Below are 71,115 nucleotides of genomic sequence, written 5' to 3'. Positions count from 1 at the left end.
GAAGATAGACTAGAAGATGGACTGAAGATAGACTAGAAGACTGGAAGATTGACTAGAAGATGGACTGGAGAGGAGACTAGAAGATTCTGACTAGGAGATATCTATTAGAAGATAGGCTGGAGGATACAAAATAGAAGATATCTACTAAAAGATAGGCTGAAAGATATCGAGTAGGATATATCTAGTAGATGATAGACTGGAAAATAGACTAGAAGATATCTTCTAGAAGATACCCTCCACCCACTTACTAAATTTTCGCTTTCTTCCACACACACACACATACGTAAAAGAAAATATTCAAACTTGCCCGATCTGTTGCTTCTTCTTGCCTTAGTCCCACACTGTGGGATAATATGTTCCCAAGTACCTTTGCTGTTTATATTCCGATCTTAATCAAATTTGCAGTGCTTAAATATGACATTGAAAAGTGTGTAAATTACCACGACGCAAGGCTTATCGTCTTTGAATTTTTGGTTATTTGAGAAGAGGTTTACAAAAAGTCAAATACTTGACGTGAATTTCATTTCATTTCATGTGTAAATAAACATTGAAAATGCGATCAGTTATTTCCTTATGTCGATTGTAACGTCAGAATATTCAGAGACGTGTGCTCGTTCAGCTTGTAAACAAAATTGTGTGCAATATATATTTTAATTGTGTTATATCTGAAACAAACGTGTACAAGAGCCAAGCTGTCGCGAATTCAAGCTTCGCTGAGTTACTTCGAAAGGAAAAGCTGCTCAAAAGTCAATAATATAAAGAGGGTCAAGCGGTTCGTTCCTGTCGAGTAAGTTGCTTTTAAAGAGCTCGTGGCAAACCTTAGAGGTACCTTGTAACTCGTAGCTTATACCCCTTACATTATACCTTCACCCTGTACCTTATCCCTTTATCTTTTAATCTCTTCCTTGTTACCTTGACCTTATTTCGTGTACCTTATATCTTGTGATTTTCACCTTACACCCTTTACCTTGTACCTTGTATTTTATACCATTTACTTTGTACCTTATACACTTTACCTTGTAGTTTATCCCTTGTACCTTGTACCTTATACATTGTACCTTATATCTTTTATTTTTCGCTTTATACCCTTTACCTTGTATCTTGTACCTTATACCATTTACTTTGTACCTTATACCCTTTACATTACTTTCTTACTTATACCTTATACATTAAACCTTGTATCTTATAGCCCTTAGCTTATACCATATACCCTTTATCTTGTACCTTATACCTCATATCATCTGCAATTAAAGCGGCAAACAATTGGCACATAATATGCGCCTAAAATTCGCAACAGGTTCAAGCACAAACTGGCATTTGTGCAAACGTTAACACGCAACGAGCGCTATTTTGCTTATAATTCTCAACTGGTTTAAGCGCACACTTAATGAGATTCTTTTCCAATTATTTGTTCTTCAAATTTGGTATGTTTTCAATGTTCCCACTTGTATGCCATTTAAGCAGCGCTGCTTTCAACAAGTTGAACACATTTCGTGCTTGTAATTCGCAACTGGTTTGGGCCTTAATTAGTGTTGGTTAACCCTGTTGTAGTTTTTTGTTCGAGTCGCAGCGAAATTTAATCAAATTGCGAGACATAGAAATCCTCAAGGGACACAAGCCACACTTGCCGGAATGGCAAAGTCTCGACCAGTCCAGACTCCAGAGTTGGGCAACGGCAAAAAAACTTCCTCTCTCTCTCGCTCTCTCGAGCGAATGCGACATTGTGTGTGGCACGCGCTGAGATCCAAAGCGACTCGTTGTGTGCGAAATGTCAGGAGCAGCTGGTCGAGATTTGTGCGGCCCGGTCTTGCCATGTCAATTTCCATAACTGAACGAAATTCAATTGAAGCTAGATGAAAAAAAAAACCAAATAATATATATATTTAATTGATAAGTTCAACAAGCTGGCAAATGACTTAATTTAATTGACATTGAATTTAATTGTGTGGCCTGCGAGAGTGTCGCGATTGCGAAAAACTATTTCAATTTGCATTCTGAGCTAAATAATTTGCCATTATTCTGTTGCAGATCGGAGCGTTCGATAGTGCGCGTTTCCATTTACCAAAGCAGTCAACCGCAACAGATTTGTCCACCAGCCGAATATACATTAACGAGTTTTTCTGATAATTTAGATAATACGTTTAGTAGCTACAATTGTAACTTAGACTATACGCAAATGGCGACGGCAACGATGCAGCCAGCCGGCGGCCTGGGACCAGCCTATGACAGACAGCAGAGGTGAGCGCCACGATGACAATTAAAACAATATCAATTTCAACCTCACTTGAATGCAACGTTTTACAGCACTGACTCCGGCTGGGATAATCCGTTTCGTCCCGGCGGCGATCTGTCCAGAGAGGCTGATGAAATTGTTAGCATGATACGTGGTAAGTCGCAGCCTGCTCTACTCTGTGTTCTCTCTCTCACTCTCTCTCTCTCTCTCTCTCTCTCTTGTTGTTTTTGAATAGGTGGCAAGCCCATCACGCCCACAGAGGATCGTACAATAGGCAATGGCAACGCACAGCATGGCGATGATAACTGTAATGGCGCAAGCACTGCAATAGGCGAGACAGTTACCAAAACAAATGTAAGCGCCACACCGCACACGGAATACCCTAACAGGCCTCAATAGTGCTTTGCTGCAGCAGCAATATAGTATAGTAAACACTCTGCGCGGCAATGTTTGAGGTCATGTGTCCGTTAGTCGAGTTTTCACCGTAGTTCGTGCTGTTCAACATGTACAACATGTTAGCAAGGGTATGAAGCTCGTTGGAATAGAAGCTAGGGCTTAAGATATCTCCGACAAATGTAAAAACTAATTTTCAAGCTGATTTCTTCTATATTCTATTTAAAACAGCTGTGCCTTGTTGATTGGGAATCATGGTTCAGTTCTTTAAGGTCAAGTTTCTTTCAAGGCACAAAGTTCATTATACAAGTACTTAAATTTTGATCGATTTTACCCATGGCAATACTATGTTATAGGCCAATTTGGTGAACCCTTGTCAAATAAAATTTCAGTCTATGCCGTGGCAGACAGTTCCGAGAGAATTCCGACTCTAATCTCTATTCAGATTCTTATCAAACCATTCTTTTATTCATATACAAAATGATATATATTCAATTTGTAAAACAAACATACAGGTCGCAGATATTGAAAGATTCTTCAAAATGATATATATCCTCATAGCATCCAGTAAAGGTCTTCCATAAGGCCATAACGAATCTCTCGGCTCTATGGTACCTTACCTTACCCAGAGTCTCATAGATGCATTGCTGTACAGTTGTGCAGTTTATTGAAATGCACTCGTCAAAGTAATTTACTCGCTGGGCTTTGATCGTCAAAGGCAAGGGCATCAAGTTACTTTTGCTAAATACATTTATTACTGCGAGTGTCTATAAAATAGTCCAAAGCTTACATGCACTCGTTGAAGCATGCTTGGTGGAAATTATTCGTTGAAGTTTACTCGTTGCAGCTCGCAGGTGTTCAAGTGCACTCGTTAAAGTCTTCTTGCTGAAAATCGCTCGCTTGAGCTACATGCTCGTTACAATTTGCAGTCGTTACAAAGCTCTTGCCGAACGAACAATCGCTGAAATTTAATCGTCCAAATACGGTCTATGAAATCTACTCGCTCAAGCAAACTCGCCACAATTTGTACTTTTTACAAAGTCATATATTCCTTACGATTCGTACTCGTTACTCGTTACTCGCCCAAATTCAGTTTATATCTACTCGTTGAACACACTGGTCACAATTTGTACTCGTTACAAAGTGAAATATTCTCTACAATAGTGCTACTCGTTACAATTAGCTTGCCAAAATGCACTCGCTGAAATGTACTCGTTAAAGTCGCTGCAAAATGTGAATTCTAATCTGGCTCTCTTTCTATTTCTCTTGCAGCTCTCGCAGAATCAAGCGACAGCACAAAATGGTACAAATTCCCACGGCAGCAAGGTGGCCAGCTCGACAGGAGCCGGAGGTGGCGGCGGTGGTGCAGCTGCGGTAACAGCAGCTGGCAAAGCGGAGAGCAATAATGGCGTCACTTCTCTGGCTCAGGTCTCAAAGCAAGTGGTGCCTGGACCAACTTCGGCTAGTCACGTGGTTATCGACGAGAAGAAGAACAAGAAAAAGGGCTGCTGTGTGGTGCAATAATCAACGAGAGCGAGAAGCAACAACAACAACAACAACAGCGAGAGAAACACACACACACCGACACACGACACCCACACACACACAAACAACTAGAGGCAAAACACAGACGAGACGGACGAAACGCCGAGCAGAAAGAGCGAGAAGCCCAGCACAATGCATGGGCGTCGTCGGGGCTAGGGTTAGCGATGGGGCGTATCATATTTAATGTTAATGTTAAATGCTAATTTTTTGAAGGGGGGAAAGCAAAACCGAAGCTGTTGATATTTAAATGCTGCTGCATTCAAACGCTTGCTTTTACAATACAAAACAAACAGCAAAAGAGAACAGAAGAAAATGCAATACAAAACGAAACACACACGAAAACAAAATGAGACGCAAGCTCTCTAAACAGAACAGAACGGAACGGAACAGAACAGAACCAAGAACAGAATATGTAAACAGTAACAGTTACAGTTACGACCAACAGCGACAGCTAACAGTGCGCGCCTAACAGCGACTGTTAACAGCTAACAGCAGCTGCTGTTGTTGAGCAAATTCGCTGTTGCTATCGCTGTCTCACTCATTAACTCAATGCAGCGCGCTATAGCTGTCGCTGTCTAACCCACGTGCAGTTGCAGCTTAACTTTAAAACTATGACATATATATATATATGTATAATGGATATGCATACGCGTATACAACATATATATGTATATATATATATTTATATATTTGTTAGTCTGGATATATATATATGTATATTTATGAAAAGCTGATGCTACAAAAATGAACAGAACAGCCGTTGTTTATTATGATGCTGTTTATATAATATATAATATATATATATATATATTTTCCTTATTTCCTTTTTTTTTTTTTTGTGTAATGTGACTCGACTTTATATACATACATACATATAATATATATATATATATTTTTTTCGTATTCGTAAAATTAGTGCAGCTTTTTAAAGGGTATTTAAAAAGTCGATAAAGAAAATGAACAGAAACAGTTTTGCCTGCATGCATAAATGAGAAAAGAACAGAAAAAAAAGAAAAGAAAAGAAAAGAAAAAAAAAACAAAATGTATTTATTTTTTATTTATATGACGATGAAAGTAATGAAATTAAACTAAATGTTAATACCTTAAACAAATTATACAACAAAACAAAACAAAACAAAAGAAAAACAAATATACAAAATACACGCATATATACACATATACACACACACATGCACGCACGCGTAAATAAAAAGCTTGCAAATTTTCAAGAGCCCAGTTGGACTCTCACGCATGAATTACGCACAGAATTCAGCATGCTTTCAACTGCTTACTTTTTTTTTTGCATGGGTTTGCCTAAAGCTTTCTTTTCTTGCATGTTTTGACATGCAAACGTAAAGCTCATGTGAAGTCTGCTGAAAATGTAAGCTACTTTTCATGTGTAGCATGAGATTTGCGTGAAAAAATAGTTAAGCTGAGAATTTAACACACGCACACACACACATGTGTGCATATATGTAAGCTTGTGTGTGTGTGAGAGCTTCGCTATGCATATATATTTTTATTTGTTCTTCGTTTACCGCAAACTGAACCCAATCGCATATGTGTGTGTGTATATCACAACCAACCACCCACCCAAACACACATACATGCACACACACACACACACACACACACACAGACAGCAGCCTAGTGATATTTGTGCGTATGTCGCGGGCTTTTAGTCCAGCTGCAGCAAATAGAAAGAGCTAAACCAAATAGTTAAAGAGAACACCGAAATGGACCGCCACACACACACACACACACACACACACACACACACACACACACACACACACACACACACACACACACACACACACACATACACACACACAGCGTAAGCATTAATGTGCTGCATTTGGTAAATGTAATAATAACATTAAACACACACACACACACACACACACACACAAGAGCGTAATAAAAATAAAATATAAATTAAAAGAAACTATATGTAATAGCGAGCCCCGAAATATGTGCTAATTCAAATTCAAATAAAATGAAAAACAACAACAACAACAACAAATCAAAAACTAATGCAAAATCAACAGCAAAAAGAGAAGAAATTAAATAAATATAAATGCAAAACATGAAATCAATATTTAATATTGTATATTTCCGATTCCAAAAGCAAACAAATGTTAAGTTATTGTATAAATCCTAAATAAAAAACAAATTGAAAAACAAATGAAAAGTAAACAACAACCAAATTAACAAAACGTTCAAAAACGAGAGCTTTCATTTTTTTCATAGCGCGCTCTTAAGCGCAAGCAGAAACACGCAAAACTTTGGCACACTTCCAGGCGCGCTTAAAAGTGTAAGCGAACGTGCTCTGAAGAGCGCACATGCAATTGCTGAGAGCGTAAGAGCTGCTCCGCATTGCGCGCGTAAGAAGCTGCACGAAGAGCCGCAGCCTGCAGGCCGCGGAAAGAAGCTTGAATGTGTAAGCGACGTGCTCTGAAGAGCGCGCATGCAATTGCTGAGAGCATAAGAGCTGCTCCGCATTGCGCGTGTAAGAAGCTGCACGAAGAGCCGCAGCCTGCGGGTCTCGGAAAGAAGCTTGAATGTGTAAGTGAACGTGCTCTTAAGAGCGCGCATGCAATTGCTGAGAGCATAAGAGCTGCTCCGCATTGCGCGCGTAAGAAGCTGCACGAAGAGCCGCAGCCTGCAGACCACGGAAAGAAGCTTGAATGTGTAAGCGACGTGCTCTGAAGAGCGCGCATGCAATTGCTGAACGTGCTCTTAAGAGCGCGCATGCAATTGCCGAGAGCATAAGAGCTCTTCCGCATTGCCAGCATAAGAAGCGGCAGCAGCTGCGACTGCGCAGTAGCCTTTCACCTTTTGCACAATCAATTCAATTAGGCTAACAAATGCACATAATTGCGGCACGCAAAACACATAAATAACATTTACTTAATTAATCTTCAGGCGTTGCGCCATTGGCAAACGCACTTAACGAAGTTTGTATGCCCTGAAAAGTTGACGAAATGTTATTCATTTTAGTTAAGCATTGATCCTTTGGCTCTGCAGCGAAGAGAGAGCGCTTGGAAGTGCTCGTCTGTTATGCTAATTAACATATGTAAAATGTTAATATGCAATTTACCAAATTTGGCGTTAACAGAACTTTTTCTCTTTTAACTTTTGAGAGCACAAAAATGTACTCTTTTTCTGGTACCCTATTTTTCAAAGGTTTTTATGTTTATGGGAAATTTCTTGTCGCATATTTTTATTTTGTTTGTGTATTACGCCAAGTAAAATGTTAAAAGTAATGAAACATCAATTAAGAAAAACACTGGAGACAAAATTCCTTTCACTTAAAGCAAGGGAAATTTGTTTAAGGGATTATATAGAAACGGGAATTATTATTAAGCACGTCTCATCCACAAGGGAAATACTCAATGTTGGGAATTGGGAAATTGTAAAAAAAATGTACCACATGCACTTCGAAAAGTATGCACACCAAGCATATGCATATCGGAAAACATGTTGCAAACTGTGGCATACCTGATGCACATGTGCATAGTACACCGCGGATACCCTGCAAAAAGAGCAGTATGCTCATTAGAACAAGCGGCCCGTTGTCGAATTCGTTTTCGTTTTCGTTATCGTCACGAGTCGTAGATGTTGGCAATTTCCTGATGCTAAAACAAAAAGAAAAAAAAATAGAATAAAATAATAAAAAGAGAAGAAAAAAAACCTCTCCGAAACACACACGACTTTCAACTATTCGAATCGAAAATTTATGGCTGACATTTTGTTTTGTGGCTGCGCTTTAATTTATGAACTTAATGCGTAAAGACATTTATAACAATTTATCTGGATTTGCGATTGCCTCTTTTTTTATTCTACTTCTTCTACTTGGGATTTTGATGTTCGATTAATTGGCAGAGCAGCTGTCAATTTTTTAATTGCTGCGCCTAAGCAGCAGCCGGAAATATCCCATTGATACGCGTTTTGGCTAGTGTGTCCATTAAAGTGCCTCATGATAGTTAACGCACACGCACACGCACACACAGACAACCATGATGTATTACTCATGAGCTGGAAGATAAAGTGTTTCCAATCGATCCAACTATGTATGTATCTATCTATCTAACTATGGATCTGGCTAGTCGAATCTGTTGCTTCTAATGGCCAAACTTGTTTTGACCATATTCCATGACATGACACAACATACAGTCGCGGCAATAAGTCGCCTGACCAAAGCGGATCTGCGAAACTATATAGAAATAAAACTCAAATAAGGCAGATGTCCAAAACAACAGGGAAATATAAGAGCTAGAGCTGAGATAAATAAATAGTTTATAATATAAGGCAACTCATGCATATATCACACACCAGAATACAGGGTATTTGCACACCTATTATGCTAATGCAGCCATTTACTTTTGTCGCGCACTGTACCACCTGCCGCACCCTAATGAACCTAATTTGTGAGCGCGATTCTTCGTGCTGCTGCAAATTATGACAGAGCGCAAGCTGCGACGCCCAAAGAAGAACAACAAAACGTCGATAATCTGGGATGCAATAAGAGAGCGAGAGCGCGAGCGAGAGCGAGAGAGTGCGAATGCAAAGAGCAAAGCGCTGTTTTTAATTGCGACACGTGTAAACACGAAAGCACAATGGCAGCAAGAGCAAAAGAACAACAACAAAACAAAAAACCCGAAAAATAACAAGCAATTGTGTGTAAGCTGCGCATGTGACACACAAACACACTCGCACACATGCATATGTAAATGAGAGCGAGAGCAGCTTTATTTATGTGTTAAGGCAAATACAAAAACAAAATAACAATTGACTGGAAGCTGCGCATGCGACGCACACGCGCACGCGGTTGAGCGCATGTCTGCCTAACTAACTGTAAGCACCAACCCAGGGGTGGGGGGGGAAGGGCTGCTGTTATTGCTGTTGTCAACGGCGCACGCGCCTGCTGCTGCTCTCAATGGCAGCGTACACTGTGTGCGCATGTGTGTGCGTACGAGCTGCTGCCCATGTGTGTATGTGTGTGTGTGCGCGCGCTTGGAGTCGCGCTGTCTGGCACTGTAAACCCCTTTGAAAGTGGAGCAAGTGTCTTTGGCGTTTTCCATTGATTGAGCCAAGTGTGATTTGTGAGCGTTTGCTTTTTACACAAGGGCGCTGCTCGCCGTTAAAAGCATAACAAACTAGCTGAAGTTGCGGCAGGCGTAAAACGTTTGCGTTGGAGTGCGAGCGAGTGCGCGTGTGCGCAGGGAATTGAGCAAAAACTGGAAGCGTGGAAAGTATGGAAAGCACCCGCAACTTAACAGCTGCACGCTTAACATAGTGCAATTATGTGTTTAACATGCGACTGTTAAGCATCTATTATGTTAATGATGGGAGCTGATTGCACGTTTGATGGAGTTTTGATTGAAAGCATTTAAACAATTTAATTTTAGCTGGCAAACAAGTTTATTGAGTAGTTAAATTAAAGTCTTAGCTGTTAATTTTTATTGCATCTTGTGACTTGTATTTTTTTTTTAAAAGGTTGAAACTCTAAGACAGCTATTTTTAGAAGCGGCTGACACACACACACACACGCACACACAAAACTTAACGAGCCGCAAAAACTTGCTTTGGTCAAAATTGTATAGAGGGCGCTTGGGAGGGGATTTACAGTGTTGCGGAAAACTGAAATAAATTTAACTAATATTTAATAAATAACTCGCCAAATGCTCGCACGGCCGAGTTGTGCCCGAATATGGCATTATTTACTATATTTCTCAACATTCTCGTTGTGAACGGACTTTGTGCAGAAACAATCGCCAAAACTTGGATTTATGATGGTTTGTCTCTTTTTAATATAATTAGTATTCAAATTATAATTAAAAATTAAAACAGCCAGAAACACACAAAAATAACGATTAGTTTTATAGCGTTTCTCTAGCCTTATTTTTTGCGTCTTTATGACACAATAGCCAAAAGTAGAGGGTATCAAAAAGCTGGTATATGTTATATATGTATATGTTATATGTTATATGTTATATGTTATATGTTATATGTTATATGTTATTTGTTATTTGTTATTTGTTATTTGTTATTTGTTATTTGTTATTTGTTATTTGTTATTTGTTATTTGTTATTTGTTATTTGTTATTTGTTATTTGTTATATGTTATATGTTATAAGTTATATGTTATATGTTATATGTTATATGTTATATGTTATATGTTATATGTTATATGTTATATGTTATATGTTATATGTTATATGTTATATGTTATATGTTATATGTTATATGTTATATGTTATATGTTATATGTTATATGTTATATGTTATATGTTATATGCTAGACATGCTAGACAAGCCTAAACAGGGTATATATGAGTCGATTTCCCTCTTGCTTATGCTTTTTCCATAGGCCATATTCATTTTAATCGTACATTAATTTGAATTGACGATCAGCTTGAAATGGGGAAGACAAATTGGTTGTTGTCAAGCTGCCGCCCTGCCACGCCCCAATTGCGACGCAGTTGAGATCATTGATGAACCGATCATTGCCGGGTAATCGGCAATAAAGATGAACTGGTTCCGCCAATAACTAAATTATGGCCAAATTCGAAAGACCGAGAGCCGCAAGAACATGCGCCTCGCAGATCCACCTACCCAAAAAGTAATAATAAAAAATAAAAAAAAATCACACACATCAAAAGATAAATACAAAATAAAATAAAAATTAAAATACTATAAACAAGCTGGCGAAAAAAAAAACAAGAAGAAGACTTTACGTTTCGGGTAAAAGCAAAACGTGTTTAGCTTTCTATTTAGCTTATGCAAATTTCGACTTTGGTTATTTATTTGTAAGCCATTATAAATATATGCAGAAAACAAAAAAGACGACAACAAAAACTAAAAACAAAAACAAAATCAAAATAAAAAAAAAATTGATGTAGAAAACACACGGCGTACATAAAAACCGCCATAAAAAGGAGCCAAAAAAAAAAAAGAAAAAAAGCAACAACAAAAAATGACAGAAATTTGAATATGCATAACCGGTCAAAGACCACTGTGGAGAACCAGAACCAGAACCAGAACCAGAATCAGAACCAATACCAACAAAACCTGATTCCAGTTCGGACTCGGATTCACGGACTCACGGATTCACGGATTCATGAATTCGAATTCGATTTCCATTTCCAATCTCGCTGTTGCCAAATTCGATAATGTGTGTGTGTGTGTGTGTGTGTGTGTGTGTGTGTGTGTGTGTGTTTTTTTCTCATTCTACTCGCCGTTCTAATTGGTGTTGTCCAGTGTATTTCCTTAAGCTCCAATTGGACTTTGGCAAATAAACTGACTGAAATATACCTACACCTGTAATATATATATAGAGAGAGAGGGAGAGAGAGAGAAGTAAATAGAGATAGAGAGTCACACAGAGCGAGAGAGAGAGAGAGAGAGAGATACACAGAGCGAGGAAAACAGAGAGACAAACTGAAGAAGAGAGAGAGAGCGAGAGAGAGATAGAATGGGAATGGCAGTGCTAAAGAGAAAGAGAGAGAAAGAGATAGCAATAGGATCGAAACAATAGTACTCAAACTTTCCTTAAATCGAGGCTAAATGCTTGATAACATTTAAATAAAAATAAAAATTAAATTCCATACAATAATAAACAATATTACAAATAATAATAATAATAATCTTAAAATTATTAATAATATTTTAATAACAACAATAATAAATTGTTGTTTTGACTATGAAAATCAGGCATAGCTCGAACATTTTCCAACTTTAGATCCTCGAAAACAAACTTAATAGTGGAGTTTGAACCGGCGACCACTCTTTAAGCTGGTTCAATAATTGCGTCAATTAGGCATATCTAATATAGAGTTCACCTCTAGCGAATGCATTGACTAAATGCGTATCTCTTTCTATAGAAGTTCTTGGGGCTCTGGGCGTGGCATATACCCCTTGAGGCTTATTGGCACGGGTATACAAATTATATGCCCAGTTAAAAATTATTTATGGCCTGAAGCCGGGCCTGACAAAAGCGAACAACAACACGAACAAGTTAGCCAGTTATCAAATTTCATCTACCTGGATCTCGCGGTCTGGAATTCTGAATAGGAAAATAAGAAACAAGTAAGAGGTTCTAGGCGGGAGCTCCCGACTAGGCGATACCCTGAACCCTCTTCTTGCAACATCAAATGCATATATTTATTCTATTTTAGAAGCTATATGTCAAGTTTGCTGACTCTAGCTCTTATTATTTAACAAAATTGCCCAAAAAACAGGATATCGATATCGATATTTTTATCGATTGCTTGGAAACGGAGCAAGTTATCGATTATCGGAAACAAACTCGATCTGCGCGGGAACTAGGAGCACCTACATCTTCAAGCCTCTAGCTCTTATAGGTTCTGAGATCCTTGCGTTCATATATACGGACAGACCGACAGACGGACAGACGGACGGACAGACAGACGGACATGGCTAGATCGACTCGGCTATTGATGCTGATCAAGAATATATATACTTTATGTGCTCGGAGATGCTTCCTTCTGCCTGTTACATACATTTGGCTTTCGCACAAATACAATATACCCTTATACCCATTTTGAATGGGTTCAGGGTATAAAAAAAAGCGACGGCACATGGCATGCAAATGACAAAAAATATCAATTATAAACACTTAAATTAATAAGCAACAAAATGCTCCAAATCTGACAGCTAAAGCCAGATCTAAGGCCGGGATCTGGCCCGGCGCTACATAGATCGAACGGGAGCCGGACTCCTAGCTGAAGTCCGAGATATTTTATGTACTTGAAACGTGTTTAGCCTTATTTATTTGGAGTTCTTGATTTTAATATTTGAATACATAAATATGAAATAAAAAATGCCATTAAATATTAATGCTATTTAATTAAACCTCGAACGGAAGTCCGGTTTTGGTAGAATCAAATGTTATCAAATGGAACAGCTAATGGGTTCGGCTAACATGTTTATGGCTAAGAGAGAAGCAACAAAAAAAATAAAGAAGTTGACTGCTTTAATTGGCTTATGCTAAACATTATATCAGAACGCATTTGATTTCGGTACCAGCAAAAAATATTGTTACCACATTTAAGCTACAGTTCTTAATACAATTTTGTAAATTTTACTTACATTGTAAGAGAGAAGCTTAGTTAAAGAAGTTAGGTCCTGCTATTCGCTCCTTTTATGTCACAAATGCTTTTAAAATAAGCTCTTGAAAAGTAAATAGATTTATGCGCTGTAATGTTTAATGTGTTTTTGAGGCTGCAGCGAGAAGCGAAGTAAGTTAATGAGTATTTATGTAAAGGAATAACAGAGATCTCCTGAATAGACAGCTATGAAACTAACTCTCTCTCTCTCTCTCTTTTTATATAACTCTCTCTCTCTCTCTCTCTCTCTCTCTCTCTCTCTCTCTCTCTCTCTCTCTCCCTCTCTATTAATCATTTGAAGAAAGAAACATGGCGTTTGGCTAGCTTCTTTCTTCTTATGATAAACAGGGCGAAAGTTAGTAGGTACATTAGAAAGGTTCGGCAAAAATATTCAGCTCTTCTTCTCCACTCTCTCTCTCCATCGCTCTCTCTCTCTCTCTCTGTTGTTCCATTTGAAGAGAGAAACATATAACTCTTGTTAAAATTATAATGAAAGAATGCCGGAAATATAAGTTTCGAGATATATTAATATATATTTGGCAAAAGTAATCATGTCTTCCTCTCACTCTCACTCTCTCTCTCTCTCTCTTTCCCTCTCTCTCTCTCACTTTCTGTCAATCTGCCTCTCTCCTCTGCGAAATGCAACCCTGCTGGCCGCGTGACATAGCAAACAGCTTTTGCTATAGCTCTTAAGAACGAGTTAATCTTTAAGTTAGCTATAATTTATGATTTCAGCTAGTTGCTAGTTAGTCATGGCTTACAAATTTAGCGCATGATTCCATGCCACAAATCATCCACGCCTTAAACTTTACAATGTTTTACATATGGCCCGTACGAGTGGACCGAGAACTTTGAAACTGAAATGGATGTTTTGTGTTTTCTTGGAAATCTTGTTTCTGTGTTTCTTCATAATTGCTAATTTATCGATCCGCGCGTTTTAATTGCCTTCTTTATTATCTATCGACAAACAATAACAAAAAACAAATACCCAAAACGAAAAAAAATGGGCAAAATAAAAAAAAAAGCAAACCACGAATTCGGCGCATTTCAAAGACGTAAGATGCGTAACAAGTCGTTGGGCAGTTGTTGTCGATGTTGTCGTCGTTTCTTTGGAAGATCTGTTAATTTGCTTAAGGAATTCGGAGGAAATGCGAAACACTTTCTTTTCGCTGTCGCACTGCGAATTAACAATGCAAATCGACTGAAAACAGAGCAATATTTGTTATGTTATCGATAATCTATCGATATTTGCATTTCTGTTGCTGCTCGAAACGCCAAACATAACTGAGACTTTTTATTTGGACTATTTTCTGGAGTCTGAATGAGTCAGTCTCTTTGAAAATCGACTTTTATTTGGTTGCGAATTTGAAGATACATAGAATCGAACTAGGGATATCTTTGGCATGCCGAAGAAAGAATAAGTTCCTGGTATAGTGAGAAAAAGTGCCTGGAAGAGTTAGAAAAAGTTCCTGGAAGGAGTAAGAAGACCCTGGAATAGTATGCAAAAGTTTATGGAACAGTAAGAAAAAGTTCTTTGAAATGAGGGAATAGTAAGTAAAAGTTTATGGAATAGTAAGAAAAAAGTTCCTGGAATAGTAAGATAAAGTTCTTGGAATTGTGGGAAAAAGTTTCTGGAATAGTAAGTAAAAGTTGCTGGAATAGTATGGAAAAGTTTCTGGAATAGTAAGATAAAGTTCTTGGAATTGTGGGAAAAAGTTGCTGGAATAGTAAGATAAAGTTCTTGGAATAGTAAGAAAAAAGTTACTGGAATAGTTAGATAAAGTTCTTGGAATTGTGGGAAAAAGTTGCTGGTTTAGTAAGAAGATAGTTCCTGGAATAGTTAGTAAAAGTTCCTGGAATAGTAAGAAAAAAGTTACTGGAATAGTTAGATAAAGTTCTTGGAATTGTGGGAAAAAGTTGCTGGAATAGTAAGATAAAGTTCTTGGAATAGTAAGAAAAAAGTTACTGGAATAGTTAGATAAAGTTCTTGGAATTGTGGGAAAAAGTTGCTGGTTTAGTAAGAAGATAGTTCCTGGAATAGTAAGTAAAAGTTTATGGAATAGTAAGAAAAAAGTTCCTGGAATAGTAAGATAAAGTTCTTGGAATTGTGGGAAAAAGTTTCTGGAATAGTAAGTAAAAGTTGCTGGAATAGTATGGAAAAGTTTCTGGAATAGTAAGATAAAGTTCTTGGAATTGTGGGAAAAAGTTGCTGGAATAGTAAGAAGATAGTTCCTGGAATAGTAAGAAGAAGTTCCTGGAATAGTAAGAAGTTCCAGTTCTGTGCCAGTTCGCAGTCTTGTTCAGTAAACCCTTTATCTACATAGGTATGAGACTTTTAAGATGAACTGTTTGCAGCAATTAGATCTTATCTTAGAGTTAATCTACGACTCTTTCGTCTGGAAAAAGAACACAAGCTAGTTCCAGATATCAGTTGGACTAAATTGCAAGGGCAAGACTCTAAATGAAGAGGCAAACAGAGGCAGCGCATATTTAGCATAAAGAATCTTAGATAATGCCAGGCTCCACTGGCTAGACCGAGACTTGAAGCTATCCGATATGACTTATTTATGTCTGCCATGGGAGAGTCCTTGGCTGGTTCCATAAATCAGATTCAATAAAGAGTCAACATCTATTTAATGAGGAGATTGTGTGTAGCTCACAGACATAAGAATGGTGGTTCGGTATGAAGCAGTTTTTATTTATATTTATTATTATTATATATTTATACGTTTTCTTTGAGTTTCCCAAAACGTGTTTCGATGCCGCGCTTTTGAGATCTGAAGAAGACATCACTCCGCAACTGTCAGTGGGGCGTGTCCAATAAATTAGTTTTGGGCATTCGTTCATGTAGTTTGGGGCGCCAAGTTGTGTTGTCTTTAAGTTGTTTTGTGTATCTTCTATAATTTAGTTTTTGTGACTGTTGTGCCAAGGCAAAAGCCATCATCTTGATCGAGCTGAAGATCATGAAGAGCGCGCAGAACCGCATCGAATGGATCGGCATGGAGAAATCTTGATCGGGCTGACAAGCTGCTGAAAACGCTTAACGTTTTCATTAATTCAAAAATTACCAGCAAAAATCATTTGTCAGTGACAGAGAACATCGCCGGGCCGGACCGGGCCGGGCCAGCATCTTGTGTGAAACCTGACCAAAAACTGAAAGAGATTCGTTTGCAGCTAACACAAAAATATGAATGCCAAACACGGCATTCGCTTTGGGTTATTAGGCATTATAACGAAACATTCAAATCAACATTAATGATTTCCATTTATAAGCTGCGCATCCGGTCGGATTTGGTCTTCTTTTTTTTAAGTCTAAGTACTGTTACGAATTGTACATTGAAAATTGGCAACAGCGCACAGCTGTTAATCGCTGGCATCGAAATTTGGCAACAGCTGTGGCACTTTGCTGCAAAGCTGTGCTTCTTTTTATTAAGGAAATTTGGCAACAGCGCTGCTCAATGTGAAAATATCTATATTGATGTGTGAAAACTGGCAACAGCGCAATTTAGCCAATAAATACACCAAAGAAGTGTGTTATTCAGCTTTTTCAAGCATTTTCAGACACGAAAATCCAAATCAGAGCGTAATTTACATGCTGAAATTTGGCAACAGCGCGCCAGCAAACTCTAATCGTTTCTTGTGAAATCTGGCAACAGCGCAGAATGCTTTTAAAATGAATGGAATAAAACGTTTTGGACTCAACGGGTATAAGTCGTTGACTATTGAAAGCAATCCAAAATGTTGTGTTATTTTCATGACTGAAATTCGGCAACAGCGCCAACTTGACGTGCAGAAGTTCGGCAACAGCGCCGCAAACAGACAGCTAGGAAAAGATATTATTGATTAACGACAATATTTTCGAGCGTATCGTATCAGTAGAAATATGAAGACTCGCTGAACAGCCACGCAGAAACATTGCCCGGCTGAGATCTGCATCCGAAATGAGGCGCAGTTCGATCGGATCAGGCAACGAGCGGCGCTTGATAAATGTGATAAGAGCCCAAAACGGAACGACTAATTAAGCGAAGGTTAACCGAGACATGCATTAACATAACGAACCGACTGCCAAATAATATCGACAACTCGCTGCCGCACACCCAGAACTGAAGAGCTTCAAGCTCCGTCAAACCTGTGGTCCATTTGTCAAAAGAAAAAAAAAACAAGTAAGAGGTTCTAGTCGGGAGCTCCCGACTAGGGGATACCCTGAACCCTCTTCTTGCAACATCAAATGCATATATTTATTCTATTTTAGAAGCTATATGTCAAGTTTGCTGACTCTAGCTCTTATTATTGACCAAAATTGCCCAAAAAACAGGATATCGATATCGATATTTTTATCGATTGCTTGTAAACGGAGCAAGTTATCGATTATCAGAAACAAACTCGATCTGCACGGGAACTAGGAGCATCTACATCATTTCAAGTTTCTAGCTCTTATAGGTTCTGAGATCCTTGCGTTCATATATACGGACGGATGGACGGACGAACGGACAGACAGACGGACATGGCTAGATCGACTCGGCTATTGATGCTGATCAAGAATATATATACTTTATGTGCTCGGAGATGCTTCCTTCTGCCTGTTACATACATTTGGCTTTCGCACAAATACAATATACCCCTTTTACCCATTTTGAATGGATTCTGGGTATAAAACACTGCGCCTAAAACATGGCCCATGCGTCGGCGTTATTTCCAGCCAGTTCGGTTCGTAGACGTAACTCGATTAGCTCGACATGTTATCAAATTCAGGAAGAGCGGCCCCTCTATGGAAGGGGTCGTGGGGGGAAGGGGGGGGGGAGGGAGAGGGGGGTTTCTTCGGTTCTGAAACAGGTATTTGAAATTGACTCCCAAATCGAACAACGACGAATGTCTCGCATATATTAGCGCTTCCATGCATGTTTTCCAATAAAAGAAAAAATACAAAAAAAATTAATAAAAAAAAAATGAGAAAAAAAAATCAGAAAAAAAATTAAAATAAAAAAAAAATAAAAATATTGTACGCCTTATAAAAAATGAATGCTAGGCACAGATATACATATATATAACGATGAATACATGTGTGTGTGTGTGTGTGTGTGTGTGTGTGTGTGTGTGTGTGTGAGAGACACACATACACAGTCAATAAAAATCATTAAACCTAAACGCGTATGCTAATTTGATGATGGCGGTTTTCTAATTTGTTGTTTTCTACGCACACACACACACACACACACACACACACATGCATATAGATATAGAGATATAGATCTATCTGCCCAGCAAACCAGATTTCTATGGCCCTACAATGAGTCGAAGTCCGGCCCAAAAACAGTTACATCTTGCCGGATTATCGGCTGCCCCAGCAACCCAGCAACCCAAAGCAAGCTCTGTGCGTGTGTGTGTGTGCGTGTGTGTGTGTGTAACGCCAAAGAAAACAGTGCTCGACTGCGCGAATACCCTGCAAAACAGCGCCTGAAACTCAGCTCTCAAACTAGAGTTTGATTTATGCCTAATTTCTTTGACTTTTTTTATAGATCTTACAAGAGTTTTTTTTTTCTACCGATTTGAATCAGGTTTTATGAAAACTTTTCCTTTTTTTATGAGAGCATTCTCTTAGTATTGGGAATTCCATATAATATTTACTTGCTGAGTTCATCTGATTCATTTCTGTTTGTTTTTTGAGAAATTAATACAAATATGATCAAATTATGCAAATTTATTTTCCCTAGCTCAGCTAGACGCCGAGTTCCTATAGTTAAACCTTATATGGATAGTAATACATTTTCGGCCCAAGTTTGGCTGTTGCTTAATAAACTTAAACATATATGTGAGCTAGAGCAGCTTACATGCCAAACATTGTTGTCTTAGCTTGCCTAGACTCTAAGTTATTCTAGATCATATATCATATTAGGGAGTTCCTAAGAAATGAAGAGCTACCTATGTGATATACCAAATTGTTACAGACCCGAGCTCATGCAGATTGTAAATGGGTTTTGCTTAAGTTCTTAGAGCTAGAGACGAGCTGCACTCTTGATAATGACAAGCCGCACACCGAGTTCGTATAGACCGCTTGACAATGATTATTACAGGGTATCGCAGCACGCAACGCGTTGACAACTGGAGACGTTCTCGCCATGTCCGCATCGGGTTGGCTGCTGTTGCGGTTCGTTGTCCGGTTCGGTTGGGTCTTCTTTTTTTTTTCTGATTTCTTCTTCTTCTTCTTCTTCTTTTTTGTTGTTTTTTGCGTGCGCGCAACACACGCTGCGACGCCGGCAGCGTCGCTCTGAGCTTATCAAAAGACCATATATAAGGAAACAAGATGCGGCAGCGTTTGTATTTATTTGTTAGAACCTGTGCACAACGCACCTCTCGCTGCGATTCTCACAGTTTCAACTAGCAGTTCGACTTGGGATACCCTACAACACAACACACACACACACACACGCACACAACAAACATGAAGAGTTTTGTAAGTTGATTGTAAAATGCAAAAGACAATAAATAATTAAAAATCGAGCCAAGCGAACTTCCGAGTGAAAAGTGATTCAATAAAAATCTATTAAATAAAATAAAATTATATCAAATAAATAAACGGCTTGCTATAAAACATTAAACATAAATCCTGGAGTTGTAAACATTTTTTTTTTATCGTGCCTAGACAATAAAGCCGCAAAAGTGAACGAATGTGTTTTTCAGTGTGACCAATTTTTTTTTTGAAAAAAAGAAACTCTAAAAATACGGTGTGCCCAAATGTGTAGCTATAATGTCATGTCCTTTTGCAAGTAACCTACATATATATATTGCAATTGCAAGATCCTTTTTGAAAAGGCAAGCGCCGCATTTCTTGTATTAATACGAATTTGCTTAAATTTTGATTGAAAGGCAACTTAAAACAAGATTTAATTCTTTGTATTGAAATTCTGGCTTTTTTTTTGCTACAAATTGCGAGCTCTTCAATTTTCAAATTGAACTTTGGCCTTTTTGTTATTTTTGCTTTGCACTTTGCCAATTGGCTTCATTCACAGTTAGTCCAGGCAAAGAGCGCCAGGCTTAACTCCAGGCGCTTCCAGGCGCTGCTCTCCCGCTCTCTCACACGCATTCCAGACGCAGACGCGCTCTGCAACTGTTAACCAGCATGAGATTAAAATAAAATTAACAGCAAGAGAGCCAAAGCAGAGGCCAAACATTGAAACGGTTTAAGCTCAGATCAAATAAATCGAAGCCCATTAGCAACAACAACAACAACAACAACAACAACAACAACAACAACAACAACAGCTGAACGAAACGCGCGAGACAAAGCGTCGGCAGCCAAGGCGACAGCGTACGCGTCTCGAAAACGCTAGCAAAACGCGCGCGCACGCTGCCGCTTTGATTAATTGCTGCGTTTTTAAACGCCTGTCGTTGTGCTTGTTGTTTTTGTTGCAGCGACAACAACAAAAACAAAAGAATTAAAACATTAAATGCATACAACAACACGCGTTTGACACTTGGCACAGACCACAAGCCCGTGATTTATAAATAAAAAAAAAAAAAAACAAACAACATGGCACACATTTCCATATGCCGTTTTTTTTCTCGTCTGCGCCTTCTTCTTCTTCTTCTTCTTCTTCTTCTTTGCGGCTGTTAAGTGACAGCGTCATTTAAGCTCGCACGCAAAACGTGAACACACAAATCATCCAATCAAACTAATCGCATAATCTTCTTCTTCGTCTCTCGCCCTCTATACCCGTCTCGCTCGCTCGCTCGCTCAGCTGGTTTTGTGCTTTGCGGCGCTGGCGCTCGCCGATGTCAAGCATCTGACAGATCGCAATCTGGACCTGTTCAAATACAATCCCGGCGATATCTATACCCTGCCCGAGGACATCGATGATGACAAGCCGGCCGTGCAGTTCAGCGGCGACGTGATGAAGGCCAAAACCGAGAAGCTGCAAAACATAAATTCCGGCAAAAAATATAAACTCGAGTAAGTGTCAGTCGATGTCAGTCGATTAATTATCGATAACAGCTTTAGCAAATCTCAGTGGAAACAATTTAAATACGCTTCACGAACATGAACAGATTGTTTTGCATTTCGACATCGTTTTAATATTTATGTTGTTTTTCAAGCTTCAAGTTTTGATAAGTAATTTTACGGATGTAACCTCAAATTCATATTTACGTGTTGTCATTTCTTAAGAATTATTATCGGAATGAAACCAGCTTCTTCTCAGTTGAGTAGCAGTGAAAACGATTTGTAATCGATTCGGACTCAAGAACATCGAAACGAAAACGAGTCGAAATGCATCCGATTTTACTTAACTGGCCATGCTATCTATAGTATTCAAATATGAAGCAAAAGTATTTCTAAATGTAATTCAAATACTTCACTCCGATAACGATTAATCGATAACAATAGTTGGGATTTGCTGGCGAATCTAATTATGCTATTTATATGTTTATAGTATATATGCAAAAGTATTTGCAAATGGCATTGTAAAACTATCGATAACTTTTTATCGATAACAATAGTTGGGATTTGCTGACGAATCTAATTATAGTATTTATATATCTATAGTATATAGGCAAAAGTATTTGCAAATGGTATTGTAAAACTATCGATAACAATTTATCGATAACAATAGTTGGGATTTACCGGTCAATCCATCTACTGTATTCAAATATATAGTATATATGTAAAAATAAATCCAAATAGAAATGTGCAACTTTCGATAACGATTAATCGATAACAATAATTTGGATATACTTGCGAATCTATCAATGGTATTCAAATATATAGTATATACGCGAAATTATTTGCAAATGAAATTGTGCAACTTCACTTCGATAACGATTAATCGATAACACAACTGACTTTTACAGATTGAAGACCCAGAACGGCATTGAGGTGAACAGCGTTGGCAAATTGAAGGACGACAAGACCTTTGTGGTGAGCGGCTCGTATTCGTTTACCGGAGCCGATGGCAAGCGCTACAAGACCCGGTACACGGCCGATGAGTTCGGCTACCATCCCATCACGGAACTGGATCTGGACCTACCCGAGTAAGTGCAGCATTTGCAACAGTTGAACTAAAAGCTTAATTTAATAAATAAATTGCATTGTGCAGACCTCAGCAGCTGGTGTCAGCGGGTCAGAGGCCCGCCGTGGATCCGAGCAGCCTGTTGGGCAACAAGAACCGCTTCCAGTTCCTCCAGCAGAGCCTGAATCTCGAGCAGGGCGGCCCGCTGCGCGGCAGCGGCCAGAGCGGCGACGACTACAGCTACAGCGGACCCGGCAGTGCCTACGGCAATGGCCTCGGCGCCGACAATGCCTACGGATCCGGCGCCGACAATGCCTACGGACCTGGCAATGGCAATCCCTATGGACCTGGCGGCGCCAGTGTCAATGGCTACGATTACCAGCCGCCGGCAGCGCCCTCGCGTCTGTATCTGCCCACGGCATAGATGCCTCTGGCCAGCCCCGCCCCGTCCTGTTCTGCCCCACCCCTACCCCCAAATTAAACCCCTTGACCCTAAGCCCAAGTATTTAGTTTTAAGCGCAATCCTCCAACAGGCGATTAACAAGTAGCGAAATTTTTTTTTTTATCATCTTTTAGTGTTATATGTATACAATATATCCCCTGAAACCCTGATAATCCCCTACACACACACACACACACACACACACGCAAACACACACTTACACAAAGACAAGCCCAGACACGAACATGACAATGAATCTATATATGAATATATATATGTATATACACTGAGTGATATTAGTAGTAAATAAAATGGCTAAACTAAGTTCGAATTGTGTTTATCTTGAACAAATACTGTTAAAGTCCCTGCTCGGGCGCCAGTTTATGATTATTCCACTTGAAATTGAATTGTTTAACATTTGCTAGTGCAAAATAAGACATCATTATGGTTCAGCTCTTGATAGATATATTACTTAATACTGCTCTGTCGCCTCAGCATCAAAGTGAGGTTAAGTCCGTTTGCATTCTGCACAAAAAAGTTAGGTTAGAATTGCTTTGTGAAAAACCTTCCGGTCACCATTTAGTCTTCTATTCTGCTTAACAGTAATCCTTTGAAACTCAAATGATTTGAAGAGAATAGCATAGCCAAATGTTTGCTTTTCCAACGAAAAGGAATCTTAGTGTATAGCCAAAGTCCCTGCTCGGGCGCCTTGTGCTGCAAGCTGGTGTTAAAGTCGCTTGTAAGTTTGCAATGAGCTTTATGTTAATGTTAAGTTTTGTATAGACTAATTAATATAGTACCCTATGCTAAATGGAGACTTAAGTTGCATAGCTGTGCAGCTTTTTATGGTACAGTCTAACAGCTTGGAGCATATTCACGTATCCGCATTGTAAATTGTAGAATCGCCTGAAAGTATGCCTTGATTTACTCAGCTGGCGCTTAAATTACGCTTGTGCCTGCAAGTGTGCAAATATTTGTTAGAATTGTCATTTAATTTAAAAAAAAAACATTGTTTTCAAATATAGCCAAGTCCCCGCTCGGGCGCCGTGATGTGCTGGTTCGCATCTAGCAGGCCTTTCGCTGAATACTGTTTAAATAACAAAGATATATAAATAATAATTAATTGGATACTGTTGGAAAACTTAAATCGAATCCAGCTCGCGGCCACAACTGCGCTGCATCCCTGCTCGGGCGCCACATTTGCTGGTACAGTCGCGCCAAAAGCTTTGCTAGACCAGCGCAGACTGGCCGAGCAGCGCCTCGATGCGCTCACGCGCCTCCACATAGGCCACCAAGACCTCCTGCAGGGTTGCCGACACGGCCGGCTTGTCCCTGTGGCCGGGCGCAGGACTGTCATCGTCGTCGCTGTCCTCCGGGGCGAGCAGATGGCCCAGCGGCTGGTGGCGCTGCTGCAGCTTCTGCAGGCTGAAGAGCAGCGTTCCGGTGCTGCGCATGATGTGCGAGCGGCCCGCCTCGAGTCGGTTGTGCATGAGATTGTCGCGCGAGCGGCTCTTGAAGTAGCCGACAAAGTCGAACAGCGAACGGCCGCCAATGAAGTAGCGATTGAGCGCATCCAGCCAGCTGCCCATGGGTCGGATGCACTGCAGCCGCAGGCCGGCGGACGCGGCGGCGGGCAGCGGCGACAGCAGCGAGCAGGCGAAATGGGCGTAGCCCTCGCAGCGCTCGCGCTGCCAGCCATCGATGCTGATCACCTCGAAGTAGATGTGGAGCAGCTGGTGCGGCTCATGGGACTCCTCGCAGAGCAGCGTCAGCTGCCAGCAGTGCGAGAAGTGCGCCAGCCGGGAGGCGCCGCCCGCCACGCTGGTGGCCGTGGCGCCGCGCAGCGGAAACGGATCGTTCGGATTGGCCGGCTCCAGAAGCGTGTGCGAGGGCGGATTCACATAGTAGCGCACATGGATGTTGGGGTACTCGAAGTGCTGGGCCTCGTGCAGCTGGAGCAGCAGGGTGACGCGTCGCATGCGCTTCGGCGGCAGCTGGAACTGCAGCAGGCGGCGCAGCGCAGAGGCGCCGCTACGTTTCGCCTGATAGTAGCTCACCAGCTGCTCGGCGCTGGCCTCCGAGCCGGGCAGCGAGTCCGCCGGCGGCGTGGGCAGCTGCTCCAGCAGCTGATCCGGCGGCTGCGACGAGTTCGCGGCGGCCGCATCGATGGCGGCCTGATGAAAGCCGTAGGCGTACAGCTGCCGGCAATCGTTGTCGATCTGGAGCACATAGTCCATGTCGTCGGCGGTTGTGCTGAAGTCCGGATAGACATAGAGCAGGCCCTCTGCCGGCTGGTAGCGCAGGCTCAGCAGCAGCGTGTCCCGCTGCAGTTGCGCATAGACGAACATCAGCTGGTAGCCCTGGTCGTGCAGTTGTCGCGCCTCCGGCGGCCAGTCCGCCTCCGGCAGCTCGCGCAAATCCGCATCGATGAGCGTATGCACGAGGCAGGTGCGCGCCGCAAAGTTGGGATCATCCGGCGGCGGCGCCGGCTGCGTCTCCACGCTATATTCGGATATGGCCAGCGAGGAGAGCGGCGGCGTCTTGGAGCGCGCCGATTTCCGCTTCGATTTGCGGCGCCGGCGCACACGGATCTGCTGCTCCGCCTCCTCGCGCTGCACGCGCAGCCGATGGCGCCGCTGCAGCTCGACAATGTGCCGCGTCCAGCGATGGTAGCGACGCTGCAGCGTCGTGATGCACTGGCTGGCATCGCCGTAGCGCTCCAGCTCCGTGCGACTGAAGTGCTTCTGCTGCCAGCCGATGCGCAGACTCGCCGTGGAACCGTTGCACAGCTCCGGATTTAGTGCACTGAAGGCGGCATCCACCGGCTGCTCGCCCAGCTGCGAGTGGCTGCTGCTGGGGTAAGTGCGGCCGGCGGCGGCGGCGGCGGCGCTGCTGCTGCTGCGGCTGCGACTGGTGCGACTGCTGCCCGGATAATCGCTGCCGGGATTGTAATAGTTGTAGTAGGCATAATAGTTATTGCCGTATTGATCCTCGTACGGCACATAGATGAAACAGTCCGACCAGCCGCCGCTGCGCGGACTCTCCGGATAATGATCGCCGTAGTTGACTTTGGCGCCCGTATATTCAAATTTCGGCACGGGCAGCCATTCGCTGACATGCCGCAGCTTCAGCTCCAGCCGCAGGTCCGCTATGTTGCCCTTGACGCGATAGATGCCCGTGCGTTTTGGTGCGCTGTTTCTGTACATTTTGCACGTGAATTGTCAAAATTATGTTTGTTTTTGTTCTTCTCCTCTGTTTTGTAATTCAATTTGTTTTCAGTCGTTATGGCAACGATAAAATGTGTTATCGATAAATCGATTGCCACGGCTAAAAATACTGAAAATGTGACAGCTATTTGGCATTTTACCAAGTGGCGCGCAAATGATTATTTCAAAATTTGCTTATTTATGCGCCTTAAAAGTGATGATGGAAGCAGCTTTGGCTTTAGCTGAAAATGAATTCAATTTGTGCTGCGCCTGCTTTAGTTTCAACTTTCTTACTATGCCAGCACAGGCGCATATCGCTTGCCTTGCGCTAAATAATACCAAAAGGCGCTTTAGTTGCTTGGTATATTTTTGTGTCTCTGTGTGTGTGTGTGCCCAGACAGACACAGGCGCATATCGCTTGCCTTGCGCTAAAAAATACCAAAAGGCGCTTTAGTTGCTTGGTATATTTTTGTATGTGTCTGTGTGTGTGCCCAGACCTGCCAACTGGCTGCTCGGTGAGCGCGCGCGCGCTTCATCAATTCGAGTGTGCGTGCGTGTGCATGTGTGCGTGTCGTGTATGTCGTGTGTGTGAGTGAGCTTTTCCACTGCGCTTGCCTGCAGCGTTTATCGCCAGTTGCTTTTCGTGCCGTCAGTTGTTATTCTGCTGCGCTGCGTGCTGGTCGTGCATAACGCGTCTCTTCTCTGTCTCGCATTTCAATTTGTTGTTAACACATTTTCGTTACGTTACGGTTCGTCTTAAGCTGTTCTCTTGTACATGTTTTTTTTTTTAACATTTTTGTTTTGTACTGCTTGTGACACTTGCGTTTGGCGTTTTGCGTCTTGTGTTGCGCGCGCGCGCACATTGAACAAAAGCAAAGCAACAAATTCAACGGCAGTAAAAAGGAACAAACAAAACAACAACAACAACATCAGCTTCAACTGTTTAACAATAACAATTGTAATAATTGGCAGTTTTATTATTATTTTACGCCACTGTTCTACTTTTATTGGTAGTGAAAGTGTTTTTTTACTTTTGTTTTTTCATAACTCTTTTTTTTTTTTTTATTGTATGTTTTCGTTTTGTTTACACATTTATTTTGGGGACTCTGTCAGTGTTTTTTAATTGCCATAAATACTATTTTTACAGCAATAAACAAGAACAGCAACAAACACACACAACAACGACAATATGCAGCAAAAGGCCGATGAGGTGAGTGAATAGATCAAATAAATAATGCATATGTAAAAAGTGCTGCAAACAAAAAAAAAACGATCGTTGTTGCTGCTGCTCTTAGATGTTGCTGGTGTGCTCGGTCACAATGTTGCGGCGCACATCCTGTGCTACTTTGTTGCTGAGCCCGAGTTCTTTGCCTGTGCTGTGCGTTGAATTCGCTGTGCTCTCTGTTACATGTTGCTGCTGCTGCCCTTAGATGTTGCTACTGTCCTCGGCCTCATTGTTCCGGCGATCATCCTGTGCAACTTTTGTTGCTGAGCCTCAGTTAATTGCACTCTGTCAATGTTGCTGCTGCTGCCCCTAGATGTTGCTAGTGTCCTCGGCTACTTTGTTGCGGCTCACATCCTGTGCAACTTTTGTTGCTGAACTTCATTCCTTTGACTTTGCTGTGCGTTGAACTCGCTCTGCTCTCTTTTATTGCTGCTGCTGCTGCTGGTGCTGCTGCTGCTGCTGCTGGTGTTGGTGGTTCTTGTGCCGTGACGTTCCACTGACTGATTCTGGAATATCATCATAGCAACAACAACAAGCGGCCTTATTGTACACGTTTATATTTTCTTCGTTTGTTTGGTTTTTCATTTAAATTTTGTTGTCTATTCATTATTATATTATGCTTGTTTGTTTTTGTTTTTTTTTGGCTAGCTTTTAATGTTGTCCTCGCACTATTTGCACAGTTGCGCTGTTCAAATTTTGCGGCTCTGCGCGAAGCTCTCTCTTTTGTTCAAGCTCTCTTTTGCTGCTGCTCTCTTGAACTATTTGTTGCGTCTGCTCAAATGCTGCTGGGCTCAGTCGCAGTTGCTTTCATGTTTCATGGGCATTGTTTATAATCATTTTTGTCTCTCTCTTTTTTTTCGGCTGTTTTTGTGTGTGTGTGTGTGTGTGGTGGCCGCAAAAGTCAAAGTCATGGCAACATTTGGCTGTTGCGCATTGTTGTTGTTGATGTTGCTGTTGTTGCTTTTAGTGAAATTTCTTGGGGCGATTTCTTTGCCCGAAAACTTCTATTGTTTGCTTTTGGGTCTGCTGCAGCCATTTGTCAAGCCCGGGATGAGCACATAAAGATCTGTATCCACAAGTGTGCCACAAGTGCCAACTTCGATAAACAAATTGGCGACCCAGAAGTGACAGCAACAGCAACAGCAACAACAACAACGATAAGAAGAAGAAGAGCATAAATCAACAGCTGTTTTTACAACTCATTTAGCAACAGCAACAAAACATAAATTGCCTGCGCCTGAGCCAAAAAGTGTTCATGAGCCAAGTCCAAGTTCGAGACGGAACCAAAAAGCCGTCTCTGGACGGGCTCAAATGCTGCATTTAGCCTTGCTGCAGTTGCTGCAAGTAAAAGTCGAAAAACCTGTCAAGTGGCTGGCAACATATCGAAGCAGTCGCACGATGCGAGGGGGAGGGGGGAGGCGATCAAAAGGGGGAGGGGAGGGCGGGTGCTATCGACAGAAGATGACTGTCCATGACCCAAATAAATGAAACTTAACGAAAAATGACAAATGCAAGCGCGACAGAGAGACTGCAAGATAAGAAGTGTGTGGGAGGGGGCGGAGGGGAGGGGAGGGTAGGGGGTGGAAAGGGGCTTCAACAACTGAGTAGAAATTGTCATTAGGAGGCGGCCCCACATGTGCGCACATTAAACAAAGTCTGGCAAATTGTTGAACAGAGTTGCCAGATTTTGGCAACAAACAGTTGTAGAGTTGCCACTGCAGGCTGTTTTTGGGCAGGCAGAAAACTTTGATTAAATTCTTTCCCAAAAAACCTTGATCCTTTACTTTGGCAAGCTAAAAACTTTATGAACTTTTCGGACGGAAAATGGTTGGAAAAATAAAACTTGCACCGAGCAAGGCCGGGTAATACGAGCTAGATTCGGTTTATTATATCATATACTAGCGGGTATTCCCCCAGCCCAGCCGGTGTCTAAATATTTGAGATATAACTTTTTCACATAAAAACAATAGCCAAAATTTGAAATCAAACTTTGCCGTCTATGTTAGTCCCATGCAGAGAATCTTCGAGCACGTTTCAAATGAATTTTAACAAAGTTTTTCTAGTGTTTCAATAATGGAAATATGCTAAACAAATACTTTACTTAAACAAAAAAGAAGTACAAGCTAGACTCTAGAGAGTATTATATTGTTTCCTTTTGCCCCATTTATTCTTAAGCCCAATTAACCTGCCCTGCCTTAAATTTTCTCCCAGTACTTCTGTTTTTATACCCTGAACCCATTCAAAATGGGTATAAGGGTATATTGTATTTGTGCGAAAGCCAAATGTATGTAACAGGCAGAAGGAAGCTTCTCCGACCCCATAAAGTATATATATTCTTGATCAGCATCAATAGCCGAGTCGATCTAGCCATGTCCGTCTGTCTGTCCGTCCGTCAAGGATCTCAGAACCTAATAAGAGCTAGAGACTTGAAATTTTAGATGTAGATGCTCCTAGTTCCTGCGCAGATCGAGTTTGTTTCCGATAATCGATAAGAATCGATATCGATATCCTGTTTTTTGGGTAATTTTGGTAAATAGTAAGAGCTAGAGTCAGCAAACTTGACATATATCTTCTAAAATAGAATATATATATGCATTTGATGTTGCAAGAAGAGGGTTCAGAGTATCCTTTAGTCGGGAGCTCCCGACTAGAACCTCTTACTTGTTAGATCTAGTTTTTTGCTGCAGAAAAAAAGCTTCTAACTCACGTGAATTTGCGTTTGTTTTATGCCTGCTGTCAAAAAACCGGTTAGAATTTGTTGTATTTGTATTTCTTGCTATTTTTTTTTTTATTGTTAAGATTTCGCTTTCAGACGGCGACAAATTTTTTGACCAGTCGAAGTGCATTTTCTCGTTTCGCGCAGCCGTTTTCGCTGCCCGCCAATTGAAAGTAAAAATGGCCAAAAAAAAAAGTTAAATAAAAAAAAACCGGTCAAGCAAATTGATGCAAATGCAGATGCAGATGCAGATGCGGATGCAAACGCGAAGCTCAGCCGCGGCTCAGCCCGATAAGTGGCCATTAAAGTCATTATTTTTCGATTGTGGCTGCAAATTTATTTTTCAAATTTAAATTGAATATTAAGAAAAAAAATAAAAACAAAAAAGAAGATTTAATGCGCCATCATCGCAAAGCCCATAATTAAGGCTAAACACAAGGCAAGTGGATGACGGATGAGAAGCGCGGGGAGAGGCGCCGCGGCTACCTGCTCTTGTTAGCCAAAAGAAGCAGAAGAAGAAGAAGAAGTAGGCACAGAAACTATTTGAAGATGGCTGCGGCAGTAATCAAAGCCAAAGCCCAAATCCGAGTCCCAAAACTCTGGCCCCGAAAGCGCCTCGAAGAGCCAAAGGCGTATCGGACCAAAGAACTCAAATGTAATTACGTCTGGAGCAGGCAGCTTGAAGAGGATACGGGGGCAAGGCAAGGGGGGGGGGGGCGGGGAGGGGGGCAACAACAAACAGAGACAAATGAAAAACGCAAACAACGCCAACAACAACAACAACAACAAGAAAAACAAACAAAAAATGCGCCAAACTCGAAACTTGTCGCTGGCGATCGTCGAGCGAGCAAAGCGTTGACTGTGGGTAGGGGGAGGGGGCTGTTATGGTTGGGGGGGGGGGGGGGGGGGGGGGGGGGAGAGGGGTGCATAATGGGGAGTACAACTTGGGAGAGAAGGTGGAGGTCAATGCCTGGTTCAATGACACTTGACCCTTGCCAGATATTGTTTGTTGAGTCTCTGCCAAAGTGAGGCTAAAAGCGGGTGATACGAGAAAAGAGAGAGAGCGAGAGAGAGAGAGAGAGAGAGAGAGAGAGAGAGAGAGAGAGAGAGAGAGAGAGAGAGAGAGAGAGAGAGAGAGAGAGAGAGAGAGAGAGAGAGAGAGAGTGGCATGTCTGAGAGTAGAACTGGAGCAGCAAAAACTGCAAAAAGGAAGCTGCAAATAAATATCCAAAGCTCGACAATCCGAACTGGAATTCAGATAAGTCGAGCTCTAAGCAATTGAATTCTTGGCTAATACCAAATTTAAGGCAGTTCTACTTAAGATTTGCATCTATAGAAACATGCATGTAAATACGTGAAAGTTAGGAGATCTGCGGCACGTCGAACTTGGAATACTCTTATAGACGTAAGCCTTAAGGCCTGGCAGACATGTTTGCTTGGGGCAGCTTGTAAATGCTAAGTTTGATGCTAATATTTTGGAAAACAGACTAGTTTGCCATACAACAACTCATCCTTCGACCGATTCTTCCCATAGAGCTATATATTATAGTATTGAGATGTGGTCAAGTTTTCTAACATATGCAATTCCAGTTGTGACTGTCGAGTTTATGCAAGATATCTTGATATAGCTGTTGCTGGTCTAGAATAGATATTAATTACTGAACTAAAGGCGAATATGGTGAACTATATAGGCTTATCTATAAAGCGGAATATTCGAAATAATAAAAATGTTTTCTTTTTGTGATAAAGTCCCAAACAAAATCCCCAGACTCAGGAAGTTGGCAATAGAGTCCAAAACTGAGCCAAAGGCATTTTAGTGAATCATCAAAATTGATGTTACTGCAAGTCCAGTAAATCCCCCCAACGATGAGAACTCGGCTAAACAGGCTAAAAGATTGTTCTGGTAAATGCGTATAGCTCTTAGTTGTGCCGGGCAAATATGAGGCCCACTTTTCGATTGCACCGAGATCGTAAACAAGGTTATGCATCATAAATTTCACTCGAAAGAAAATGATTTTATAATGTATTTTTTTTTTGTTGGCCAGTTCTGACAATGAATGAAGACATTATCAAAAGATCGCTCGAGGCTGGATGGGAGCGCGCGAGTTTTCATAAAGCCAAAGATTACGAAATCAATGCATAATGCTCGAAATACGAAATACGCATTATCATAAACATAATAATGATATCGTAAAATGCAAATGAGTGCGCAGTGTTGAAAAGTGAATGTTTTATGTGTAGTGTTGTGAATGTTATGCATGCAACGGGCTTACCGTTAGGCGCACATCTCAATGAAAACAAAAACGAAACGCAAAGAAAACATAAACACAAAAAACGCCCCATAACAATGCAACTTTTTAGCCTCCCGTTTTGTTGTTTTTTTTTTTTTGAAAGTTTTTCAACTGAACTATATGAGTTTTGTATTTAAGTATGGCTCACATCTAGCATAATGCAGTCGCGTATCTAATTAATTGCCGCAACGCTTTACCGTTGCACTGCTCCAACGACTGACTTAATAGTTTTATCGCCCCCCCACCCCTCTCTCTATTTGTGTTTTATAACACTGAAATCAATTTTGCCAGCCAAAACGAAAGAAAGAAGAAAGATATAACCATGTCAACTCAATCAAAGTGAAAGAAATCATCAAAGCGCTCGACTCGTTCGCGATTATCTCATAGTCAGATATGCGTTCCGCGACAGGTTGGCTTATGCTCTGGTCTATAAATATAATCGCAGGCTATATTCACATTGAGCATAATTGCTGGTAAATGGTAAATGGACGGCAATTAGTTCACGGTGCGAGTGTGTGTGTGTGTGTGTGTGTGCCTCATGCTTTTGTCAGAGTTACAAATAGAGCTCTATGCTATAATTTTCGATTGATTTTTGGTTTTATTGATTCACGATCTGCGATTAATTTGCGGGTTGACGCAATCGCTAGCCACGGCTGGAAATAATAGACAACAGCAAGGCACTGTGACTGCAGTGTTGATTAACTACTTTTGTTGTTGTCAGTGTTATATAACGTGCTGGTGTGAAATGTTAAAACTTCAGTTTGATTCTGATTTTGGGAATATTTGAAATGTTTACGGGTTGAGCAAGTTTCTCATTAACTACAAGAAGGCAGAGTAAGTGCAGTGTTGATGAACTACTCGTTTTTAGTTTTGCTAGTGTTGTATAACGTGCTGCAATGAAATGTTAGAGCTTCAGCTTGATTCCGACTGTGTGCCTTTTTGAAATGTTTTGTTGTTTGACAAAGTTTCTCATTAATTTTTATTCTACTTCTTTGTCTACTCTATATGAAGCTATTAAAATGGCTAATTAAGCTGTTAATAGGTTTGAACTCAGCGCCTCGTGAATCGTTTGGCTGCTTTGATAACATCCCCATAAACATAAAGCCCCATTTATCATTCACACACAAGACTCAGAGACTCCGAGATTCGGGGACTTGCAAGAGTCTAGACAATTCTGATTGGGTTTTGTTTATGAGCCCATCATATAAGTATTTCACGCCCATCCGCAACAATAAAAGATATTTACCGCATCCTATTAGAACTCAGCGACTCGATCAGCTAGGCTTAGCAAATTTCGTATGTAGATTCTTGGAGTTATGAAAGTTGCATCATTCTATGGCAAATGTCGATGAGGTCTTCCACTGGATTAACGCATCGAATTCGAATACTACAAGAGCTTAAGATTTGAAATTGGACTTGAAAATTAAATCTCTTTTCTTTCGACAACTTCTTTCATTTTCATTACATCAAAAGATATAAAATTTTTGTTAATTATGACAGCTAGATATCCACTTTTTTCTCCTGCAAATTTCATAGGGATCGGACAATAAGAACCGAAATCCATTAAGGATGCATTTCTATCAATATGTGTATGTATATGTATAAAGATATATGTATAAAGATATTTATATATATGTATGTGTGTAAAGGCAGCCTTGTGCTGTGCTTAGGGCATCTTTTAGTCGGCTAAGCCCGAAGAGCGTAGTCTAAATTCAGTTTGTTATTATTTTTGTAGAGTTTCCTCAGTTTCTGGAAGCTTTTCGTCTTTCCATATGTTTGCTTTGGCTGTCAAGTTGAAGTGTTTCTCTTAAGACCCCGAGCTTCAGCTTCGATTGCATTTCATTTTGTTTTTTATGAACTTATGTGCGCCTATAATTTATGTGGCTGTCTGTCTCAGTGTTATTTCTAGCTTGTGAACTGTTTATCTAGTTTTTGAATGCATTTTCATTGTTCGAAATTGTAGATTTGATTAGTTTCGCGTGCTGGCCTCATGCGAGGCTTTCTATTGGGCATTACGAGCCGAGCCGAGCATTGTATGCAAAATACATCATCTATTTTTTGTTTTGCGGACCTGCCTCAATTTAAGTTATTGTCTCAGATCTCATATTGGGCTGCCTATTTGCATATCAACCTTAACCCATTGGCACAAATGGGCGACTGCAGCCAGTCATTGGTCTGAGACACACACCTGTGCCGCACACACACACGCACACTCTCTCTTTCAATTAGCTACAGGCCAGCTGCGCGTTTTCCCTCAGCCGATTGCATTCACATATGAATATATGGTAAAAGTATCAATTAGTGGGCGTGTGCGGGGGGGCGGGGCGGGGGTTTTGGGTCTGGAATTTTGCTTGGCAATTTGTAAAAAGCATTTGATTTATATTTCTTTCTTACGATTTGCGCTAATTATAATTTGTAACTTGGTCGCATACAAAAGGCGCATTGTTGGGCTTTTACTTTTCGCACAGTGTTGTATAGGGCTGCAGACAGGGTTGCCACCCGGCGCGGAGTGCATTGAATTTGAATGAAAGCAGGCTGGCAAATGTCAATGACAGACGTCGACAATGAGCCGAAGAGTCAAAGCGTGTCGCATTTTCCATCATCAAATGCCTAACAATGCGCGCCCAACTCTCTGCCACTTTCTCCAATTGAATGGGCCCCGATATGATATATGGCACATGGCACATGGCATATGCCATAGGCCATATGGCATTTGCCATTGGTATTTCTGAGCAATTTGCTAGGCTGCCCACGAAATTACAATTGTTTTTCTTTTTTTTTTCCCGTGCCGGCTAAAATCGTAAATATACTTCTAGATACGGCCGCCTGTCGGGCTATATAAGTCAAGGTTCCAATCGAGCTGATAGCTTATCAAGTGCATTAGCTATTCCAGCTGCACTTCAACATATGGTTTGGATCTACCTATATACACACACACACACACACACATATATATATATGTAATTTGCATAGATCTATCTATTGGCTGCAACTTCATCAATCAATGTCAGGGGCGTTAGGCTAATTAGCGTTTTGTAGGGGGGCGCGCATTAAATTCACATAAAATTGCAAAACTCGTGAGTAAAACACAAAGTCAATTAGCAAATGGGGTGTTTGCAGGCTTAAGAGGCTGTTATACAACCGTTATATAGCTCCTGAATGACAGTAAAACGAACGCTATACGACTGTTATACATGCGTTCATCATGTGTATGTTATATTTTCTTTATACGACTGGTATACAACTATTAAGCACAAACTGTTCGATTGTTTAACATCAAGTGAATGCTTCCTTAGCATAGAGCTATTCTTCAATATTATTAAACTGTTATACGACTTTAATTCTGCTGTAAGGTATCTGTTGTACAAATCTTAGACACTCTAGTACGGTTGTTGCATGTCCAGCTTTTCAAAGAGTTTCGTACAATGATGTGTGATACATCTGTTATACAAACTTACATTTTCTTGCGGCTGTCATAAGTGCAACTGTTATACGCGTTACCAAAAGAAGACTGTGTCTGTCTCTTTATTTTGAAAAAGAGTCTTCTATGTGTAAAACTGTTATATATGGATATCCTGCTACCGTTGAAAACATATAAAAAGCATGGCTGAGTCCATAAGTACTTGAAAAGTTTGTCTACGCCATTTGGCTGTCTTTCAAGTGGTCTTACCATGTTTGGGACTGTTATATGACTGTTGGACTAGTGTTATACGACTGTTAAATGCGTATCTCAAACTCGTCGGAATCTATATTTAAATAAACCAGGTTTTTGTTGTCTGCCAGAAGCGCTTTCTGTCTTTTATCTAATCACATTTCTATAGGCGTCAATGTGAAATGAACAGCTGAAATTGTGGACTATTTTCCGACTGTTATACAACTTAAGTTCAACGTCTATTTGAAGCGGATAAATTGATCAATTGAAAGCTACACAATACCCCTGGATTTACTATTTCAATCGCTGAGAACGCTTTAAATGGTACACAGCAAGCTTAAGAGACTGTGCTACAACTGTTATACACAAAGCCGAAATTCACCAGAATCCATATTTCCATTTAACATGTGTTCTGCGCCGCATTCACCAAGTGTCAATTGGCATTTGGGAAGCACACACAAGCCAAATCGGCGTTTATCTAATCAAAAGTTCCATTAGTCGCAGTCATTTCTACTTAGTTGCCCGTAACTGTACAAGGTACAGGGCTGATTTAAACGCAGACCTTCTCGATTTATTATATATCAATTATAGAAATGATTAGTTCGCAAGCAACCAATGTGAGTAAGAACCACTTACGGTGGATGAGTTCATGTCTATGTAATTTTGTGTAATGCTTCTATAATTTGTCTTGTGTTTTTTCTTTGCCTTCCTTTTAAGTTTTTGTTTTTTTTTCTATCTTGAAGTTTTTGCTCAGATAAGCGCCGTAAATTTAAGCGTTGCCAATGACTCAGAGCCCCAACTACCTGAACTTGAAAGACATGAAGGCCCTGCCGTCCAGTTATTTAGCCAAAAGCCAACGTCTGTTTGTATAATCGATAACAAAATGATAACTGATAAGGCATTATCAGGCGTAGATTTCCACACAATACGTTCGGATCGCTGCGGCGCCAACCAGTTCGCACTGTTCTCTCTCTCCCCCTCTCTCTATTCTCTCTATTGTCTATATATATGAACTATTTGAACCTTATATAGTGGCACTTGTTCAGATAATGCCTGCACCGAGGCCATGTTACATGGCGCACCTGCACGGCGAATGAGAAGCGCGGAGAGCAGCGCTTCGGCAATTGGCAAAAAGGAAACCAGATAAGATACTTTGCAGCCACTTTGGCTTTTTACCAATTTACCGTGTGGCTGTTTGCACACACCAACAACAACAACAACAGCGACAGCAACAAAAAAGTAATTGAAATGCCAGCGCTAATTATAAAAAAAAAAATAAAATAAAACAACGAAACAAAAGTGCCCTTCCCGACCGCCATGACTCAGGCCGCCGCGGACAACGTGCATTCAATTTGGCCAAACGAATTCCCGGGGGAAGTTTTTGCCAAAAAAAATATACATTTTGTCATTTGTCATAAACGCATCTATTTTGGGCTATTGCAAACAATACTTGCCGCTAGATAAGCACAAAAGCAAAAGAAGCAATCAGCAAATTGTGTAGAAAAGCAATTTACGTGCACTCAAGTACTTGCAAATACATTCGCAAGCTCAATGCATTTGCTTGAAGCTTGTGAATGATGCGAATGTTGAATCGAATGCATCGAATGCATCGAATGCATCGAATGCATCGAATGCATTTCTTCAAATGAAGCAATGAATGTGATAAAAAATACTTGTAAGTACAATGTCAGTTTGAGTGCCAGAGAGCTTTCGTGTATTTAATAAACATTTGATATATATTCGAAGAGCTGGCAAATATTGTTGGTTGGATCTTAAGGCATGATATCTTTTAGTAAAAGTTGCCAGCACGTACAGTCTTTTAAATGCTTTAAGGCAATTTGCAGTAATACGCTAATTTACTTGTTCTTCACATGCTAATCGCTTGTGTTTGAATGCATTCATTACTTAGCAAGAACTTCATTTGTTTGAGCCCTCAAATATGCGCTGCTCTTAAAGTTAACAATAGATATATGGGCTTATATGGGTTAGATATACCGCTTGATGCTTCTTATGCCTTCATTTGAATAACTCGCTTGCACTAACCAAGTACTTGGTATTTGCAAGTGAATTGCATTCATTTCATTCACTCGTTTGGGTAAACGCAAAAGCGTGAATTTTCGAATTGATTTGAAACACGCAATTTGCATACGTTTGTTTTTGAAAGTATTTTGAATTTGTTAAATGTGTTAACAGCCGAATGATATGTTTGTCATTTGAAGAAGGAGTCTAAGTGTGTGTGCCTGTGTCTGGTGTGTGTGTGTGTGTGTGTGTGTGTGTGTGTGTGTGTTGATAGCACTTCCGCCGAGCAGAGTTGCCAACCTGCTGGTCAATTGTGAACGTGTGCTGGCCTCTCTGTCTTGCTGTCCGTCTGTCCGCCTGTCTCTCTGTCTGCCTGCCTGCCTGTCTGATGGTTTGCTTAACGGTCATATGCACTAAGTAGCGCCATCATCATCATCATCATCATCATCATCATCATCATCATTGTCATCATGATCATCACGAACACAGTAACATAAATAAGACAGCTGCGACAGCGGGGGCCCCGTTAATTTGAATGCAGAAAAAAACAAACAAAATAGACGGCGACTGGGAAGTCGCACTTATGGCTTGCATATACATATCTATATCTAGCTGCCGCTCTGCCTCTCCCCCTGCCCCTTGCTCTCCCTTTTTCTCCTCTTTTGCCACTCTTTGTCTGTCTGTTTCGCATGTTGCATTTGCATTTTCGTTTTGGTGTTGCGTTAGTTAGTTATTTATTTGTGACATGATTTGGCATTTTATTTGCCTTCACTTCCCTCGACTGTCACTCGCCACTCCCCTCCCTCTCTCTCTGCCTCTCGCTCTCTTACATTTTTAATCCGTTAATCTTGCTGCGCTTGGGCATTGTCATCAAGCGTCGCCATTTTGTTTCTAAAAGCGTGGGAAACGCAATTCGGATACAGTTTTTTTTCTTCTTCGAAAGTCTTCTGACTGTTATACATTTGCTAAAATTAGCTTAACTTTGGACAAAAAAATAACGTACAAGATTATAATAATACTTTTTAGCAGTGCGCCAAATTGAAATTTAGCTAATTTGGGCTTTACGCTTTGGGCCTGGTTGCCTCTGGCTCTGGCTCAGTATTTAGTGGTTAGTAGAGTGTAACCAGGCTAGTTGAGCTGCATGCTAAACGACTAGCAAAATGGCAAGCGAGCTGGCTTGACGGCGACTGTACCACAAAGCGTTTGCTTAAAGCGTGCGCTGTTTGAAATGCTTTGCAAACTGTTATACAACTGCTTAAACACTCTAATGATTATTTAATTGACTACAAAATGGCCTAAGAGCAGCGAAATAACTCTTTTGCAACTATAGGCCGCTGTTATACAAATGTTATACAAGCAATATACACAAGCATGGCCAATATTTGTATACTGTCATATAGTGCATTAACTTTAATACTTCCAAATCTATCTAAATCTATTCAGACTGACAAAAAACTGTTATTTTCAGCTAAATTTTTAGTAAGTCGCTGTTATACGACTGTTATACGACTGTTATACGTCTGTTATACGCTGAATTTAAGTTACCTATACTGTTATAATAATAGTTTAACAGTTTTTTTCTTGCAGCATGTTTTGTAATATCCAACTGTTATACGACTCTAAAACGACAATTCTTAAGTTATTTTCTGCAGATTGTTTAGTTTACTTGTTAAATTCTTAAACTGTTATACTATTGCCAACAATCTTGATTGTATATCTGTTTGCTTGATAAAATAACTTTTATTTATTGTATGTTATCAAATTGCCAACTTTTATTAAACTTCTATGGGACTTTTATATAACTGTTATATGCCTGTCATACCTTGATTTCCGAGCTTTCGCACATATCGGTATGCATCATCTGCTCTAATCGGATTTTGAAAATAAGTTTTTTTGCTGCTGTTATAAAACTGTTATAAATCACAATCTCTGGCATTTTGCACACACACGACCTGCAAAACGCATTTAACACTTGGTTAAAACAAATTCAGGTGTAAACGTGGGTGAAAGGCATCATCAAACACACGGAGCACATGACAAATTTCCATGGTATTTGGCTTAACCGAGAGCGAGAGACGGAGTGACAGAGGGAGTGGGGAAGAGGCCTTTCACAAGAGCCCAGCTAACGATAATGATAATGATTATGATAATGATAATTTTTATGAACATGCCAAAGCAAACAAACCGCATTGAGCCAACACAAAATATGACGCTTATAAAGTGCAGTTAGCATGTGTTGAAGACGTCTAAACACTTTACCGCTAAGCAAGCCGCTAAATGTCATAAATAAAAGCAGAAGAAGAAGAGGAAGAAAACGCAATTCAAGACCCTGCACCAAGTCTCTGTGGGCCCCATGATGGTTTGCTGACCGTGGCCAACCGGCATTTCATTCAAATGGATAACCCATTCATACATGCCGGCAGAGCTGAGGGCTCAGAGCTGACAGCTGGCCAGCTGCTGTTGGGGGTGGGAGTTGAGTAAGCCAACCGTGAGTTAAGATCGCTTAAATTATCCAACAAAAAAATAAAGAAATCCCGTTCACATCAAGCAACGGTCAGTTTGTATTTCTATTATGCTGGCTGGCATTAAGGCCACGACTAAATTCGCCCCGCCTCGCACTTTCCCGAAAAAAATAAAGAAAAAAACTCTTGATTATACGGTCAACCCGGTCTGGGCACACTGAATGGGATGTTACTAGCTTATGTAGTTGGCTCAAGTGCCACAAAAGTGGTTTCACTTTTGCATTAAATTGTCTAACGCGTGGGTTTTCCAACCCAAGCAACATATTCCCGGGCTATTGTTATAAGCAGATCTTAAGTTTGGGATACTTTAATGCGCGCATCGCTAAAGAGGTTTGGTTTTGTTCCTAAGAACTTTACTGTATGATTGCTTTTATCTAAAAGGTTTTCTCTTTCTGCTAAAGAGGTTTACCATATGTATAACAGTTGCTAGAAAGAGAGATCTACTGTCTTTCTATATGCTTTATGACTAACAACAAAAGTGTTCTCATCTATTTCGATGCTAACTGAAAGCTGCTTAAAGGATAAGCTGTTATAATGCTAAGAAACTGTTATACGTGATTGATAAAGAACAAACCAAAGATTTTGACCATAAGCACTTAAATAAAACTGTGATACAACTGTTATACACCTGTTATACAACTGTTATACAGCTGTTGTACACATTTTATATAGCTGTTCACGTCTATTTCCATGCTTTTCAGCGGGCGGAGTAGACGATGAAGCATCAGTCAAGATGTATTGTCAGCTTTTTATTGATTAGTTCTAATGCTCTCTCTGATGTCTCAGAGATTGACTAAGTAGAATTAGCTTAGCTTTCAAATGAAATTTCAAGTGCTTTTTTTATTTGACAAAGTGAGAAACAGCTGGTAACATAAGGGTACGAACATTGAAACTATCGCTTAAAGTTTTCGGCATAAACTCAATTGCCAAAGACAATAGCTGGAATCATTACTGGAATTACTTTATGCTGATCACAAAAGCTGATTTTGATCAAAACCTTAAAACTGAAAAAAGATCACATTAGATTGTTCATTTTAAATGGATAATAGACCAGATGGGTTTTTCTGTCGTAGAACTAAGAACCATCTGATCTATTCTTTTCATCAGCATGCCCATGGCCATCACAAGATGAATCTTATATCACATGACTGAGTCAGTTTCTATTTGTATATATATATATATATATATATATCTGTATATGTGTTCCACTAAATGCAATTGATCTACAAGCTTATAAACATGGGCGAGATCTGATGGGCGCCAATAACATTGTTGGAGGGGACCTATTTCTCAGGGTCTTGTATCTTATTTGTTTTCCCCCCTCGTCCCGCTATTTACCTTGGCCGAACAAAGCAACTCAATTAAAAAATTGACAAGAGCCTGCCTCAGTTTACAATAGAGTTTTTGTTTTTCTTCCTCTAGTGCTTGTTTCTGTATCTGAAGCGACAAACGTGCCGCAAATATTTGCCATTGTTTTGTTTCATTTTGTTGTTGTTTTTGTTTCATTTTCTGGCAACATTTTTCAATCAAAAGCGACAGCAAAGCAACGTTTTAATTACAAGCCAAACAAGAAGAAGAAGCGGCCCCAAAAACACGGCAATTATCAGAGATACGTCTACATTAGAGCCGAGACGTCTGCACTTGAATCTGTATCTGTGGCTGCCATGTATCTGGCATTGTATCTGTATCTTTTACGTGCTTCATGTAGCGTGGCTTTTACCAGCTGCTGCAACTGCTGCTGCTGTGGGCCATAATAATAATAATAATAATAATAATAAAAAGCGCCAGCGCGCGTTTCAAGTTCAGACACGCAAGCCCCTCAGATGCAGATACAAATGTATCTAGATGCGTTTGGCATTAACTGCTGCCCAGTTGTTCTCCGCATGTCAATGGCCCAGGGCAGCAGCAGCAGCAGCAGCTGCGCTTTGCTTGTTATACTTGTTGCACTGCTGTCATACTACATGACATAATGTGAACGCCCCTCTTGCTTTCCCTCTCTCTCTGCCCGGCTCTCTCCCTCGCTGTTTGCCCCTTTGCGAATGCCGAGCACGTTTTCTGGGTTGTTTGGCCTCATCGGGCATTGGCATGCGCTGTTTAGAGCTTGCAAGAGACGCTGGGTGACATAATTTGATTTGAAAATGCACATACATGTGACATTGGACACTTTCAACTGTTATACACAACTGTTATACAACACAACATATTGCTTACATTTGTTATTCACTGCGAACAGCTCCAAAATTATATGCGCTTGCTTACAGCATCTACAAGCACAATTTGAAAGCTGTTATACAACTGTTACACGGCTGTTATACACATATTAGAGGTATTTTATTTGTCAAATTTCAGCTCTATGTCTATTCTTAAATGTTGCAGTTAATTTCATATGCTTGCACTGGTAACCAAAAAACTAAACACTCTAAAACTAAACACGCTAAATTTGGCAGCAATGTTACTGGTCAATCTGTTATATACGCAGCGCTTGCTACCCAAGCTGTGTTTTAAGCTTGTAGGTAACAAAACTTGTAAAGGAACGGTTATACAACTGTTATATGACTGTTATACATGTGTTTTATTAGTATTCAACTATTCAAATTAACTGTAACATTAGACAAGAGCTTAAATATACGAATTCTAGATATGTCAAACTGTTATACATGAACTCAGCTCATCTAAAGAAAGTTTCATAATGCTTGGTAAAATGTCACATTTTATGGATAGAATTCTGTTGAAATGTTCTAAGCTTAAGTGTGACTGTCATACAACTGTTATACTATAAGGCCGCAAGCCGCAACACACCCTAACAGACATAGCTCGCACCTCTGCCTGACTCAAACACATTGCGATTCTCATTGGAAAACCCCCCCAAACAGGTCGCAAATTGATGGGAGACGCGTCAGCGAGCACTTAACCTGATGAGCTAAGCAATCAATTAAACGTGACCTGGTCGAAATTCAATGGTCAAACAAGAGCTCTGATTTTTGATTTGGCCCGGTCACGCAGCCTGCCTGCCAAATGACCCAATCGCGGTCATTTCTTTATTTCTCTATTTATTTATTTTATATATTTTTGTTGTTGTTGGTACTTTTATCAATTTGGCGCTTATCACGAATTCATTTCGGTAAATAGCTGTCCACACGCCTGCTTAGGTACATATACGTAAATGCGTAGTGCCCAATGCCGATCCATAAAGTCACGCAGATAAGAAAATGGAAAATATTTATTTGACTTGAAGAAATAAATAAAATCAACAATAGCTAAGCAGCATATTTTAGGCATTGCGTAAAGTTACAACGACCTTCAAGAAAAGCCCGCTAAGTAAAGCCTTAAGTGTTGATATATCTCTTTATACAAAACTGTTTGCCATGATTGACTGATTGACTGATTAACTGATTGATGATCAACGCACTGTCCAAGTCGTAAGAGCTGAAGAGGGGAAATTTTCACTTAGTTACCTTACGTATTGGAGGGTCATGCTTAGACTAAGTTTTGGCTAATTCCACGCGCAAGTGTGGAAAACTCGTGAAATTGTGTGAAACATTTTTGTTGACCGGCCTCAAACTCATGTTCAAAGTTCATTGTTTAAATTAATTTGAGAGGGATTGCAGGCTTTTCGGTATATGCATTTCTTCTTTCTGAAAATGGAGGTCAATAACTTAGTGGGTGAAGTTGCTGGTTCAAATTCATACTCAAGGATCTTTATGAAATCCACATTTTTGCATACGGAAATTGTCGATCAGAAGCTTAGGATTTTCTCCAATCGGCTTCAAAGTTATTTTCATAACACTACATAAGAACTTAATGAATACCTGTCTCAGTTATTTGGGGAATTCCTCTCGTAACTTTTGTAAATTAGCGAAAAAGCGGTTCTATGAAAGTTATTTCAAAGTCATTTTCAAAGATTCTGCTTCTGTGATTTAAATGTACGCTAGCAGGGGATTTTGTTGAATTTCACCTGCAAGTGCGGAAAATAGGTGTGGAACTTATTTGTTTTAAATCCGATCGATCGTTAACTGATTTCTAAAGATCTTTGTGAAAATGTTTTTAAGAAATGCAGCAAAAAATGCTTGCCTCGTGCAAAGCCGGGTAATATTCGCTAATATGAATATATAGATGTATATATTTATCTTTCTATTTTCTCTTCACTTTGTTTAGCAATTTGGCCCAGTCGCGAGACGTGACTTGAATTGTGCACCAAGCCACAGATTTGGCCAAGATTTGGGGCCAGGTTGTGTGCCGCGACCTACCCATGGCGAATACGCTTAATAATAGCAATTCGGGCATAACGGTAATTTGTAATATGCTCATGATATGGCGTCATAATTGACACATGCTCCAAGTGCATCCGCCTCAGATATCGAATTGTCCAAAGATTGAAGATATTCGTTGTTGTTGCCGCAAGAGAATAGATCACGATTTATCCAATAACTGGGTCGATCGCATGAACTGCGAGTATCTATGACTATGTATCTATACATCTATACATCTATGTATCTATGTATCTATGTATCTATGTATCTGCATCTGTGTATGTGTGTGTCGGAGTTGGCGAAAGAAACGCTTGAGGAGGTGTTGATTTCTGTTGTGTCTTGTTTTACAAGCGAAAGAGAGCCGAGACGATAATCGATAAAGCATAAAGGCCTAGTAATAATAGGTAAACTAGCAAATGCTCTAGATACTTTGCAGAACGAGCTAATGGCCGGGCCATCGGGCAGCCGAGGCTGTTCAACTAATCTGTATCTGTTATACGATATGATTATATAGAATTTAAGAGAAGATTGTAGCGTTTGCTCCAGAAAACAATCTACCACTTGAAATGAAACTTAATTTCCAAGTAAATTAGTCCCAACACTTAAGATTGAAATAACAAGGCATATCAAATTCAAACAAATTATGACAAACAAGAACTTTAACAGACGGAAGAAAAATAACAATATATGATAAACTTCAGAAAGAAACTTAACGTCAAATAGTTGACATTGAGATAAAAGAAAGAAATATTTGAATATTATTCAGACATGTTCTGAGATCTTATGAAAAATAAATGAAAAACAAATCCATGTGCCGAAAAAAGAAAGGAAAATCTTTGAGCTTATGCCCAGTGGCATATTTCTTAAAGCAATCAACTTTTTAAAGAACTTTTCCTTGATTAAACTTAAGATCGTTCCCCTCACAAATGTGTTATAGAGCTGATTCCGGGTTCGATTCTCGGCAACTTGTCATTAGTACGCTTCGAGGTAAAAAACACAAGTCGAGTGGTTTTTTATTTGTATCTTAAAGTGGATAGATTATCAGTTAATCTTAAAAAGATGGGGAGAAAAAAAGTGGAAAATTACAAAGCTAGAAGCTATAAATGATATTCACAAGAAATGCTGACAGTTCTCAGCTGTTAAGAGAAAACTGCCAACGGAGCGAAAGATGGTAAAGAAGTGTAAAAACCGATAAGCGATGTTAGAAAGGTGCCGCCAGGTGGGAAGGGGAACGCACTGAGAAAGAGTGTGGCGAGAGGCGAGGGGGGAGGGGTGGAGTCAATGTAAATGGCGTGCAGCTAAAATCAACAACAACTAGAGACGGCAATTTAAATGTTGGCTGGCGGGCAGCTGCCACGCCCATCGAGGCATAAGCACACAATTGAAGTACGTTTTTATTGGTTTGGCATCCTTTCAACAGCGCTATTAACATTAGCATTAAGCTTAACATTAATGTTATCATAGCTGTTGCTCTTGCTGTTGACCCAAATGCCTAGCAGGCCAAAAATCTGAGTACACACCCCCTTTTTTATTTCTCTCGCTCTTCTTCTCTTTCTCTTCTGCTGCTGCTCTTGCACATCAATTTGGCATTGTTGGCACCTTTTGTTTTTGCACGCTTCGATTGCAGCTTCGTCGGTCACTGAGAGGAACAGAAAAACAAAAAAAAATAGCCAAAACAAAAACGTTAAATGAATTGCCCCAAATACGTGTGCAGCTGTTGTTGTTGTTGTTGTTGTTGACGTTTCTGTTGCTGCAGCATCATCAAACGTCATTATCAGCATTAACATGATCATCAGCAGCTCTTAAATACATTATGAATATCATGCTAATGCGCTGATCACTCGCCTGGAAACGATAGCTCAGGCAGCGCTGTCCACTTAGCTGGCTGCGCTGCCGACGCCGACTGCGCTGCCAATTGTTGTTATGCTTCTTCTGCTAGAAGTGGAGCAAGCGGCGAGTGTGTAAATGTGCTGGAGCGTGAGAGCGCACGTTGTCGGAGAGCGCGTCGGACAAAGCAGCGTGCGAGAGCAAGTCACGGTCACGTTTCTCGTCACGTTCTGTTGTGCTTTTGCGCTTCTGCTTCTGCTGCTGCTGTTCTTCATCTTGTTGTTGTTGTTGGTAATTTGTTCTTTTGCTTTGCTGTTTCGTGTACCGAGCTGATCTTTGGGCACATTTCGCATGCGCCAGAGCAGACAAATGTGTTTACGGTGCTCAGGCGCTAAGCTGCTGCTGCTGCCGCTGCTGCTGCTGTTGACCCCGGCCACATGCAAATGAGTTCAGCTTGGGCCAGCGACTTTGGCTTGGACATGCGCTATCCCAATTGCCGTTATTGCAAGCAAAACAAAAAACAAAAAAAAAAAACTAAAAGTTGCGGTAAAGTGGAAAAGCAGGAGAAGAAGTGAGAAGGCGGGGTAACAACAGCTGTCAAGTTGGCAGCTGCTGCCATTGCACTTTACAGGTTACATGCGTGTATGTGTGTGTGCATGTGTTGCTGTCACATGTTGCCAACGAGCAGCAACTAGCAACTTGTTGCGGGCACTATCGAAACTTCCGTTTTGTACAACATTTTGGCATTTGGTGTTTTTTTTTTTGTTTTTGCTGCCAGTGAAAACGACAGTTTAGCTTTTTTTGTGGCTATTTGTGTTCGTGTTTGCGGCTGTTGTTTAACGCACAATTTAGTGAAAATCTGCAACGAATTGCGCAAAAATTTGATGAGCCTCGCGCGCAAAATGTAAGCAAATTGCATTTGTTGCCGTGTTGCCGTGCGGCCGTGTTTCCGACTGGCTTTTTGGCCCGCCTGCAGCTGCGGCTGACTACTTATTGGCTCTAAATGCTCGGCAACAACATTTGCTGCCACTTTCTAATGCGACAGCAGCAGCAGCAGCAACAACAACAGCTATGCGGAAGCAACAGTCAACAGTTGACGCACCCCCAAGCGCCCCAAGCCAAGACCTCAGAGCTGAGCTGGCGCCCTCTGGCGGCCTCTTTTGCGCTCAATGCGCTGACCCGCAACATGTTGCCAACAAAATCTTTATCCTAAGAGCACAACACACACATAGACAGGCACGCCTCGGCCCTCCCCCAATCCGTGACAAGCATCTGTCGGGCATTTCTAGCATTTCTGGCACATTTCTTGCTGCACATTTTTGCCATTTGTCGCCGCTGGGGGAAGCATTTAGACGGCAAATTGCATTTAATCAGCACAAAATGCAGCTGGAATTTTTCTGCTCAAAGAATCGTGAAATCAGCTGCAGAAAGATCTCGACTGCTGCAGTTGTGGCTAATTGACTTGTCATTTGGCCAACAAACACATGGCCGAGCAGTGTTGTAAAGCAGCGCAAGGAATGTGTTAAGGGTCAGTTGCCTCGTGCTCTCGTCAAAGTTGACATGCACTTAACAGCTGTTCTGCTTGCCTTCTACACATTTCTTGGCATTGCTGTATAACAGTTTAAGTTAGGTTAAATTACACCATGTTGCTGTCAAATTAACAAGCACTTTGCAGCTTTCATTACTTCATGTTATTGTCAAAGATGACAAACATGCTGTTAATGCTTATTTCAGGCCTGCATTAGCTTAACTGCCTGTCAAAATCTAACAGGCAGCCTAACTTGCTGTTAAATGGGCAGTATTGCCAGTTTCACTCATGATTTCGCTGTGTACACTGTATCATTGCGAAAGTCATCTACTTGTCAAATACTTTAACTAGTAGTTACAAATTGCACAAAGACTCGAAATTGTGCCTGTTGCAATTTATAATCAATTAAACTGTGCTACCTAGTAAACAGCTGTTGGATCTGTCTGGCTCTAGATAATACCCTTAGTTGACAATGAAGCTTACTTAATTTGACAGTCAATTCGAAATGCTCAATTAAAACAGATGTTCCATCTGCCTGGTTCTGTGTAATGCGTGTGTTTCTGAAGGTATTTCAAGGCTTTCAAGTTGACTTTCCTTTTTTTAAGTGTTCTTTCTTATTTAAATGTTGCAGGTTTTTGTTGATATTAAAGCTCTTTGAAGCTTTAATTTATCTAAATATTGTTCTGATATTGCATTCAAACACACCCAAAGCTAAAATCTAGAAGATTTTGTACTGTTTTTATTAAGCTCGTGTTCAGTTAAGCTCGTTTTTTTCTTTCTTCAAAATTCAAAGACGGACACAGAGCTTTAATATAAGTTGGTGAGCTTTAAGTAAGCTTTTGCGCTTATCTCAATCGTTTTCTCTCCTTATCTGTCTCTTTATCGAATATTTATTTCTAACTATTTCGGTTTCTATTTTCCATATCCATAGTTTGATAATTTCTTTAATTTAATACTGAACTCATATCTTTCGATCCAGCTTTATCTTGATTGTGGATCTTCTCTCTGTCTTTCTCTTTATCCATCTCTGTCTGTACTTGCATTTGTATTTTAATTTTGCCTCTCTTTGTGTACTTTTTTTTATCCATATTTCTTAATCTATATCTTTCTCTATTTCTATCTAAGTATATCTGAAGTTGTTTGTCTCTAAGTTTCAATATTTATTTGTTCCCCTTTCTGTGTAATTATGTATATATCTAGCTCTATCACTAACTTTGTTCTTATCCTTTTTCTCTGTCTCCATGTGTCGAAATCTATCCTTTTCTCTATCTCAATCGCTATATCATGTATATCTATCTCTTTCTCTATCTCTATCTAATTCTCTACCTTCAGCTTCTTCTCTGTGCTTCTCTTTATCTGCATATGTACTTTATCTCTTTTTCTCTCTGTCTTTGTTTCTTTTAGTTTATCGATATCTATCTATCTATCTATCTATCTTTCTATCTATCTATCTATCTATCTATCTTTCTATCTAAAGATAGTTATGTTTATTTCTATATCTGTCAACTTAAGATCTCTCTCTCTCCCTCTTAATCCATTTCCCTTTATCTACCATCGATTGATTCTTCTCTTTCACCACTTTCTCTCCCTCTCCCTTCCCTCTCTCTCTCTCTCTCTCTCTCTCTCTCCCGCTACTCATTCTCTTTCTCTCTCTAACCTGTTGTCGGCCAGTTTTGTAAGGTTTCTCTAGCTGAACTCCTTAATGAAATGGAAATAATTGAATTTTACCGCCTTGCTTTTCACCTCCAGCTCTGTCCCCCCCCCCCCCCCCCCCCCTCCTCTCACCCACCCACGCACACACAGACATATTGAATTACATAGCCCGTTCAACCGCATCCGTTAAAAACTTCCCATTTTCAATTTCGTTTTCGTTTTCGTTTACAATTTTTCATTTCCATTTGCATTTTTTCTCATTTATTTCAATGCATATGCGATGTCATAACTTTGAGGTCGCCTTTGTCACGCCCATCATCCATAATATGTGACAGCAACAACAACAACAACAACAACAACAACAACAACAACAACAACAACAACAACAACAACAACAACAACAACAACAACAACAACAACAACAACAACAACAACAACAACAACAACAACAACAACTTGTTGTTCATTATCTTTGTTATTGTTGCTGTTGATTTTTACTTTCAAACACTTTTACTCTCGATTGTTTTTTGTTGTCGTGTATGTTTAGCATTTTTACGAGCTGTTTTGCCACCGCCGATCCCCTTCCCCCGATCCCCTTCCCCCTTTGGACCCCCACCCATGCCCCTATGTCATGTGTGCTTTAAGCCTTTTGTTTTGGACGGAATTCAATTTGCGTTCAAATGTCACGCAACTTTTGCGATCGCACGCATCAAAAGCCGCTTTGCGAGCTTCACGTTACGCTCGCCCCTCTCCCTCTCTTCCAGCCCACCTGCCCCCGCATTGTGAACTTCTTTGCCTGCATTTGATTGGGTGTCGCTTTGTCTGCGGCTTTTTATTGTCACTTTGTTGGCCATCATCCGCTTTGTTCAATTGCGCAAGCCGCTTCGATAAACCCTCCCCCCCCCCACCTCGTTTCACTTCTCCTCAACCTCCCCTCCCTGTGTGAAGCATCCAGATCTGCAGCTGCAACATCTCCAGTTCAGCACGTAATTGTCAGAGGCTGCAGTTGGCTTGAAAAGACTAATTACAGTGTTGCCTGCCTAAGTGGAACGAACTTTTTTGCCGTATGCAAAGTATTCTTTTCATTGATTTGATGAACTTACGAACTTAACTGACTAATTTAAGGTGTTATTATTTTTCTTGAAAAGTGTTAAATTGTAATCAAAAGTTGTTGCTCCTTGGCAGTCTCTACTGTAGCTAATGCAGAATGCGTGAACTGACAAATGCACGCTGAATATTGCCTTCCCATTTACGCTTCGCTAATGATTGTAGGGTATATTTGAGTTCGTCAACTAAAGATGGTTGCTCTTAGGCAGTCTCTACTGTAGCTGGCCAGCTGGCTGTCGCATCGTTTTGTCGTCATATTCGATTACATTCGATTGGTAATCGGATCACTTCCTGCTTGCCACACACACACACTTGAAACAGATCGAATTGCCTAACCCCTTCTCGCTCTCTGTCTTACAGAAAATGGATCCATTGATGCGCATCCAGGAGGAGATCAAGGAGGTGGTGCGTCGCGAGGAGGAGTACCGTCAGCTGGCTACGGTTGCCGCCCTAACAGCCACGCCTCCAATCAAAGTGGAGCCCGCCTACGAGGCGAACTATGCTAAGCTTAATGGCAATGCCGGCGAACTGGAGACGGAACAGGATCAGGATCAGGATCAGGATCAGGATCGGGATGAGGTCGACCAGGGCGTTCTGGTCACCGCACAGCCGGCGGCAGTCACCGCGCTGCTGGTGCCCAGCGATGAGCAGTCGCCTTCGCTGGCCTCCAGCGTGAACAGCAACAGCCACAAGGAGGAGAGCCTGGACGAGCAGCACTCGGATGACTCCGGCATATCTGCCTCCTCGCTAAAGACCAACAACAACAACAACAACAGCAACAGCAACAAGGCTGGTCTAAAGCTGAGCCTGGTGGCCAGACAGGAGTCGCGCTACATTGGACCCAATTGCTACAATTTGACGCCGGAGCCGCCGCAGCAGAAGCTGATGACGCGCAGCCCCGCCCCGACCCAGGCCCAGCAGCTGCAGCAGCAGAAGCGCCAGTTCGCCTTCCATGGCGCCACCAAGGGTGTCATGCAGCGCTTCATTGCCTCCCACGGCAAGCTGCAGCTGGGCAGCGTTGGGACCGGCAACGTTGTCCAGCTGTCGCCATTGACGCCCAATGGTAACAGCCCGGGCCTCAAGCTGAATACGCGCAATGCGCTCGCCTTTCTCGAGTCCGGCAGCAGCTCGCCGCTGGCCCTGAACAACAATCACAACAACAACAACAATAACAACAACAACAACAGCACCCTCTCGCAGGGCGCCATCGAGCGGGACTCGGAGGGCAGGCCTCTGAGACGTGGCTATGTGCCCGTCGAGCAGAAGATTCAGCGCGAGCTGCAGGACCTGAAATCACGCGAGTCGGAGCTGAAGCGTTTGCGCAAACTCAACCGACAGCATATGCTGGAAAAGCTGTAAGTGCGTGTCAATCTTAACTGGGACATCCTTGGTTTAACTCTTGCCCATTGCAGCCAACTGAGCACCGACGACGAGGCCGATGCGGATGACGATGACGACGACTCCGAGGTGGAGCACTGCTACGGACCAGGCAAATTGCGCAATGCACAATCTACACTGGAGCTGGAGAGAGAGAGGTGAGGAGCATTACTTTGTAATGGAAGTATCCAAACGGATAGCTAGATATGTTGAGGAGCTGGCAAGTAGCATGGATTGCTTGAAGAGAAATAGTTCAAGCTGTAGGTCTGTAGGTTGGGAATACCACTTCCCTTCCCTTCCTATATTAGCGACAATAGTGCTAGAGAGGGAGAGGTGGGAAGTACTATGTAAAGGAAAGAAGGTTAGATAGACATGCATTGGGAAAACGTTTGGAACTCCATGCAAATGAAACATTATGCTTCAAGCTACCCAAGGAGATATCTTCCGGTTTCTTCCCTTTCTTCGATTTCTATAAAGTGGGAAGAAAGGAAGGGTAGAAAGAAGGTATATAGACTTGCTTGCAAGTTAGCTGTCAGCACTAAAATGTGAATCTCTATTCAAATTAAACATTATGTCTCATAGTATCCAAGAAGATTCCTTCCGATTGTTTTCCTTCCTTTCATTCCTACGAATTTATTAACTGAAGAGGAAGATGCAAGTTGGAAAGAAAGGGGCGATAGATAAATATGCTAAATGAAAAGAGTCCAGTTTTAGGTCTGGATCGTAATTCCATTGGAGTTTTACCTTTTACCTAGAAGACCCTACCGAGTTTCCTTACCTAGGAATTCCCAAAGAATGTGAATAAAGTACTATGTGAGGGAAATGGAAAGAAAGGGAAGAAATGCTTTATCGATAACTTCCATAGATCCATAATATCATTTAGTTTTGATTACGAGATATATCTCTTTAGGATTTGTTAGTTAGGCATTTGTGAAGCTCTTCAAGGAATCCGACTTGTTTGGGAGGGTGCGCAACCGGGTGTGCTTTCTAGTTGTACTTACACGCATTTCCACTTCTCTCACGACAGCAACGACCTGGAGCTGATGGGCCACAAGTCTTTGGGTAATCGCAGCCTGAACGCCGCCGCTGTCCTTTCGAATGGGGGCAATAATGCCCTGACCACAACTGGCTCCAGCTCGTTTGGCATGCGGCCGGCCATGTCCCTGGCCGAGCTCTGTGACCTGACGCCGGAGGAGGCGCCCTCCTCGCATCGGCTCATCGCGCAGTGGGAGAGCCTGATCAAGAAGAATGCGGAGGGCATTGAGGCGGCCATCTAGAGAGCTCGCGGCGACCAAAGCACACCAAATTATTATTGTAATGTCCCAAGCACTAAACAAAATCCAACCCCCGCCCCCATTCCTACAACCCTAAAGGTCCTTTAACAAACAAGAATAATTTTTTTTTTTTTTTTTTGTAAACCCAAGTTGGGCTGATATATAACGTATATAGCATTGGGTCGAACGGGATCCATGCGTATACGATCAACGAATTAGTATTTTTAAAAGGCATGTACTTAAAACAATTGTGTTTCTGTAATTTATGCAAACGTGTATGTAAAAATTCTTGAGATCTGTTGTAAATAATTCTTCGTGTTTCAAGTGCAAGTTTCGGCCCCGACTGTTCTATATAATTTATTGAATATAACCTTACCTACATATATACGCGTTCATATATGTATACAATAATACCATACAAACATACGTATTTATGATATGCGATAACAATTTTGCGAAAAACGATTTAATAAAACATTCATGTAAATCGATCTGATTCATTTAATATTTATACATCTTATGCGACGCATCTTTGCGGTCGTCCATCGAATATCCTTTTCAGAGAGGATATCCCCAGCTCGGGCATCGCCTCACAGGCTATCAAAGAAGACAATGTGTCACAAAAGCTTGTTTGTTTTTTTTTTAACTTATATATGTTTATTGTATTGAATCAAAAAATAGCATACATTTTTATTACAAAACCGTTAACTTAGGTGGTATCCCGCCAATCCTGGTTGGCTTCTCAGGCTTTATCGTGGACAAACGTCAAAGCCGTCTTCTTTGAGTAAGGCTGCACCGTCACGTAGGTGGTCGGTGGGCTCTGGGGCTGCTCCTGTGTCGTGGTTGGAGGAGGTCTCTAAAGGATCTTTTCTGGAGCCTTCTGACTACACACCTCTCAGCGAGGTCTCTTGTATGGGTTGGCAAGTGCTTCGACTCTGAGATTACTTGGCCGAGATAGTCTAAAAAAATCAACAAAAAAAGTTGATTGTACCAACGAAACGTTTTTTGGTCAACAACTTTTTCCAACCCATCAATTTTTAATTTCTTTGAATGCCATATGATAGTAGGGATCCGTACGAATTCAAAAAGGTATAATATTTTAATATCAGATTACATTTATATTCAAAAAAGTTTTGATATTCGAACCTACCCTGGGTAATAGCTCTCGCGTAATGGCTCCGCGAGGAGATATGACGTTCCAAAACGACATAACTTCTTTCATGATTTTTTCAAATATCTCGGCTAACTTTTGCCTGATTTTTATATTTTATACCTGTTTGTATTTGTACGGATCCCTTTTATCAATTGGCATTTAAACAATCTCAAAATCAATGGGTTCAAAAAATTTGTTGACCCAAAAAGGACTCGTTTCTAAATTCGACCTTTTTTCACGTTTTTTCAAATATCTCGACCAAATAGTGTCCGATTTTCAAATTTTATACCATTTTGGACTCGTAAGGATCAGTACTATCGACTGGCATCAAAAAATAGAAAATCTAAATTTTGACCCAAATCGACCAAAATGGCAAGGGGTTACATCACGATTTTTATTAAAATCGGGTTCGGTTCGAAAATCAAACCTTTTTTGATGATTTTTTTGAATATCTCGGCCAAATTGTGTCCGATTTTCAAATTTTATACCATTTTGGACTCGTAAGGATCAGTACTATCGACTGGCATCAAAAAATAGAAAATATAAATTTTGACCCAAATCGACCAAAATGGCAAGGGGTTACATCACGATTTTTATCAAAATCGGGTTCGGTTCGAAAATCAAACCTTTTTTGATGATTTTTTTGAATATCTCGGCCAAATTGTGTCCGATTTTCAAAGTTTATACCATTTTGGACTCGTATGGATCAGTACTATCGACTGGCATCAAAAAATAGAAAATCTAAATTTTGACCCAAATCGACCAAAATGGCAAGGGGTTACATCACGATTTTTATCAAAATCGGGTTCGGTTCGAAAATCAAACCTTTTTTGATGATTTTTTTGAATATCTCGGCCAAATAGTGTCCGATTTTCAAATATTATACCTTTTTGAATTTGTATGCTTTCTGGCGAAATTATGACGTTTGAAAACGACATAACGCCGCCGCTGATCATAGCGAGATTATGTCGTTTTGAAGCGACATAACTCCGTCGCTCTAAAAACGACATATATCCGCGGAAGATATGACGTTTGAAAACGACATAACTCCAATTTTGGCCTCGTAAGGATCAGTACTATCGACTGGCATCAAAAAATATAAAATCTAAATTTTGACCCAAATCGACCAAAATGGCAAGGGGTTACATCACGATTTTTATCAAAATCGGGTTCGGTTCGAAAATCAAACCTTTTTTGATGATTTTTTTGAATATCTCGGCCAAATAGTGTCCGATTTTCAAAGTTTATACCATTTTGGACTCGTAAGGATCAGTACTATCGACTGGCATCAAAAAATAGAAAATCTAAATTTTGACCCAAATCGACCAAAATGGCAAGGGGTTACATCACGATTTTTATCAAAATCGGGTTCGGTTCGAAAATCAAACCTTTTTTGATGATTTTTTTGAATATCTCGGCCAAATAGTGTCCGATTTTCAAAGTTTATACCATTTTGGACTCGTAAGGATCAGTACTATCGACTGGCATCTAAATTTTGACCCAAATCGACCAAAATGGCAAGGGGTTACATCACGATTTTTATCAAAATCGGGTTCGGTTCGAAAATCAAACCTTTTTTGATGATTTTTTTGAATATCTCGGCCAAATAGTGTCCGATTTTCAAAGTTTATACCATTTTGGACTCGTAAGGATCAGTACTATCGACTGGCATCAAAAAATAGAAAATCTAAATTTTGACCCAAATCGACCAAAATGGCAAGGGGTTACATCACGATTTTTATCAAAATCGGGTTCGGTTCGAAAATCAAACCTTTTTTGATGATTTTTTTGAATATCTCGGCCAAATTGTGTCCGATTTTCAAAGTTTATACCATTTTGGACTCGTAAGGATCAGTACTATCGACTGGCATCAAAAAATAGAAAATCTAAATTTTGACCCAAATCGACCAAAATGGCAAGGGGTTACATCACGATTTTTATCAAAATCGGGTTCGGTTCGAAAATCAAACCTTTTTTGATGATTTTTTTGAATATCTCGGCCAAATTGTGTCCGATTTTCAAATATTATACCTTTTTGAATTTGTATGCTTTTTGGCGAAATTATGACGTTTGAAAACGACATAACGCCGCCGCTGATCATGGCGAGATTATGTCGTTTTGAAGCGACATAACTCCGCCGCTCTAAAAACGACATATATCCGCGGAAGATATGACGTTTGAAAACGACATAACTCCAATTTTGGACTCGTAAGGATCAGTACTATCGACTGGCATCAAAAAATAGAAAATCTAAATTTTGACCCAAATCGACCAAAATGGCAAGGGGTTACATCACGATTTTTATCAAAATCGGGTTCGGTTCGAAAATCAAACCTTTTTTGATGATTTTTTTGAATATCTCGGCCAAATAGTGTCCGATTTTCAAAGTTTATACCATTTTGGACTCGTAAGGATCAGTACTATCGACTGGCATCAAAAAATAGAAAATCTAAATTTTGACCCAAATCGACCAAAATGGCAAGGGGTTACATCACGATTTTTATCAAAATCGGGTTCGGTTCGAAAATCAAACCTTTTTTGATAATTTTTTGGAATATCTCGGCCAAATAGTGTCCGATTTTCAAAGTTTATACCATTTTGGACTCGTAAGGATCAGTACTATCGACTGGCATCAAAAAATAGAAAATCTAAATTTTGACCCAAATCGACCAAAATGGCAAGGGGTTACATCACGATTTTTATCAAAATCGGGTTCGGTTCGAAAATCAAACCTTTTTTGATGATTTTTTTGAATATCTCGGCCAAATTGTGTCCGATTTTCAAATATTATACCTTTTTGAATTTGTATGCTTTCTGGCGAAATTATGACGTTTGAAAACGACATAACGCCGCCGCTGGTCATGGCGAGATTATGTCGTTTTGAAGCGACATAACTCCGCCGCTCTAAAAACGACATATATCCGCGGAAGATATGACGTTTGAAAACGACATAACTCCAATTTTGGACTCGTAAGGATCAGTACTATCGACTGGCATCAAAAAATAGAAAATCTAAATTTTGACCCAAATCGACCAAAATGGCAAGGGGTTACATCACGAGTTTTATCAAAATCGGGTTCGGTTCGAAAATCAAACCTTTTTTGATGATTTTTTTGAATATCTCGGCCAAATAGTGTCCGATTTTCAAATTTTATACCATTTTGGACTCGTAAGGATCAGTACTATCGACTGGCATCAAAAAATAGAAAATCTAAATTTTGACCCAAATCAACCAAAATGGCAAGGGGTTACATCACGATTTTTATCAAAATCGGGTTCGGTTCGAAAATCAAACCTTTTTTGATGATTTTTTTGAATATCTCGACCAAATAGTGTCCGATTTTCAAATTTTATACCATTTTGGACTCGTAAGGATCAGTACTATCGACTGGCATAAAAAAATAGAAAATCTAAATTTTGACCCAAATCGACCAAAATGGCAAGGGGTTACATCACGATTTTTATCAAAATCGGGTTCGGTTCGAAAATCAAACCTTTTTTGATGATTTTTTTGAATATCTCGGCCAAATAGTGTCCGATTTTCAAAGTTTATACCATTTTGGACTCGTAAGGATCAGTACTATCGACTGGCATCAAAAAATAGAAAATCTAAATTTTGACCCAAATCAACCAAAATGGCAAGGGGTTACATCACGATTTTTATCAAAATCGGGTTCGGTTCGAAAATCAAACCTTTTTTGATGATTTTTTTGAATATCTCGACCAAATAGTGTCCGATTTTCAAATTTTATACCATTTTGGACTCGTAAGGATCAGTACTATCGACTGGCATCAAAAAATAGAAAATCTAAATTTTGACCCAAATCGACCAAAATGGCAAGGGGTTACATCACGATTTTTATCAAAATCGGGTTCGGTTCGAAAATCAAACCTTTTTTGATGATTTTTTTGAATATCTCGGCCAAATTGTGTCCGATTTTCAAATTGTATACCATTTTGGACTCGTAAGGATCAGTACTATCGACTGGCATCAAAAAATAGAAAATCTAAATTTTGACCCAAATCGACCAAAATGGCAAGGGGTTACATCACGATTTTTATCAAAATCGGGTTCGGTTCGAAAATCAAACCTTTTTTGATGATTTTTTTGAATATCTCGGCCAAATTGTGTCCGATTTTCAAATTTTATACCATTTTGGACTCGTAAGGATCAGTACTATCGACTGGCATCAAAAAATAGAAAATCTAAATTTTGACCCAAATCGACCAAAATGGCAAGGGGTTACATCACGATTTTTATCAAAATCGGGTTCGGTTCGAAAATCAAACCTTTTTTGATGATTTTTTTGAATATCTCGGCCAAATTGTGTCCGATTTTCAAATTTTATACCATTTTGGACTCGTAAGGATCAGTACTATCGACTGGCATCAAAAAATAGAAAATCTAAATTTTGACCCAAATCGACCAAAATGGCAAGGGGTTACATCACGATTTTTATCAAAATCGGGTTCGGTTCGAAAATCAAACCTTTTTTGATGATTTTTTTGAATATCTCGGCCAAATTGTGTCCGATTTTCAAATATTATACCTTTTTGAATTTGTATGCTTTCTGGCGAAATTATGACGTTTGAAAACGACATAACGCCGCCGCTGGTCATGGCGAGATTATGTCGTTTTGAAGCGACATAACTCCGCCGCTCTAAAAACGACATATATCCGCGGAAGATATGACGTTTGAAAACGACATAACTCCAATTTTGGACTCGTAAGGATCAGTACTATCGACTGGCATCAAAAAATAGAAAATCTAAATTTTGACCCAAATCGACCAAAATGGCAAGGGGTTACATCACGAGTTTTATCAAAATCGGGTTCGGTTCGAAAATCAAACCTTTTTTGATGATTTTTTTGAATATCTCGGCCAAATAGTGTCCGATTTTCAAATTTTATACCATTTTGGACTCGTAAGGATCAGTACTATCGACTGGCATCAAAAAATAGAAAATCTAAATTTTGACCCAAATCAACCAAAATGGCAAGGGGTTACATCACGATTTTTATCAAAATCGGGTTCGGTTCGAAAATCAAACCTTTTTTGATGATTTTTTTGAATATCTCGACCAAATAGTGTCCGATTTTCAAATTTTATACCATTTTGGACTCGTAAGGATCAGTACTATCGACTGGCATCAAAAAATAGAAAATCTAAATTTTGACCCAAATCGACCAAAATGGCAAGGGGTTACATCACGATTTTTATCAAAATCGGGTTCGGTTCGAAAATCAAACCTTTTTTGATGATTTTTTTGAATATCTCGGCCAAATTGTGTCCGATTTTCAAATTTTATACCATTTTGGACTCGTAAGGATCAGTACTATCGACTGGCATCAAAAAATAGAAAATCTAAATTTTGACCCAAATCGACCAAAATGGCAAGGGGTTACATCACGATTTTTATCAAAATCGGGTTCGGTTCGAAAATCAAACCTTTTTTGATGATTTTTTTGAATATCTCGGCCAAATAGTGTCCGATTTTCAAATTTTATACCATTTTGGACTCGTAAGGATCAGTACTATCGACTGGCATCAAAAAATAGAAAATCTAAATTTTGACCCAAATCGACCAAAATGGCAAGGGGTTACATCACGATTTTTATTAAAATCGGGTTCGGTTCGAAAATCAAACCTTTTTTGATGATTTTTTTGAATATCTCGGCCAAATTGTGTCCGATTTTCAAATTTTATACCATTTTGGACTCGTAAGGATCAGTACTATCGACTGGCATCAAAAAATAGAAAATCTAAATTTTGACCCAAATCGACCAAAATGGCAAGGGGTTACATCACGATTTTTATCAAAATCGGGTTCGGTTCGAAAATCAAACCTTTTTTGATGATTTTTTTGAATATCTCGGCCAAATTGTGTCCGATTTTCAAAGTTTATACCATTTTGGACTCGTAGGGATCAGTACTATCGACTGGCATCAAAAAATAGAAAATCTAAATTTTGACCCAAATCGACCAAAATGGCAAGGGGTTACATCACGATTTTTATCAAAATCGGGTTCGGTTCGAAAATCAAACCTTTTTTGATGATTTTTTTGAATATCTCGGCCAAATTGTGTCCGATTTTCAAAGTTTATACCATTTTGGACTCGTAGGGATCAGTACTATCGACTGGCATCAAAAAATAGAAAATCTAAATTTTGACCCAAATCGACCAAAATGGCAAGGGGTTACATCACGATTTTTATCAAAATCGGGTTCGGTTCGAAAATCAAACCTTTTTTGATGATTTTTTTGAATATCTCGGCCAAATTGTGTCCGATTTTCAAATTTTATACCATTTTGGACTCGTAAGGATCAGTACTATCGACTGGCATCAAAAAATAGAAAATATAAATTTTGACCCAAATCGACCAAAATGGCAAGGGGTTACATCACGATTTTTATCAAAATCGGGTTCGGTTCGAAAATCAAACCTTTTTTGATGATTTTTTTGAATATCTCGGCCAAATTGTGTCCGATTTTCAAAGTTTATACCATTTTGGACTCGTAGGGATCAGTACTATCGACTGGCATCAAAAAATAGAAAATCTAAATTTTGACCCAAATCGACCAAAATGGCAAGGGGTTACATCACGATTTTTATCAAAATCGGGTTCGGTTCGAAAATCAAACCTTTTTTGATGATTTTTTTGAATATCTCGGCCAAATAGTGTCCGATTTTCAAATATTATACCTTTTTGAATTTGTATGCTTTCTGGCGAAATTATGACGTTTGAAAACGACATAACGCCGCCGCTGATCATAGCGAGATTATGTCGTTTTGAAGCGACATAACTCCGTCGCTCTAAAAACGACATATATCCGCGGAAGATATGACGTTTGAAAACGACATAACTCCAATTTTGGCCTCGTAAGGATCAGTACTATCGACTGGCATCAAAAAATATAAAATCTAAATTTTGACCCAAATCGACCAAAATGGCAAGGGGTTACATCACGATTTTTATCAAAATCGGGTTCGGTTCGAAAATCAAACCTTTTTTGATGATTTTTTTGAATATCTCGGCCAAATAGTGTCCGATTTTCAAAGTTTATACCATTTTGGACTCGTAAGGATCAGTACTATCGACTGGCATCAAAAAATAGAAAATCTAAATTTTGACCCAAATCGACCAAAATGGCAAGGGGTTACATCACGATTTTTATCAAAATCGGGTTCGGTTCGAAAATCAAACCTTTTTTGATGATTTTTTTGAATATCTCGGCCAAATAGTGTCCGATTTTCAAAGTTTATACCATTTTGGACTCGTAAGGATCAGTACTATCGACTGGCATCTAAATTTTGACCCAAATCGACCAAAATGGCAAGGGGTTACATCACGATTTTTATCAAAATCGGGTTCGGTTCGAAAATCAAACCTTTTTTGATGATTTTTTTGAATATCTCGGCCAAATAGTGTCCGATTTTCAAAGTTTATACCATTTTGGACTCGTAAGGATCAGTACTATCGACTGGCATCAAAAAATAGAAAATCTAAATTTTGACCCAAATCGACCAAAATGGCAAGGGGTTACATCACGATTTTTATCAAAATCGGGTTCGGTTCGAAAATCAAACCTTTTTTGATGATTTTTTTGAATATCTCGGCCAAATTGTGTCCGATTTTCAAAGTTTATACCATTTTGGACTCGTAAGGATCAGTACTATCGACTGGCATCAAAAAATAGAAAATCTAAATTTTGACCCAAATCGACCAAAATGGCAAGGGGTTACATCACGATTTTTATCAAAATCGGGTTCGGTTCGAAAATCAAACCTTTTTTGATGATTTTTTTGAATATCTCGGCCAAATTGTGTCCGATTTTCAAATATTATACCTTTTTGAATTTGTATGCTTTTTGGCGAAATTATGACGTTTGAAAACGACATAACGCCGCCGCTGATCATGGCGAGATTATGTCGTTTTGAAGCGACATAACTCCGCCGCTCTAAAAACGACATATATCCGCGGAAGATATGACGTTTGAAAACGACATAACTCCAATTTTGGACTCGTAAGGATCAGTACTATCGACTGGCATCAAAAAATAGAAAATCTAAATTTTGACCCAAATCGACCAAAATGGCAAGGGGTTACATCACGATTTTTATCAAAATCGGGTTCGGTTCGAAAATCAAACCTTTTTTGATGATTTTTTTGAATATCTCGGCCAAATAGTGTCCGATTTTCAAAGTTTATACCATTTTGGACTCGTAAGGATCAGTACTATCGACTGGCATCAAAAAATAGAAAATCTAAATTTTGACCCAAATCGACCAAAATGGCAAGGGGTTACATCACGATTTTTATCAAAATCGGGTTCGGTTCGAAAATCAAACCTTTTTTGATAATTTTTTGGAATATCTCGGCCAAATAGTGTCCGATTTTCAAAGTTTATACCATTTTGGACTCGTAAGGATCAGTACTATCGACTGGCATCAAAAAATAGAAAATCTAAATTTTGACCCAAATCGACCAAAATGGCAAGGGGTTACATCACGATTTTTATCAAAATCGGGTTCGGTTCGAAAATCAAACCTTTTTTGATGATTTTTTTGAATATCTCGGCCAAATTGTGTCCGATTTTCAAATATTATACCTTTTTGAATTTGTATGCTTTCTGGCGAAATTATGACGTTTGAAAACGACATAACGCCGCCGCTGATCATGGCGAGATTATGTCGTTTTGAAGCGACATAACTCCGCCGCTCTAAAAACGACATATATCCGCGGAAGATATGACGTTTGAAAACGACATAACTCCAATTTTGGACTCGTAAGGATCAGTACTATCGACTGGCATCAAAAAATAGAAAATCTAAATTTTGACCCAAATCGACCAAAATGGCAAGGGGTTACATCACGATTTTTATCAAAATCGGGTTCGGTTCGAAAATCAAACCTTTTTTGATGATTTTTTTGAATATCTCGGCCAAATAGTGTCCGATTTTCAAAGTTTATACCATTTTGGACTCGTAAGGATCAGTACTATCGACTGGCATCAAAAAATAGAAAATCTAAATTTTGACCCAAATCGACCAAAATGGCAAGGGGTTACATCACGATTTTTATCAAAATCGGGTTCGGTTCGAAAATCAAACCTTTTTTGATGATTTTTTTGAATATCTCGGCCAAATTGTGTCCGATTTTCAAATTTTATACCATTTTGGACTCGTAAGGATCAGTACTATCGACTGGCATCAAAAAATAGAAAATCTAAATTTTGACCCAAATCGACCAAAATGGCAAGGGGTTACATCACGATTTTTATCAAAATCGGGTTCGGTTCGAAAATCAAACCTTTTTTGATGATTTTTTTGAATATCTCGGCCAAATAGTGTCCGATTTTCAAAGTTTATACCATTTTGGACTCGTAAGGATCAGTACTATCGACTGGCATCTAAATTTTGACCCAAATCGACCAAAATGGCAAGGGGTTACATCACGATTTTTATCAAAATCGGGTTCGGTTCGAAAATCAAACCTTTTTTGATGATTTTTTTGAATATCTCGGCCAAATAGTGTCCGATTTTCAAAGTTTATACCATTTTGGACTCGTAAGGATCAGTACTATCGACTGGCATCAAAAAATAGAAAATCTAAATTTTGACCCAAATCGACCAAAATGGCAAGGGGTTACATCACGATTTTTATCAAAATCGGGTTCGGTTCGAAAATCAAACCTTTTTTGATGATTTTTTTGAATATCTCGGCCAAATTGTGTCCGATTTTCAAAGTTTATACCATTTTGGACTCGTAAGGATCAGTACTATCGACTGGCATCAAAAAATAGAAAATCTAAATTTTGACCCAAATCGACCAAAATGGCAAGGGGTTACATCACGATTTTTATCAAAATCGGGTTCGGTTCGAAAATCAAACCTTTTTTGATGATTTTTTTGAATATCTCGGCCAAATTGTGTCCGATTTTCAAATATTATACCTTTTTGAATTTGTATGCTTTTTGGCGAAATTATGACGTTTGAAAACGACATAACGCCGCCGCTGATCATGGCGAGATTATGTCGTTTTGAAGCGACATAACTCCGCCGCTCTAAAAACGACATATATCCGCGGAAGATATGACGTTTGAAAACGACATAACTCCAATTTTGGACTCGTAAGGATCAGTACTATCGACTGGCATCAAAAAATAGAAAATCTAAATTTTGACCCAAATCGACCAAAATGGCAAGGGGTTACATCACGATTTTTATCAAAATCGGGTTCGGTTCGAAAATCAAACCTTTTTTGATGATTTTTTTGAATATCTCGGCCAAATAGTGTCCGATTTTCAAAGTTTATACCATTTTGGACTCGTAAGGATCAGTACTATCGACTGGCATCAAAAAATAGAAAATCTAAATTTTGACCCAAATCGACCAAAATGGCAAGGGGTTACATCACGATTTTTATCAAAATCGGGTTCGGTTCGAAAATCAAACCTTTTTTGATAATTTTTTGGAATATCTCGGCCAAATAGTGTCCGATTTTCAAAGTTTATACCATTTTGGACTCGTAAGGATCAGTACTATCGACTGGCATCAAAAAATAGAAAATCTAAATTTTGACCCAAATCGACCAAAATGGCAAGGGGTTACATCACGATTTTTATCAAAATCGGGTTCGGTTCGAAAATCAAACCTTTTTTGATGATTTTTTTGAATATCTCGGCCAAATTGTGTCCGATTTTCAAATATTATACCTTTTTGAATTTGTATGCTTTCTGGCGAAATTATGACGTTTGAAAACGACATAACGCCGCCGCTGATCATGGCGAGATTATGTCGTTTTGAAGCGACATAACTCCGCCGCTCTAAAAACGACATATATCCGCGGAAGATATGACGTTTGAAAACGACATAACTCCAATTTTGGACTCGTAAGGATCAGTACTATCGACTGGCATCAAAAAATAGAAAATCTAAATTTTGACCCAAATCGACCAAAATGGCAAGGGGTTACATCACGATTTTTATCAAAATCGGGTTCGGTTCGAAAATCAAACCTTTTTTGATGATTTTTTTGAATATCTCGGCCAAATAGTGTCCGATTTTCAAAGTTTATACCATTTTGGACTCGTAAGGATCAGTACTATCGACTGGCATCAAAAAATAGAAAATCTAAATTTTGACCCAAATCGACCAAAATGGCAAGGGGTTACATCACGATTTTTATCAAAATCGGGTTCGGTTCGAAAATCAAACCTTCTTGATGATTTTTTTGAATATCTCGGCCAAATAGTGTCCGATTTTCAAAGTTTATACCATTTTGGACTCGTAAGGATCAGTACTATCGACTGGCATCAAAAAATAGAAAATCTAAATTTTGACCCAAATCGACCAAAATGGCAAGGGGTTACATCACGATTTTTATCAAAATCGGGTTCGGTTCGAAAATCAAACCTTTTTTGATGATTTTTTTGAATATCTCGACCAAATAGTGTCCGATTTTCAAATTTTATACCATTTTGGACTCGTAAGGATCAGTACTATCGACTGGCATCAAAAAATAGAAAATCTAAATTTTGACCCAAATCGACCAAAATGGCAAGGGGTTACATCACGATTTTTATCAAAATCGGGTTCGGTTCGAAAATCAAACCTTTTTTGATGATTTTTTTGAATATCTCGGCCAAATTGTGTCCGATTTTCAAATTTTATACCATTTTGGACTCGTAAGGATTTTTATCAAAATCGGGTTCGGTTCGAAAATCAAACCTTTTTTGATGATTTTTTTGAATATCTCGACCAAATAGTGTCCGATTTTCAAATTTTATACCATTTTGGACTCGTAAGGATCAGTACTATCGACTGGCATCAAAAAATAGAAAATCTAAATTTTGACCCAAATCGACCAAAATGGCAAGGGGTTACATCACGATTTTTATCAAAATCGGGTTCGGTTCGAAAATCAAACCTTTTTTGATGATTTTTTTGAATATCTCGGCCAAATTGTGTCCGATTTTCAAATTTTATACCATTTTGGACTCGTAAGGATCAGTACTATCGACTGGCATCAAAAAATAGAAAATCTAAATTTTGACCCAAATCGACCAAAATGGCAAGGGGTTACATCACGATTTTTATCAAAATCGGGTTCGGTTCGAAAATCAAACCTTTTTTGATGATTTTTTTGAATATCTCGGCCAAATTGTGTCCGATTTTCAAATTTTATACCATTTTGGACTCGTAAGGATCAGTACTATCGACTGGCATCAAAAAATAGAAAATCTAAATTTTGACCCAAATCGACCAAAATGGCAAGGGGTTACATCACGATTTTTATCAAAATCGGGTTCGGTTCGAAAATCAAACCTTTTTTGATGATTTTTTTGAATATCTCGGCCAAATTGTGTCCGATTTTCAAATATTATACCTTTTTGAATTTGTATGCTTTCTGGCGAAATTATGACGTTTGAAAACGACATAACGCCGCCGCTGGTCATGGCGAGATTATGTCGTTTTGAAGCGACATAACTCCGCCGCTCTAAAAACGACATATATCCGCGGAAGATATGACGTTTGAAAACGACATAACTCCAATTTTGGACTCGTAAGGATCAGTACTATCGACTGGCATCAAAAAATAGAAAATCTAAATTTTGACCCAAATCGACCAAAATGGCAAGGGGTTACATCACGATTTTTATCAAAATCGGGTTCGGTTCGAAAATCAAACCTTTTTTGATGATTTTTTTGAATATCTCGGCCAAATTGTGTCCGATTTTCAAATTGTATACCATTTTGGACTCGTAAGGATCAGTACTATCGACTGGCATCAAAAAATAGAAAATCTAAATTTTGACCCAAATCGACCAAAATGGCAAGGGGTTACATCACGATTTTTATCAAAATCGGGTTCGGTTCGAAAATCAAACCTTTTTTGATGATTTTTTTGAATATCTCGGCCAAATTGTGTCCGATTTTCAAATTTTATACCATTTTGGACTCGTAAGGATCAGTACTATCGACTGGCATCAAAAAATAGAAAATCTAAATTTTGACCCAAATCGACCAAAATGGCAAGGGGTTACATCACGATTTTTATCAAAATCGGGTTCGGTTCGAAAATCAAACCTTTTTTGATGATTTTTTTGAATATCTCGGCCAAATTGTGTCCGATTTTCAAATATTATACCATTTTGAATTTGTATGCTTTCTGGCGAAATTATGACGTTTGAAAACGACATAACGCCGCCGCTGGTCATGGCGAGATTATGTCGTTTTGAAGCGACATAACTCCGCCGCTCTAAAAACGACATATATCCGCGGAAGATATGACGTTTGAAAACGACATAACTCCAATTTTGGACTCGTAAGGATCAGTACTATCGACTGGCATCAAAAAATAGAAAATCTAAATTTTGACCCAAATCGACCAAAATGGCAAGGGGTTACATCACGATTTTTATCAAAATCGGGTTCGGTTCGAAAATCAAACCTTTTTTGATGATTTTTTTGAATATCTCGACCAAATAGTGTCCGATTTTCAAATTTTATACCATTTTGGACTCGTAAGGATCAGTACTATCGACTGGCATCAAAAATAGAAAATCTAAATTTTGACCCAAATCGACCAAAATGGCAAGGGGTTACATCACGATTTTTATCAAAATCGGGTTCGGTTCGAAAATCAAACCTTTTTTGATGATTTTTTTGAATATCTCGGCCAAATTGTGTCCGATTTTCAAATTTTATACCATTTTGGACTCGTAAGGATTTTTATCAAAATCGGGTTCGGTTCGAAAATCAAACCTTTTTTGATGATTTTTTTGAATATCTCGACCAAATAGTGTCCGATTTTCAAATTTTATACCATTTTGGACTCGTAAGGATCAGTACTATCGACTGGCATCAAAAAATAGAAAATCTAAATTTTGACCCAAATCGACCAAAATGGCAAGGGGTTACATCACGATTTTTATCAAAATCGGGTTCGGTTCGAAAATCAAACCTTTTTTGATGATTTTTTTGAATATCTCGGCCAAATTGTGTCCGATTTTCAAATTTTATACCATTTTGGACTCGTAAGGATCAGTACTATCGACTGGCATCAAAAAATAGAAAATCTAAATTTTGACCCAAATCGACCAAAATGGCAAGGGGTTACATCACGATTTTTATCAAAATCGGGTTCGGTTCGAAAATCAAACCTTTTTTGATGATTTTTTTGAATATCTCGGCCAAATTGTGTCCGATTTTCAAATTTTATACCATTTTGGACTCGTAAGGATCAGTACTATCGACTGGCATCAAAAAATAGAAAATCTAAATTTTGACCCAAATCGACCAAAATGGCAAGGGGTTACATCACGATTTTTATCAAAATCGGGTTCGGTTCGAAAATCAAACCTTTTTTGATGATTTTTTTGAATATCTCGGCCAAATTGTGTCCGATTTTCAAATATTATACCTTTTGAATTTGTATGCTTTCTGGCGAAATTATGACGTTTGAAAACGACATAACGCCGCCGCTGGTCATGGCGAGATTATGTCGTTTTGAAGCGACATAACTCCGCCGCTCTAAAAACGACATATATCCGCGGAAGATATGACGTTTGAAAACGACATAACTCCAATTTTGGACTCGTAAGGATCAGTACTATCGACTGGCATCAAAAAATAGAAAATCTAAATTTTGACCCAAATCGACCAAAATGGCAAGGGGTTACATCACGATTTTTATCAAAATCGGGTTCGGTTCGAAAATCAAACCTTTTTTGATGATTTTTTTGAATATCTCGGCCAAATAGTGTCCGATTTTCAAATTTTATACCATTTTGGACTCGTAAGGATCAGTACTATCGACTGGCATCAAAAAATAGAAAATCTAAATTTTGACCCAAATCGACCAAAATGGCAAGGGGTTACATCACGATTTTTATCAAAATCGGGTTCGGTTCGAAAATCAAACCTTTTTTGATGATTTTTTTGAATATCTCGGCCAAATTGTGTCCGATTTTCAAATTTTATACCATTTTGGACTCGTAAGGATCAGTACTATCGACTGGCATCAAAAAATAGAAAATCTAAATTTTGACCCAAATCGACCAAAATGGCAAGGGGTTACATCACGAGTTTTATCAAAATCGGGTTCGGTTCGAAAATCAAACCTTTTTTGATGATTTTTTTGAATATCTCGGCCAAATAGTGTCCGATTTTCAAATTTTATACCATTTTGGACTCGTAAGGATCAGTACTATCGACTGGCATCAAAAAATAGAAAATCTAAATTTTGACCCAAATCAACCAAATGGCAAGGGGTTACATCACGATTTTTATCAAAATCGGGTTCGGTTCGAAAATCAAACCTTTTTTGATGATTTTTTTGAATATCTCGACCAAATAGTGTCCGATTTTCAAATTTTATACCATTTTGGACTCGTAAGGATCAGTACTATCGACTGGCATAAAAAAATAGAAAATCTAAATTTTGACCCAAATCGACCAAAATGGCAAGGGGTTACATCACGATTTTTATCAAAATCGGGTTCGGTTCGAAAATCAAACCTTTTTTGATGATTTTTTTGAATATCTCGGCCAAATAGTGTCCGATTTTCAAATTTTATACCATTTTGGACTCGTAAGGATCAGTACTATCGACTGGCATCAAAAATAGAAAATCTAAATTTTGACCCAAATCGACCAAAATGGCAAGGGGTTACATCACGATTTTTATCAAAATCGGGTTCGGTTCGAAAATCAAACCTTTTTTGATGATTTTTTTTGAATATCTCGACCAAATAGTGTCCGATTTCAAATTTTATACCATTTTGGACTCGTAAGGATCAGTACTATCGACTGGCATCAAAAAATAGAAAATCTAAATTTTGACCCAAATCGACCAAAATGGCAAGGGGTTACATCACGATTTTTATCAAAATCGGGTTCGGTTCGAAAATCAAACCTTTTTTGATGATTTTTTTGAATATCTCGGCCAAATTGTGTCCGATTTTCAAATTGTATACCATTTTGGACTCGTAAGGATCAGTACTATCGACTGGCATCAAAAATAGAAAATCTAAATTTTGACCCAAATCGACCAAAATGGCAAGGGGTTACATCACGATTTTATCAAAATCGGGTTCGGTTCGAAAATCAAACTTTTTGATGATTTTTTTGAATATCTCGCCAAATATGTGTCCGATTTTCAAATTTTATACCATTTGGGACTCGTAAGGATCAGTACTATCGACTGGCATCAAAAAATAGAAAATCTAAATTTTGACCCAAATCGACCAAATGGCAAGGGGTTACATCACGATTTTTATCAAATCGGGTTCGGTTCGAAAATCAAACCTTTTTGATGATTTTTTTGAATATCTCGGCCAAATTGTGTCCGATTTTCAAATTTTATACCATTTTGGACTCGTAGGATCAGTACTATCGACTGGCATCAAAAAATAGAAAATCTAAATTTGACCCAAATCGACCAAAATGGCAAGGGGTTACATCACGATTTTTATCAAAATCGGGTTCGGTTCGAAAATCAAACCTTTTTTGATGATTTTTTTGAATATCTCGGCCAAATTGTGTCCGATTTTCAAATAT

The 71,115-nt window shown here is 39.6% G+C and overlaps 4 protein-coding genes across 4 annotated transcripts; 3 read left to right on the top strand and 1 right to left on the bottom strand.

The window, feature by feature from the left end:
* Nucleotides 1–626: 626 nt before the first annotated feature.
* LOC115769088 lies at nucleotides 627–4,986 on the top strand (the record flags this gene model as incomplete). Its single annotated transcript, XM_030713800.1, has 5 exons — nucleotides 627–787; nucleotides 2,029–2,238; nucleotides 2,305–2,387; nucleotides 2,469–2,587; nucleotides 3,899–4,986. Coding segments are annotated over 5 exons (825 nt in total), but the record flags the coding sequence as incomplete, so codon positions are not given.
* A 14,758-nt stretch (nucleotides 4,987–19,744) lies between these two features.
* On the top strand, nucleotides 19,745–22,731 carry LOC115769085. The gene is made up of 4 exons (XM_030713797.1): nucleotides 19,745–19,756; nucleotides 21,042–21,253; nucleotides 22,150–22,329; nucleotides 22,395–22,731. The coding sequence occupies exons 1-4, from the start codon at nucleotides 19,745–19,747 to the stop codon at nucleotides 22,729–22,731; spliced, it is 741 nt and encodes a 246-aa protein (XP_030569657.1).
* A 1,074-nt stretch (nucleotides 22,732–23,805) lies between these two features.
* Nucleotides 23,806–26,055, bottom strand: LOC115769087 (Meckel syndrome type 1 protein homolog). The gene has a single exon (XM_030713799.1). The coding sequence runs from the start codon at nucleotides 25,953–25,955 to the stop codon at nucleotides 23,979–23,981; it is 1,977 nt and encodes a 658-aa protein (XP_030569659.1). The 5' UTR covers nucleotides 25,956–26,055; the 3' UTR covers nucleotides 23,806–23,978.
* Nucleotides 26,056–26,625: 570 nt separating this feature from the next.
* On the top strand, nucleotides 26,626–53,859 carry LOC115769086 (putative uncharacterized protein DDB_G0272194). The gene is made up of 5 exons (XM_030713798.1): nucleotides 26,626–26,704; nucleotides 27,103–27,165; nucleotides 51,106–52,100; nucleotides 52,158–52,280; nucleotides 53,150–53,859. Exons 2-5 carry the CDS (start codon nucleotides 27,145–27,147, stop codon nucleotides 53,397–53,399), a joined length of 1,389 nt encoding a protein of 462 aa, XP_030569658.1. The 5' UTR covers nucleotides 26,626–26,704; nucleotides 27,103–27,144; the 3' UTR covers nucleotides 53,400–53,859.
* The last annotated feature ends 17,256 nt before the right edge of the window (nucleotides 53,860–71,115 follow it).

Source organism: Drosophila novamexicana, unplaced genomic scaffold (genome assembly GCF_003285875.2).
Source record: "Drosophila novamexicana strain 15010-1031.04,08,12 unplaced genomic scaffold, DnovRS2.1 tig00002261-arrow-arrow-pilon, whole genome shotgun sequence".
Lineage (NCBI taxonomy): Eukaryota > Metazoa > Arthropoda > Insecta > Diptera > Drosophilidae > Drosophila > Drosophila novamexicana.
Note: the sequence above shows the minus strand (reverse complement) of the source record. Positions and strands in the feature narration are given on the sequence as shown.

Bases quoted from the DNA above. Each gene is read 5' to 3' on its own strand.
- LOC115769085 (XM_030713797.1), top strand. The intron at 21,254-22,149 runs GTAAGTGTCAGT...TGACTTTTACAG, and splicing joins GGCAAAAAATATAAACTCGA to ATTGAAGACCCAGAACGGCA. The intron at 22,330-22,394 runs GTAAGTGCAGCA...TGCATTGTGCAG, and splicing joins CTGGATCTGGACCTACCCGA to ACCTCAGCAGCTGGTGTCAG.
- LOC115769086 (XM_030713798.1), top strand. From the start codon at position 27,145: ATGCAGCAAAAGGCCGATGAG. The intron at 27,166-51,105 runs GTGAGTGAATAG...TCTGTCTTACAG, and splicing joins TGCAGCAAAAGGCCGATGAG to AAAATGGATCCATTGATGCG. The intron at 52,101-52,157 runs GTAAGTGCGTGT...TGCCCATTGCAG, and splicing joins CAGCATATGCTGGAAAAGCT to CCAACTGAGCACCGACGACG.
- LOC115769087 (XM_030713799.1), bottom strand. From the start codon at position 25,955: ATGTACAGAAACAGCGCACCAAAACGCACGGGCATCTATCGCGTCAAG.